Source organism: Hippoglossus stenolepis, chromosome 10, assembly GCF_022539355.2.
Source record: "Hippoglossus stenolepis isolate QCI-W04-F060 chromosome 10, HSTE1.2, whole genome shotgun sequence".
Classification (NCBI taxonomy): Eukaryota; Metazoa; Chordata; class Actinopteri; order Pleuronectiformes; family Pleuronectidae; genus Hippoglossus; species Hippoglossus stenolepis.
Genome location: NC_061492.1, coordinates 1,511,095 through 1,571,922, shown reverse-complemented (window position 1 = coordinate 1,571,922; position 60,828 = coordinate 1,511,095). Strand labels below are relative to the sequence as shown.

The 60,828-nt window shown below is 44.0% G+C and overlaps 1 protein-coding gene across 3 annotated transcripts; it reads left to right on the top strand.

Annotated features, from left to right (window-relative positions):
* The first annotated feature begins 9,756 nt into the window (after positions 1–9,756).
* arhgap5 (Rho GTPase activating protein 5) lies at positions 9,757–52,987 on the top strand. Of its 3 annotated transcripts, none has more exons than XM_035167286.2 (7): positions 9,757–10,027; positions 15,693–19,636; positions 21,480–21,633; positions 43,435–43,512; positions 47,096–47,227; positions 49,360–49,465; positions 50,480–52,987. In XM_035167286.2, exons 2-7 carry the CDS (start codon positions 15,905–15,907, stop codon positions 50,796–50,798), a joined length of 4,521 nt encoding a protein of 1,506 aa, XP_035023177.1. In that variant the 5' UTR covers positions 9,757–10,027; positions 15,693–15,904; the 3' UTR covers positions 50,799–52,987. The 3 variants fall into 3 exon arrangements, with proteins under 3 accessions (XP_035023177.1, XP_035023176.1, XP_035023178.1); XM_035167285.2 differs by having other exon boundaries at positions 9,757–10,059; XM_035167287.2 differs by lacking the exon at positions 9,757–10,027 and adding an exon at positions 14,341–14,520.
* The last annotated feature ends 7,841 nt before the right edge of the window (positions 52,988–60,828 follow it).

The following is a 60,828-nucleotide window of genomic DNA, read 5'->3' as shown; positions in this document are numbered from 1 at the left end:
TCAAACTTGAGCCTGTTTGTCTGTATCTGATTGCATAAGCTGCTACATGAGGAAACGGTCATTTGACTCAGACCCCCGACCTCCTCGCCGTCCGACCTCCTCGCCGTCCGACTCCTCTGGGATGAGCTGCAGTGCCTCACTAATGCTGTTGTGTCTGAATGGGAGCAAATCCCTGCAGCCAGACCCAACATCCTCTGGTGAAAAGGTTAAAACAGCTCAGGACGACCTCGCAGGGATCGAACGTTCATGTTCAGCTGTCGAATGTGGGCGGATTTGGCCGTCCACATACTTTTGGCCATGTCGTGTACTCCATTATTAAAGTGGAGCTGTTTCTTGCCTCACACGCCCATAACTCACTTATTTAAAATATTTTTATTACCGCACATGCACATGCATGCACACACACACACACACTTCTGTTAATAGTATCAGAGCCAGCCAGCTGCTCTCCGCTGCAGCAGAGACCCCCTGTGGAGGCCTGTTAAACCTCTGTGTGTGCGCGTGTGTGTGTGTGTGTGTGTGTGTGTGTGTGTGTGTGTGTGTGTGTGTGTTGTCTCCACCTCATTCTAAGCAGATAAAGTCGACATATCCTGATGAAAATATGATTCTTCTCTTTCCTCTATCCTCTCAAACTGCTTTGTGTGTGTGTGTGTGTGTGTGTGTGTGTGTGTGTGTGTGTGTGTGTGTGTGTGTGTGTGTGTGTGTTAACACAGCAGAAAATAATGAATTATAATGAAAGGAAGCAGACTCACGCTGTATCAGGGACCAGTGTTTCTTTATTGTTGTTAGCTCATAGCAGCAGCAGCGTATTAAAAATCCATGGCAGACTGAGGCTGTGAGGATCCGTCAGAGTGAACTTCAGAGCTGCTGCTGCTGTTTCCTCTCAGCATTAACACCAGCATCATCCCACTGTCATCGCTGGCTCCTCTGCACTGTGTGAGGATGTTGAGTCAACACACTGCAGCCTAGTGGAGTAAATTATAACTCAGAAGGCCAAGACAGATGTGGACCTACAAGAAAGGTTGACAGTTTGATTGCAGTTGTAATTGTGAGTAAAATGTCACTAAAACAAAAAATGAAATGCACTAAAACATTGCACTAAGACTCTGGAACTGCAGCTGTAGCCTCGAGGTTGTTTCTGAAATGTTTGCAGCTCCTTAGATTAATAAAAACCCTTCTGGATCATTTCAGGACAATGTCCATACTTCAGTACAGATTTGAAAACGATACAAAGGTTTTTATTATTATCTTATGTCCTGAAATCATGGACAGTAAATAAAGATGGCCGACACGACAGCTCCCCAAAAGTGAAGCCAAAGCGTCCTGATCGCCCCCTCGTATAGGAATAGGTCATAAACCCCGCCTCCTCCGTGTTAGCAGATGGGACAAGTAGTTTCTCAAAGATGGTTTCTGTCATTTTATGTATATCTTATCTCAGTGTTTGTTCCCGTGTTCATGTTTCTGATTAAGTTAGGTTTTAATTTGTTAAATGATGATATAATAACAGGCTGAGATGTCATGATTGACAGCTGAGACTTTATTTACAGACGATGGTCTTTCTCTGTTGCTCCCTTTGTAATATTGTCTAGATATGTTCAAACCCTTCCAGCTGATGCCTCTTTATCGGAACTTCAGCAGAAGAGAATGAGGAACATGCTATAAGTCCTACATATCAGGAAATGAGTTTAGTTGCTGGACTGAAACTGTGCCTCATGTGAAGGGAGTGGCAGACAGGTTGTTATCTCACTGTATAATTTACAGCTCTGGTGTGTCAGTGGGAAGCTGCTGGCAGACTTTAACCTCTGAAAATGAGACACAGTCTACTCCACTCTTTGCTCGGTGTACGTGCGATCGCTCCCAGCACGGCGGCGTCTTCCCAGCCTGCTTTGCATATGACTGCAGGGTCCGGGATCAAAGAGAGGAAGTCATGAGGCGTGCAGCGGTAGACTCGGTCTGATGAAACGCTCGCTGCTGCTATCAGGAGGCCTGGGAGAGGTTTTACTGTACAGCCGCACGCTTTGCCTTCATCCTTGAGACGCTGGGCTGCTGCGCTGGTTCAGGGCCGCGTGCTGGCAGCGCAGGTGGGGGGGGGGGTCGCTGTGTCACTCAAGGACTCGTTGACAGAAGTCGATGAAGCTGACGGACTCACGCTGGCTGCAACTGATGACCTTTGAGCTTCAGGGAGGATTCTTCAAAGCTGAAATAAAACAAACAATCGCACATTAAAATATTACTGAATGAATATAATCTTGGTTTTTAATGATGAACCTAAGACTCTACAGGATAAAATCACTTTTTAATGAGCTTAAATAAAAAACAGGGTCATCTGTTTGACTGCAGTTTGATGGGTGGATCTCTTCAGGAAAAAGCTGCAGTTTAAAGCATCGTTCCAGTTTTTAACAGCTAAGTTTTCAAAGTTTTGGGCCAAAGTTCTCATCCGCGAGGCTGTGAGCAGAACCACAGGTTAGTCCAACTTACTAAAGCTGCAGTCAGACACCGAACTCTGCAGATCCTCTGGAGGCGCATGTGTGAACGCAAAAGTCAGAGTGAGAGTCTCCAGATCATTTGTGGACTTTCTCCTCCTGGCCTCCTCGTCCTGAAGTCCGTAGAAAAGGTCTGTACAAATGTTTGCGTCTGCCGCATTAAAAAAACAACAAAAACAAACAAATTTCTCCCGGTAGAAAAGTGGCGACACTCCTAAAAGCACAGACGAAGATGTCAAGTGAGTTTGTGGTTTGTTGCCATTGTCTTGAATGTGTAGTTGTCGTAATTGACAATGTCACTAACGTTGATGAGTCCCAGCCACAGAGCGTTTATTCAAATTTCATTAATATTGAACGTATTGTTTGTATAAATCGAATCAAATTCAACACTGCACTTCCTTGGGCCCTTAACAACACACATTTAGAATATAGGTCGATATTTGGCAGAGACGTCGTCTTTATGAAGTTTATGAAACACAAAGCACAAGTTAGCTTTTGTTTCCATGTCAAGGCGAAAATTTCAAATCACAGCTTTTTATCAAGTGTATGAAAATATAACATCTTCCACTGACATGAAATGATCCGTATTTCTCTACACTTCTAAATGTTGGAGTTTTTATATCATAATGAGGTTTAAATGATAAATCACAGCAGAGTCTTGTGATGACGGTTTGTGGTGAGTCAGTGTGAAACCCTGCTGGACTTGGCACGCTCGCGGCTCCGTGTTGTTGCAGAGGACGCAGATATAAATACTCAGACAGCTTCCTGCTTCTCCCTGCTGGGGTTCAGCATCACAGCCGTCCCAGCTGAGCACACACCCAGACACAATAGACCGGACCAGACCCGCTTCACAGAGCCCAGTGGACTGAAAGAGGCCCTTCATGAAGGATTATCACACAGGTCTCCTCCTTAGCTTTATTCAGAGCGTGACAGGGAGATGTGGAGGTTATGTTTGAAAAAGACACGAGGTAATGAAGTCATGTTTAATCTGAGTTATTTCTCAGACTCCTCCCAAAGAGAGGAGACAGAGATATATATATATACTGTATTTTATTTTGAAAACCTGTGAGTACTGCTGCTGCTGTGACTGCTGGTGATACTACAGATACTACAGATACTGTTTTACTAAGAATATTAGTGGTGCTTTAGTCCCAATACTACCATTACTACTCCTGCTTCTCACGTGTGTTTATAATTGGAGGAACATTGTGAGGTGACAGCAGCTGATTTGACAGCATTACACAATTTTACAATTCTACATCATGTTTATTCCCCATTGTAGAGCAGATACTGTATATTTATCTCACTCTGTCCGTCACTGTCCATCTTCCTGCTGCATTCTCTCCTCATTCTCGTGACAAGATAACCAGGACACTGACCCCCAACCAGGAGGAGCTGCTCCACTGTTTCTCTGTTGTTATTATTGTTCGACCTCACCAGTGGTTTGGTTTCTAATAAAGTCCTGCAGTGAAGAAACGCTTGATTCTGAAAACAAAACAAAAAGACGATTCCATCCACCGCTTTCTTCAATATTCTGAAATCAAGATAAAATGCAGCAGCGACTCACATTTCGTTGATGACAAGAATTGAATCTGTGTTTCTCAGTTAATTAAAATCACAACCAGCAGGTGGGAACTTGCACCAACTGAACCAGTTCCTACATTAACCTCAGATTAGTCAAGCAAATTAAATGTATGTTTAACCACTGCTAATGATGCTAATTCAATTAGCACTGCTACATCAGTTGCTGTTACTGCTGTTTGGTGGTGATAGAACTGAAATAATTACATTAGGGCTGCTTTCGGACAGGCAGTGAGCTCTGGACGTTCTCCGCAGGGTCCGTATGTGTGAGATGACGGAGTCTGATAACACTGATGGATCAGATATTGACGTCATTTATCAGCTTGAAACAAAACGTGTAAACTAATCTAAAGCTGTGGACGTTACATCACAACACGAGGGGAAATCCTGCCTGTGAACGAGCAGCTGGCCTAAAATACGCCTGCAGTTTATAAAACCCTGTCGGGCCCGGAGCCGCCGCTGCAGAGCGCTCAGAGCCGGAGGGGAGGACAGGATGTCATCTCAGCCAATCTGATGTCTTTTTCAAAGCTCTGTCACCCTCAGGGCTTTACTTTCAGAGTGGGTTTTGAGGAGATTTGCCAAAGAGAGAGATAAAATAACTGTTTCGTAAGTGCTGGTGTGTTAGTTTGAATGACGTGCGTGTGTGTGAGAGAATAAGAGGCTGGAAGAGTCGCTCTCAGTCATCAGTGCTGTTTCCGAGCTGTCGTTGGTTTTATAATCCTCCAGAAACAGACACACTGCAGGGTTCAAGCTGAGGAGAGAGGCCAGATATCAGCTGACTCATCTTTAAATCCAAGGAGGAGGCACTGCTGATAACAGAAAGACAAATGGCCGAACATTTATTGGACAAAAATGTAGGGGTGTACCGTAGCCAGCCACCAGGGGGTGATCCAAACGTTTTGGGAACTGTCATGTCGTTGATGCTGGACATTTTTGGAAATATTCTGGATGGGCTGTATGTGAAAACGTAAATTTCTGAGGCAGTTGCTGTGAATATTTTGAAGAAATTTTGCTAATGTCATAATGAGTCCATGTGAGAATACAGCAGGTGATTGTCCGGCGGATTTGCTGTGAGCGAGAGGACGTGTTGATGAGGTTTCTAACTCGTGACGCACGTGAAACTGGAAGAACACAAATATCTCAGCATGAAGAAGAGGAGCCGTACACGTAGAAGACGAAGACGTCCACTTGGAAACACGAGGAGGTTCCAGATCTTTTGGTGATGAGGGCCGACGCCGGTGTGGATGAGCTGTAAACAACAACACTGATCTTTCCACAGCAGAGTTTATACGTCATGTCCGGCCTCCTGCTGCTTTACAGGCTCCGCCCCTGCTGCTCTACAGGCTCCGCCCCTCGCCTGGATGTTCCCCACATGTTCCTGTTGGTGTGAACGAGTCGGACCCGGAACAATCTGCTGCTGCCGCTGCACATGTGACAAATGTCCAGTCCCAATTTTCCGCAGTTCATGTCTGAAAACAGCTTTTAACAATTATAAATAATGACCACGAATAACTGTGCCGCTCCTAGCAACAGGACCCAGCCGGCCTTCCTTACGAACCAGCATCCCACCCCCGCTGACCCAAACCTGCACCAAAACACACCAGCACCATCATGTCATTAAATCTGCTGATGACGTCATGGCAGGTTTGATGCAGCTCATCACTAACGAGGATGAGTCAGGCAGCAGAGATGAAGCAAGGACATCGATGTGTCTCCCTCTCAGTCAACGAGACGCACACACTCACAGGAGATGGTTCTTGACTTCATGAGGACCTCTCAACACCAGCGGAGGCGGCGCTCCGCCACATATTCCTCAGTGAGACGCCACTAATGGAGCTGGAACTGGATACTGACGAGGGTGTGATCAGACGTCCTGAGCAGCTGTTACAGATGTGACGCAGAAAGAATCCTGCTCCACCTCTCACCTGAATAATGCGGAGGATTTGTTACTGTTGTGAACGTGTTTGTGCAGAAAACCTCCTGCTGTGTTGTGCATGTGTGAAAGGAACTCTGGGTAAACTCCGTAGCCAATTCTCATACCAACAGGAAATGTCTCTGTGACTTACATTAATTAACTTTTACCTAAACCTGAGCTTAACCTGACCTTAACCGAAACCTACACATTACCTTAGCCTTAACCTAAACGGAAACCTTACCTTAACTTTAAAACATATCTTCACCTTGAGATTTAATGATTTACATTATGGGGACCTGCTTTATGTTCCATAATTTAACTGTGTGAATCGATTAAGGTCCCTACAAGGTGAGTAATACCTGGACCACACACACAGAGCCTCAGAGAAGACGTTCCTCCTCAGCTTCAGTTATTGCACCTGTCAGTTTGCTCTGCACCTCAGCAGAGAGCGTGACATTTGCAATGCTAATGACTGTTAATGTGCTGGAGTCATTACGTATAGCTTATGTTTTGCATGATATGATTTACATTCTGATCGGCACAGGAGCAAAGTAGCTCATCGAGGTTTTTTAAAGCGTTGTTTGCAGCACGTTATAAAGTCAGTGGTCCTGCTCACATACTGTTCTGTGAGCTACCACAGCTTGTGCTTTTAGAGGAACTACATTTTCTTCCTCTTGTATCAGTAAATGATGAATTCAACCACCTTTTTCCTTTGCTGCTTCTTCTGGTGACACTCCTGCTTCACCCTGCCTTGCTCAGAGGCACGTGCAAACGAGAGAGAGGGCAAGAGCAGCACCCCCTCTTTCTTTCCAGCCAATCACGGCGCTACGCTGCTGCAGCCGGACCTCCTGCTGAGTTTGACAGAGCTGTGTTACAGCACCACAAACTTTGAAACTGAGAACTGAAGGATGTGGATGCACGCTGAGGCAAGAAGAAAAAAAATGTCCCGTCAGGATTTTAGAAACCAGAAAAGGAGTGAAACATGAAAGGCTGACAGAAAGTGAAAAATCTGCATTTTCCATTTGGAGGTGCTGATGGTGCAGCGCCTGCAGCAGGGGTCGCCTGTGGCTGCCACTGACTGTGCTGCACACACACCCACACACACACACACACCCACACCCACACACACACCCACACACACACACCCACACACAGTCACACAAGTCAACCTCCTCAGCAAATTCTGCCTCTGTGTTGATTTACTACATTTCCCAAAATGCCCTTCAACAATCAAGCACTTGACATAGCAGCGTGGCTTCTTGACCTCCAAGGTCTTTACACACTGGGGGGGCATTTTCAAACATGCCCACTGACAACCTCAAATAAATAAGCTGTGAGGACAGATTGTGACGCAGCAGCGACACTGTCCCATTTCAAAGGCTCCTCCAAATGCGTCCTTCATCCCAGACAAATGGGTGGATCCTTCCCGGCCCGACTTATCACGGGATTTGGTTTTTCAAAGAGGTAATGAGACGTCTGATGCTTGAGTATTTTGCTTCACCTCAACCAAACAGCAAACAGTGCACACGTTAGAAACTGAGGGGCGTTAAAACGATCTTGTCAACCCCAGAAATCCTCTCTCTCAGTTTGTTTCGTCCCCCTCAGCCTACCCGGCCCACGAAGACCGCCTCCCTCGTGGTAGAGCGCGTCCTCAGAAGGACGCAGCAGCTGAACTGGGACACAGCTTTATTTTCTCTTTCTTGTACGTCGGGAAATCTCTACTTCTGTCCAATGAAAAGAAGGAGGAGGACAAGATCAATCACAAGAGGAAACTGAAGTCTTAAAATATTCAGGATCTTGAGGTATTAATACCTTCAAGCACTTGGTGATATTCTAGTTTTATCTTTACTGTAGGTATTTTCGTACACAGACACTCAATCCAAACCTCCTCGCTGCGTTTTTCATCTCCATCTCACAAAGTGCTCTGTGTTTCCTGTTGTCTGATGGATTCGTCCCTGTGGGATTGTTACATCACTGGAGCGAAATTGTGGCTCTCGAAAGAAGCCTCCTGTTTTAATTGTGATGGACTGAACCCAAAGCCAGATGCTAATCATCAGTGTTTAGATTACAGAAACGTTTTCTGAGGCTGCTGGATGTGTTTACATCACCTTGTTTACAACACATAAAACTACTGGCTGGAGACACAGAATGTGTACAATATGTTTTTTTGCTGTAGATTTCAAATTTCATGAGGAAATTTGTGTTTTAAAAACATTAAATGTCACATGTGTCTTTTGATGTCGTCTTGCACGGGGTAAATTTGACATTTGTGACCCTGTCCCCGATGAGTCTGTCCACTCGTCTGTCCACTCGTCTGTCCACTCGTCTGTGGGTGAGCGGAGTCGAGCTCTGAGGCTCATTACCGCAGCATTGCACCCGAGGGAATCCACTGGAACCAGCAGCCCATATTGATCCCAACCCAGAACAACTGAAATATAAATGAAGGATTTTCACTGTGGACTCCTTTGTGCAGCCACACCATTATCTAACAGTGTCTGCAGCGTTTCTTTTCATTACTGTCAATATTGTGTCTGCAAACATCGCAGCAGAAATGTTGCTTTAACCATCTTAATCAGGAAAAGGTGTTTTTACAAGTGTGAGCTGAAGATCACAGGTAAATACCCAAGGCACTAAAACATATAATGGGAAAACATTTATGCTTCATATTATGATGGTGATTATATAATCAAGGTACATTTAAAAAAATGATCCTGAAAATGACATCACAGAGACAACAATAGAGCGAGAGTGACATTTTAATTCTTGTTTGGATGCTTCTTTGGCAACGTGGTTCATCTGACATTCATGCCAGTGAAGAAGATTATTGAAACAAATCAGAAAACAGAAAGAGGGAGAGAAACAACATCATAACACAATCTTTAAATCCTCATTTAGTTTCCTCACTTCATCACATTATATAATATGAATAAAGTAATAAGTGTGTAATATGAAAACAAAATAAGTTAATAAGATTATATTTTTTAATGCCTGTGTTGTATTTTTCAGTTCCAATACTGTTTCAATGCCAACACAACTTTTTAAGTTGCAGTATTTCAATGCCAATGTTTTATTTGTCAGTTCAGGTTTAGCCTCCAATGCCAATATGATAATTTTTTCCTCATTAAAAAACGGCTTTATTCCAGTAATAACATACCTTTTCCTGAATTCCGACTTTATCCTTCTAATTTCCCAACTTAATTAACATAACATTGACTTTTTTCTCATTAAATAACGACTTTATTCAAGTAATAATACAACTTTCTCCTCATTTCTAACTTTATCCTGGTAATTTTACAACTTTTTTATTGTAATATTGTGACATTTTTCAAATAGTAATTTCTATTCTTATTAAATAACGATTTTATTCCAGTAATAACATGACTTTTTCCTGAATTCTGGCTTTGTCCTTGTAATTACTGCTTTATTCTCATAATCCCATGACTTTCTAATAACATTACGACTTCATACTCAAAATCTTTTCCCCTTCTGTATAACTCTCATACTTTGTCATAGGGGGCCCAACAAAACCTCCCCCCCCGGGGGCCCGTGGAGGAGCTTTATCCGGCCATGTGTATCTCACATTTTTAATAATTGATTTCCTCTGGAGATGATGAAGTTGAAACTGAAGCTGTGTCGCACGTCTCCTCTCTGTGTGATGCACATGTCAATATGCTGGAGTTTACATACAATGAATATATAACATGAATATGACCTGAGGGGGAGAGGGAGAGAGAGGGAGGGAGAGGGAGGCTGAATGGAAAGGTAGAGCGACATAGAGGGAGAGCAGGGAGAGAGGAGAGAGAGGGAGTCGCCATTGCTGCCTGGCGGTGGTGAGAGGGGAGGGAGCAGGTTTCGGTTTACAGCACATTCCTCACCCAACAACACCGACGTACACCCGAACGCAGGCTGGGACCGCTCGGGACCTCGGCCCCCTCTTCGCCCGGCTGTGGACGGTGTCGCAGGGCCCCCACCCCCCCCCCACCTCGCCGCACACTCAGGACGGCGGACGGGACTTTAAATGCGGGGACGCGTCCTCCTCCTGTCCGTGGTATGTGGAGCAGGGAGCGACCATGCTAATAGGTGGGTAAGGGAATGCATTCTGGGATTCATTAGCTAGGCTAGCTCTGTGTGTGTGTGGGGGGGGCGACGACCCGGTAGCAGAGTCGCGTTATCCCGGTTTAAATCTAACCCGAGTGTGGATACGAGTCCAGGCTGTGGATTTAACCCGGGTTGGGAGTCTTTCCCAACCCGTGCTTTGCTAACGCTAGCTAGCTAACTCTCCGTCACCCTCTCGGCATGCTAGGCTAACGCTAGCTAATCGGAATGAGAAAGGTGGGTTTTTCTCTCCCTCCTCCTCCTCCCCCTCCTCCTCCTCCTCCTCCTCCTCGCTCTGTCACGCTCCAGGAGGATCAGGGCCGAGCCAGACCGAGCCGGGCTACACGTCCTGGTCCCGGGAGGAGCGTCATCTTCCGCCGTACCCGAGCCGCGTTGGCCGCGGCGCTTTGACGCATTAACACCGCGTCTTGTGTGTCGTTTCAATCCGATGCGAACTAACTCATTAACTCGCCCAACTCGCCCCCGGTAACATCACCCGGGGGGTCCTCCACCACATCCACCATTTTAATCACATTCTACCTCAACGCGTTCACGCTCCCAACCTTCACTTTCCTCCGCGGTGCGACCGCAGCTTCACTCCACAGTGTCCCTGCCCTCACAGCCGGACTTCATTTTGAAGTTGCTGCAGGTTTCAGCCGCTGCCGTCCCGCTAATCGCTCCCACTTGCACCGGGGGGTGATGGAGGGGCGGGGGGCGGATGGTGGAAGTTTAGCGACATTAACGAGGCTGATTTGAGGCGTGAGGAGGAGCTGAAGTCACACACGACACCAGCTGCTGTTGAACTTTGTTTGTCACATCTGAGAGCAGCGGGTCGGTGGGTTTGTCCTGGTGCTGCTGCAGACCCCGGTTCTCCTCGAGCTAGGGTCTTTGTTGTTCCCACTCGGCCGTGATCTTGTTTTAGTGTCCTTAAATCCACAAGGACTCTCTGAGTCTGTGTCTCCAATATTATTATTATAGTCGGTCGGGGTTGAATTAAATAAAAACTCTATGCTTGATCCAGAAATCGGACCTCCAGCTGTGACTCGCATATCTCAAGATGTCTTCATCTTATCAGCTGTACACTTGTCATGTGTATTATTAAGGGCCCATGGAAGTGCAGTGTCAAATTTGGTGGAATTTGTACATGCAATATGTTCAATGTTATTAAAATTTGAATTAACATGTGACCAGCAGCTCTGCAGCTGGGACACATCCACATAAGTGATGTTGTTGATGATGACAACAGCACGTTCATGACAATGGACACGTTCACATGAACTGGTTCTCTGGTTCAGGGGTTCTGTGGATTGAGTCGTGCTTTACTGAATTTTGAATAAACAGGTGAACAGCTCTTTGTGCAGCATCAGTGGCTTCTGGGTTCTGTGGAGTCCAGCAGCAGGTCTGTGGACTGAGTCCAGCAGCAGGTCTGTGGACTGAGTCCAGCAGCAGGTCTGTGGACTGAGTCCGGCAGCAGGTCTGTGGACTGAGTCCAGCAGCAGGTCTGTGGACTGAGTCCGTCAGCAGGTCTGTGGACTGAGTCCAGCAGCAGGTCTGTGGACTGAGTCCAGCAGCAGGTCTGTGGACTGAGTCCAGCAGCAGGTCTGTGGACTGAGTCCGTCAGCAGGTCTGTGGACTGAGTCCAGCAGCAGGTCTGTGGACTGAGTCCGTCAGCAGGTCTGTGGACTGAGTCCGTCAGCAGGTCTGTGGACTGAGTCCAGCAGCAGGTCTGTGAAATGAGTCCAGCAGCAGGTCTGTGGACTGAGTACAGCAGCAGGTCTGTGGACTGAGTACAGCAGCAGGTCTGTGGACTGAGTACAGCAGCAGGTCTGTGAAATGAGTCCAGCAGCAGGTCTGTGGACTGAGTACAGCAGCAGGTCTGTGGACTGAGTCCAGCAGCAGGTCTGTGGACTGAGTCCAGCAGCAGGTCTGTGGACTGAGTCCAGCAGCAGGTCTGTGGACTGAGTCCGTCAGCAGGTCTGTGGACTGAGTCCAGCAGCAGGTCTGTGGACTGAGTCCAGCAGCAGGTCTGTGGACTGAGTCCAGCAGCAGGTCATATTTTGCTGCAGCTCAATAATTGCAGGTCAGTTTTACAATTTCAGAAAACAAGCTTCAACCAGATTACTGCTGGCCAAGCAAATAGCCCATTTTAAACCGACACATTTAGAACTGGGCAAGTCTCTTAAATGGAGCAAAGTTACTGATGATACAGGAATGAAAATAACAAGCCGCTGTCCAGCTTCTGAAGGTGAACTGGTTCTTACATAGAGGAAGCAGATGAGATTTTGTTTAGTAAATAGTTTGCCAAGCAGAGATGCTCTGATAGATCAGAGTTGATGAGCTGAAACAAAAATATTTTGTTGGTATACAGAATTTTAGCTGTTGCAGGAGGGCTGACTTACATTTTAAAGACGATGTGCCAAATTTGTAGATTTGTTATAGGACAGTTTCTTGTGGTAACACTTATTCAATAATAGCTATTTTTAAAACCAACCTCAAAACTACAGCGATTACGATCTGATTAAGACGTTTGCTTTGGTCAAAGCCGTGTTAAGCTTCGAAACATTCAGATCAGTCCTGAGTCAAAGATTTATTTTAATTCTTCACGGGAAACAGAGATTATCTATTATGCAATTTCATCATAAATACATAAGTATAGTTCCTGTGTACAATCGATGGATTGAGAGAAACCTAATTAAGACAGAATTATTCATAAGTTTGTTATAATAGGTCATTAAGTAAAGATTATCCTGATTACACACCCAAAGGTGACTGACTCTTTTCTGGTTTGTGACTTCGTATTACTACCGCAGTTATTCTGACGATGACATAGTGGCAGGTAATGGCTGAAAAATCTGAAACCCAGTACCAAGAAATCCAGTGGGGTTTGGTCTGCATGCTGCAAGAAAACCCCTGCCTTGTCGGACATGATTTATTCTAAGAGTGGAAAAGAAAAGATCTAATGTTTTTGGGGGGAGTCTATTTTTCTGTTGGCTCACTCGCTACTTTTTTTTTGCAGGTTGGATTTTGCTCATACATTTTGATTAATATCTGGTGATTGTACGAGATCAGTATTTGTTTTGGGGAAAGGTAATGAGTCATTTGACGTAGAAGCGATGCTCTTCTCTCCCGGAGCCCCGCTTTGTTTTAAGGTTTATTTTTCTTAACCTAAAAATCCAGCTGGGTGCAGCTTTGAAAGGTTTCGCAGGCTTGGCAGTGTGTTCTGCTGTGTTTTATGGCTTAACAGCATTTAGTCATCTCTAAAACCAGCTTGCCAAGTGATACCTTAATCCCCCCCGCAGCCCCACAGTCAATAGACTAATTATGATGCAAACGGCTACTTTTAGCGGATGCAACAGAAATGAAATTTGGCCTTAAGCGTCATCACCGGCTCTGTGCAGGCTGCTGCAGTTAACATATCAGCGCTGCTACCATTCATCTCTTCATGCACATTAACGTTTAGTCATCTCACCGAGTCTCATATTGACCCTGTGTGCTGACAGCAGGGTGAATGTAGACTTTGATATCGGCTGATTAAAAATGTAAAACAGATGTTTTGAGTTGGGAGACTGCTCCTCTCAAATGCTGTGGGTTGGGGTTAGGAATGTCGGGCTGTAATAATCAGTTGGTTAGTCGATCAACAGGGAATTAATTGACTCCAGGTTTTGTAATTGATGGTTTAAGGCAGGTCGCCAAGGAAAGATTCCACATGTTTCCTGGTTGCAGTGTCACAGATATGAGCATTCGCTGACTTTGGCTTTTGCTGTTTCATTCAATATTAATGGTTGTTTCTAGTGTTGGATGGATTAATTACACAATGTGAACACATCACTTGGACGTTGCTAATTTGTCTTGTAATTTTACAGTAATTTTACAGTCTTTAGTTTTACTTTGCTAGCGAGCAGAGCATTCGTGTCATCTCTAATTGTATGAGCACATGTGTGGTGCTTCTTCTGTTTGAAGTTCAGATGTTATTCTCCCTGCCTGCTGGACTCAGGCGTGTCACAGCTAACAGCACAGGAGCTGTTGCAGGGGATAGTGGTTTATAAACCTGAAAGACCTGCTGGTCTGTTTGTTCCCTGACATCATCTAATTTCCTAGGTGTGTCTGAGGGGCAAGGTGCACCTGATTAAGGCTGGTCAGGCTGTCAGGTGTTACATGTTATAGGGCATTGTCTGTATGTAACTGAACAAAAGTCTTTTGTGTGTTTGTTGTCCTGTGAGTATGGTTTTATAATGACTTTTACACATCAAATGATTGAATTCAGTGAGTAAAATCCATGTATCCTTCTTGTTTTGGACTGAATCTGTCTCCTGTTGTGTTTCTTTTCTAAGACTGCTGTAGATGCGCTGAACTAAAAACAACTCAGGTGACATCATCACCTTGGCCTCTATAAACAATCAGGGGAAACCTCATTGCTCCGACTCAGTGGACTGGATTCCTGCTGAGGTGCAGTTTCTCAGGCTCAGCATGCCGTTGTGCTGCAGCTAGCAGCTCCAGCTCAGGCAGGCGTAGTGGCTGATTGCCATCGTTCTGTGAAACACAACAATGACTGCAATACTCTCTGCTTTTATCAGTTATCAGCCTCTAGATAGGTCATGGTAAGATTCAGGCTTATTTGACTGTGACAGTCTCAGATAATACTGACTGAAAGGTCGCACAGTCAATCACATGCAGCTATTTGCTGCATTCCATTTTTTTTTTACAATCTGCTATTGATGGAAATTGTTGTTGTTAGGAGGGAAACATTTAACTTCACCTGGCTGTTAATGTGGGATAGACGAGGTGCAAACAGCAAAGTAATTTTTTTCCTCAAATGATCAAGAGCACTAATCAGGATTAATCCTCATGACCAGAATGTCAGGCAAAAAATTCATTCTGAGAACAACAGTCAAACTAATCAGGATTATACGTTCAGGCCTGATCACATAGCCCTAGGTTGTGCTGATTATGATAACAAATCTGTGAACTGATTTATTTTCACTGTTTCATTCTCACAGCGAAGCAAATCATTTCTAGGTCAGTGGCTGTCAAAGGGCTGGAGTTGCATGCCATTTTTATCCTGCCTCGGCACAAATTGGTTGAAAGCTCTTCTTTTTCTCTGCGAGGGGAAAAGTGACATTGCCGAGCATTGTTCCTGATTGAATTACTTTCTCTTATATAAGTTTCAGCATCGCACTTAAGTTTTCGTTTTGAGAGTCAGGGTTAACCCTAACCCAGACTATTTTATATTTGTATGTATATATGTTTTTTTAATAAATGAAGGAGGCCTTTTCATCAGTTTCCCATTAAAACCTACTATTGTAGTGGTTTATCTGTGCATTTTAATTATAGTACATGTCAAGACAATCAAAAACATTTACTAAGCTTTCAAATTGATTATTTTGTCCTGCACAAGTATGATAATGTTTGCCTGATTAACATGTCTGATTTGTTGTTTTGAATCACTTCACTGTGCATGCATGTGTACGCACTCGTGTCCCTGGGGGATATGCAGAGAAACAAAAACCTAATTACATGTGATAAGGAGACGGAGGTTCTCTGAGGACAAATCAATGCAAGTATGTATTTGTTGGTTTTTGCCTTTATCCCTTCCTAATTGTGAATTCCATGTCTTGCAGGCAGGTGATAAAAGGAGAAGCCGGCTGCTCTGTCCCAGCTTAAAGAAGATCCAGGATAGACACTGAGAGAGACACAGAGTTGGAGAAGAATTCACAGCTAATAAGGGAAAATCGGAATGACAGTGCGTCTGTGACAGTGACGAGCAGAACTGGAATGATCTCTTGACCTTTTTCCTGGAAGTGACCAAGTTAGCGATGACCGGGGGGATATAATGGCCAAGCACAAGGATGCGCGCCCCCCGATATTCGCCGTCAGTGTGGTTGGCCTCTCGGGGACGGAGAAAGATAAGGGAAATTGTGGCGTGGGCAAGTCTTGCCTGTGCAATCGGTATGTGCGTCCTGATGCCGACAACTACTACTCGGAGCACACCTCAGTGCTGAGCACAATAGACTTTGGTGGACGTGTGGTTAACAATGACCACTTTCTGTTCTGGGGGGATGTGTCCCATCGAGGGGACGACGGGTTGGACTGTAAAATCCACCTCATTGAGCAAACAGAGTTCATTGATGACCAGACGTTTCTTCCGCATCGGAGCACAAACCTGCAGCCGTACACCAAACGGGCGGCAGCAACCAAGCTTCAGTCAGCAGAGAAGCTTATGTACATCTGCACGGACCAGCTGGGCTTGGAGCAGGACTTTGACCAGAAGCAGATGCCAGACGGGAAGCTGAACATCGACGCCTTCATGCTCTGTATCGATGTAAGCAAGGGTTGCAATAGGAAGTTTGATGACCAAATAAAGTTTGTGAACAGTCTCTACTCTCACATTGTTAAGTCAAAGAAGCCTATTGTTGTTGCCGCCACAAAATGTGATGAGTGCGTGGACCAGCACCTGAGGGACCTGCAGAACTTTGTTGCCAGCAAGAAAAACCTGACGCTAATTGAGACATCAGCTCGCTTCAACGTCAACGTGGAACTCTGCTTCAATACCCTCATCCAGCAGCTGGATAAAGCCAGGGGGAAACCAAAAACTGTGCCATATCTGGATGCCTATAAAGTCCAACGGCAGCTTGTTGCCTCAGGAACAGATAGATTTGACAAATTGATGGTGCACACGGTGAGAGATTACCATACCACGTGGAAAACGGTGATCAATAATATGAAGGGCCAACCCGACTATGATGATTTCATCACTTTGGAGGGCTCGAGGAAAGCACGCAACATATTCACAAAGCACATTGCACAACTGAAACAGGAGCACATTAAGAGAAGGAGGGAAGAGTACCTGACAACACTACCGAAAACCCTTAATAACCTCCTCCATAACCTGGAGGAGGTTGAACACCTCACATGGCCGGAGGCACAGAGTGTGATCCGGAACCGGCCTGATTTCCAGTACTGGTTTGTGGTTCTGGAACATACACCGTGGGATGAGACGGACCACATCGACATCAGTGACCGCAGGATACCCTTTGACCTCCTCGATACACCCGAGGGTGAGAGAATTTACCGAAACCACGTCCAACACCTGCTGTCCGAGAAGAGAAGGGTGGAGATGAAAGAGAGGTTCAAGAAGACACTCGACAGGGTTCATTTTATCAGTCCAGGGCAGTCTTGGGAGGAGGTAATGTGCTTTGTCATGGAGGACGAAGCATACAAGTACATCACAGAATCAGATAGGAGGGATGTTTACTGTAGACACCAGCAGGAAATAGTTGAGAGGGCCAAAGAGGATTTTCAGGAAATGCTTTTTGAGCATGCTGAGCTTTTCTATGACTTGGATCTGAATGCCACCCCCAGCTGCGACAAGATGAGTGAAATTCACAGTGTCCTGAATGAGGAGCCCAGATACAGAGCGCTGCAGAAGCTTGCCCCAGATAGAGAGTCGCTCCTTCTCAAACACATTGGGTTTGTTTACCATCCCACTAAGGAGACGTGCCTGAGCGGGCAGAATTGTGTTGATCTGAAAGTAGAGCAGGTTTTGGCAAACAGGCTGGTGCAGCTCGACCATGGACGCTCTAATCTCTACTATAACAGTGCCAACATCGATAAGATCAACCTCTGCCTCCTGGGAAGGGAGGGTCTCTCACAGGAACTGGCCAATGAGATCCGAGCTCAGTCCACAGATGATGAGTACACACTTGATGGTAAAATTTACGAATTGAAGCTTCTTCCTGTGGATGTCAACTCCACTCTGCTCTTCAGCCATACGTGGGTCACCACCTTCAAGCCACATGGTTGCTTTTGTGTGTTCAACTCCATAGAGTCTCTCAACTGTATTGGAGATTGCATAGGCAGGATCAGAGCAGAGATAGCACAGAGTAGGAGAGATAGATTTGCTCAGCCGCTACCGTTCATTCTCATCCTGGCAAATCAGAGGGACAGTGTTTGCAAAAACATACCAATCCTGAGGCACCAGGGCCAACAGCTGGCAAACAAGCTGCAGTGCACCTTTGTCGACATCCCCTCTGTGGCCTTTCCACGCAAATTCACTGAGTTCCAAGTTAAGCAGGGTCTCCGAGCAGTGCTGGAGGGGCTAAAGCATAACTTTGATGTCTTGGCTCCACTGCCCTCCATCAAAGACATGTCAGAGACGGACCTTAGGATAGTGATGTGCGCTATGTGCTGGGATCCTTTCAGCGTTGACCTCATCCTCTCGCCTTTCCTCGACTCGCATTGCTGTAGTGCAGGGCAGCCAGGCCAGAGCAACACGCTGATACTGGACAAGATCATCGGTGACAGCAGGAGGAGGATCCAGGTCACTGTCCTCTCTTATCACACTGCTATTGGTGTCCGCAAAGATGAACTGGTCCACGGCTACATTTTGGTCTATTCTGCCAAACGCAAGGCTTCTATGGCGACCCTGCGGGCGTTCTTGGCTGAAGTCCAGGATGTGATCCCCGTCCAGATGGTGGCGATCACAGACAGCCAGGCAGACTTCTTTGAGAATGACGCCATCAAGGAGTTGATGACGGAGGGGGAGCACATTGCCACAGAGATTGCTGCCAAGTTTACAGCGCTCTACTCGCTGTCACAGTATCATCGACAGACAGAGGTTTTCACTCCCTTCTTCAATGAAGTGCTGGAGAAGAAGCCGGGCATCGAGAGTTCTTTCCTGTTTGACAGCTCCTCACGTGAGTGCACCACTGGTGCCAGTGAAGATGTCTTCCCCACCTCGCCACATAGCCATTCCCCAGCCTACAACACCTATTACCCAGAATCTGATGATGATAACGAAGCCCCCCCACCGTATAGTCCAATAGGCGATGATGTTCAGCTTCTCCCCACACCCAGTGAGCGGGCCAAGTACCGGATCGACCTCGAGGGCAACGAGTATCCAGTCCATAGCACGCCTGTGGGAGACCATGACCGCAACCACAAAGTGCCTCCACCTGTCCGGCCCAAACCAGTGCTCCCCAAGCCTAATGTCAAAAAGCTGGACCCCAACTTGCTTAAAACCATTGAAGCCGGCATGCGAAGTAACCGTAGGACGACTCGCGGCCCAATGACACACTCTGAGGATGTTGAGACATCAGACAACTATGCAGACCCTGTGGACACCTTGTTACGGTCCAGGGGGTTCCACAATGACGACATATATGCCGTGCCTGATGACACACACAGCCGCCTGGTCAAAATAAGAAACTCCTTTGGTGTGGTACATGGTCTCCATGGAGGGGGAGAGGAAGAGAATGGATTCGACCGGAAATCTCAGGCCAGACAACGGCCGTTGAAATACAAACATCGTTCTAAAATCCTGTTTAGTAAGACAAAGGCCTACCAAAGACGATTCCAATCTGACAGCGATGGTGAGGAGTCTGGCCCTGCCACGCAGAAAAAGAAAAAGGGAAGAGCCCACCGGGGCAGCGAAGAGGACCCACTGCTCTCACCTGCTGACCCCTGGAAGGGCGGGATAGACAACCCTGCTATCACCTCTGACCCCGAGCAGGAGGACAAGAAGATGAAGAAGAAGAAGCCCAAAACACCAAAGGAACCAAAGAAGGTGAGTCTTACTAGTCCTGAATCATCTACTTTGGAGTTTTCAAGAGGACTGTTTGAAAGTTCTTTGTAAAGCAGCATTACATAGAACGAAGCAAGACTGCAAAGATATAATCGTCTCCAAGACACTGAGCCAAAGCATTTTTTGAGTGACTGAAAGCGAGCTTCGGTGCATTGAAAATGAGAGAGCATAGAAGATTGTGAGTGATATGAGCAGATTTCTGTTTTTAAAAGCCTCAGGACTTGTGGGCGAGAGCAAATTAATTGGAAAATTGATTGGTCGAGCCCTCTGCTGAAATAGTTAAGGATCCTCCGCACCTGATAGGCCCCATTTATTAAATTCTTAATAAAAGATGCACTGTTGAAGACAGTAGTTCTCTTGTATAATCTCGGATCAGAAGCTGCATCTGTGATAAGATGTCTTCTTATCCTCTGTAAACGCTTGTCTGAGTGCTGAGCTGCATAAATAATTCTGTTTGTTTAACCACCATCATCCACATGTAGACTCCAAGACAAACTGTGCACATACACAATTGGCAATTAAACGCCTATTCTGTAAACAGACACGTGTACAGCTAAAGAAACATGTTTGGCAAGTTTGAAATGCCGGTAAACATTACCACACAGTGCATGTACACACCCACATTACAATCAAGCACCTGTGTAGTAATACATCAAAATTTATTTCAGGCACATCCACATTAGAATAGACTGAAATCTGAAATGGCGATATGGAAATACCTAAAGAGTGGATCCTCTATATTTTCCTTTCTTGCCATTTTCTAAAATCAAATTGAGAATTGCGTAGACAAACTTGTATGATATTATTCCGCTGCATCTAAAGCAGCAACACCTGCTTTTGATGAAAAATGAATTTAGCCACTTGACAAAATATAGCAGGCTGTCGGCAGCAGCAGTAGCAGTGTTGAGGAAAATAGTCAAAGCATGACGATTAGTCCGTTTCCTGCAGCCCGAGCACAAACACAATTGGACTTTGACAAACGGAGACGTGCATGCGAGCGAGCACGCTGGCACGCATCAGATAATAGTGTGCAAATCAGTAGAGAAACAGCCTCTGGTGCTACATGAATGCAGGGCATTGTTGGAACATTCAAACTGTCTTTGATAATCAGAGAGGAGAGTGAAAGGAGAACCAGAAGGTACAAAATGGAAGGTGTTTAGTCGCTGTCCCGGCCAATTAGATGAGCCCGAACCGCTGTAGGCATAACAACACTTTGAAGAGCAGAGGAGTGGGAAATCAAAGCCACTTCATCACCTCGTTACTCGTCCCAGCTTCATTCTTGAATAACGGTTTTGTCTGGTGTTGTCGTCTTTGCTTCTCGTCTTCCTCCACATGAACCACCCTTTGCTTTTTTTCCTCTCTCTTCCATCATCCCACTAACTTTCTTTCTGATCTATTCCCCGATTGTCCTCCTCCTCCTCTTCTTCTCCTCCGATATGATCTGCCTCTTCATCACCCTCTCTCCTCCTACACCTCTGCTCTCCCTTGTGTCTTTTTCTCAATTCCCTCTTCTTTCATTCCTTTCTCCTTTTCCTTTTCTACCATTCTCTCTGCCTTTCTTTCTCTTCCTTTTCTCTTTTAAACATATTTTTCCTGGACTTCACCCTGTCACCCTCATCCCTTATTATCATCCTACCTACTCTTCTCCCCTCCATCGTGTCATTTGGCTTCTTTTCTATTTTCCCTTTGCTCAATCTTTACTTTAAATTTGCTATTTGCTGTTTTTATTTTTACTTCCCTTTAACTGTTTAACCTTAAATCCTTCTATACCTCTCTTATGTCATTATCTCATCCCTATTTTTATTCTCTCATCGTCACCTTGCAGCCGAAATCCTCCAAGCCCCCCAAGCCTCTGTACCCCCCCACCCGCAGAACCTGGGAGAGCAACTACTTTGGCGTTCCGCTGCAGAGCCTGGTGACCCTGGAGCGACCCATCCCAGTCTTTATCGAGAAGTGTGTCGACTACATCGAACGCACAGGTGAGTCATTCGCTTTCACGCATTTCTTCCTTTGTCTTCTGTGGTTGTTGTTCCTTTTTCGTTCCTTTCTTTCCTCTGCCTCGGTGTTCAGGTGCAGCCAGGCACTCTCTGGTGTTTTGTAACTCTCTCAAGGTACAGCTGGTTTGTTTTGACATGCAAACGCTTTGTGGTTGTTCGCTGTCGATACGCCTCTCATGTCGTTCCAAATTAGTTATTGAGTGAAGAGAGGAAAGGATGGATGGATGGATGGAGGGGGCGTGTGGTTGAAGAAGCACATTAATATAGATTGGAAGGAGATTTACTTCTCGACTCTGATGTCACCCACCAAACGTGTGTCGTCGGGCCTCTTAGCCTGTCTGCCCGACTGCCAGTCAGAACTAGTCCATTTCAAATTGATGAGTTCTACTGGCATTGGCATTTGATGTGTTGCCAAAGCACTGCTGGAATGACGACAAAAAAAAGATGGGGAAAGATGATCAAGATCCAAAAACTAATTAAGGAATGAAAGTGGAGAGATTCACACGAGTGCGTGCGATCAATTGACAAAAAAGGAGAAAGGAAATTTAGTTGATACCTGTCGGATAGCGGAAGAAAAAATTGCAGATGTGAAAATGTCGCCTGGACAGAATCTGCTGAGAGCTACTAAATCAAAATTAATTAAAAAAATTATGTACCTCCTTTCTGTGTCGAGCGACTTCCTGCCAAGTGCTGGGGTTTGTTTATGTGCATGACTGTGCAACACAAGGCGGTAAATATTCATAGACTGCTATTTATAGCTAATGATTTATGGTTAGCTATTGTTAGCTGTAGGTGCTGTTAGTGTTCAATGCAAGAGTGAAACTGTGGCCTGCTGTGATTACATAACGTTTGTGTCTACATGTAGAATAACATATGAAACAATTGCTAAAAATCAGCCAATATCCCAAATCTTCTCTGGTACCAGCTTCTCAAATAAGAGGATTTGCAGCTTTTAGTTGTTTTATATCATTTTAAACTGAATATGGTTTTGTTTTAGAGTGTTAATTTGACAAAAGGAGGTAATTTCATCATTTCACTTTGGCCTCTTAGTTATTATTACCTTTCGTCTGCGTTTGGCTGTGTGGTTTGTTCTTCTGTCAGGATTACACAACAACTACTGAACTCATTTCCATTACATTTTGTGGAGGGGGGGGGGCAAGACCCAATGAAGAATGCATTACAATTTGGACCAGATCTGGATAAACCGGCAGATGCAGGATTCTTTTTTCTTTCACACTCTTTGATAAATTCGAAATCCAGCAGTTTTTTGGACATGTGAATCAAGGATACTTTACTCTACACAAAGAAAGTACTGTTTAAGTGCCTTTTAAGCAAGGCACCATCACCCCCATCAACTCCCTTTTGACATCAGTGCTTGTGTCAGGGGCGCAGACCTGCTCAGAGGACTACTTCTGGACGAATAAAGGTTTATAATAAGATGTGTGGCCTGTCTGGACCTGTGTAGTAGGGACACAGGCCCCCAGTGCATGCTGGGTATGTGTTTGGCTTCCTGCCCAGCTGTTGTGACGACGGCCTCTCCCAGAGTTTTGAGAGATTCCTGTGTAAAGTCATGGATTAGTGTGATAGATATTTATACACTGTCTCATCCGAACTTGTTCCAAAGTGTCTCTGAGCCTTTTTAAAGTTGTTTATTTTCTTGGGTGACGGCAGTGAGATTCAAACCCTCACCCTGTACCGTTATTAATGCTTGGCTCTACAGCCACACGAGATCTCCTTGTGCTACTTATAAAATTCCCAAACTAGTCAGCCAAAGTGTTACTTTTTTCCTTCTAACCACTGAAATAAATATTTTAAACGGATTCAATATTTCATGAGTTTGTTGCATAATGTATTCACACATGGTCCAATGCTCTTTTTCCGTGTTTAGTACTTTTGAATGAGCTCTAAGAAGCGAAAGTGTCTCCTGCTGAATGACCTCAAAGCAACTTCACTGCGAGTCAGATTCTTTTAAATATCTGAAGTTCAGCTCTCGTGACTGTGGATGTTAGACTCTCTAAGGTTGTTAGATCTTGTTTTGAGGGCAGTTGTTCTGTAATTGTGCCGACTGTGGTTAAATGAACGTAAGAACCCGGCAGCTGTAGAACTTAACATCACTGGAAACACATGTCTTAGAAGCTCACTCTCCTCCTCCTCCTCCATCTGAAGCCATATGTGCAGTGAACATATAGTTTGTACGTCATATATTCATGTATTTCCTGTCTTCTCAGTTCACTATGAGTGCGTGTGCCCGGTTCTGTTCCGAAGGTAGAGTTTGCGTATGAGCTCTTCTTTTCGTTTGGGGGCCGTTAATTCCTGTCCTGAAAATCCCTTCCGAATATGTTTTGATATTCAGCTGAATCTACATGAGCCTGTTGGTGACTGCCAACCAAATTTAAGATTAATCCCAGCGCTGTGAGTGTGGATGTGTGTGTGCGCGTGCGCGGACGCCTGACAGCAGTGAATGCGAGATTTCATGGCCAGTGCTGTGAAGCCCTCTAAGTCCAGACGGCCTGTTGGGTGGATTTTAACAGCTTTTTCCCTCCCTTCTTTTTCTGGAATATCATTTCCCCCCAGACGCAGCACGACTATCTTTGTGGCTGTTTTTTTGAAAGCCTGCTGTTGTATAAGGGGTTTCGTATCCAGACAGCTGAGGAGTTTTTACAACTTGATGAGACCTTTCAGGTTGTTTCCTTGTTACACATAAGCCTCTCTGCTTTTGTCTGCGTTTAATCCGTGCGTTACAACATATTTTGTTTTATGGCTGGGAGGGTGGATTTGTCCTGTGAGTGTCGAGAGTTGTAAGTGATGGTGGGTGTTGTCGTGATAGCTCAGTCGTTACAGAGACGCTTCTTTTTGGGCTCAAACCCCCTGACATCCATCCCGCTAATGTCTCTTAAATGAAGAGACTGAACCAGACACAGATCCACTGCTGTGGCTGACCTTTGACCTCTGAGCAGAGGAGGAGGAGGAGGAAAGAGACGCTCCCAGTGGGAACCATTAAAACCTCCCTATTATATTGTGTTATTGTTGTTTATCCACACTTGTCACTTTAATGGGGGTGAAAGTCAAAATGTTTCTGCTTATTGATCTGATGCTTTAATGGTACACACATCAGTTGTTATTATAGAAAAAAATAACATTTTATAGACTAATTAATTAATTGCACAAATATGGCAGATACGATATATTATTTAATTTGTACTTGTAGAGGACACAGCAAATATTCCCTTTTGAGAATTTCTAACCCCTGCATTTACATCAGTTTAGCTTAAAACATAACTTTGAACAATTAACCTTTGCCAGACCGAGACATTAATCAACGATACACAATAAGAATTACCATAGTACCACAGCTACCGCTCCCGTCTTTGGTTGGAGGGCCAGACTGCTGTTTGGGTGAGTTTAACCACATGTAATAAGCTGCCAGCCGAGAGGAACAGAGGCGGAGGGGTGAGGATAGCTGTTTGTGGTGTCTGTGGTTTCAGACCAGAAAGTGTGACAGAGGAAAAACTGTGTGTGTGTGTGTGATGGAGCACTGCTGTGAATGTGAGAGAAAATCGTGGAGCTGTGATTCTCTGTGTGACCTTTTATTCGCTGGGTTTGTGTGAGTGATAAGACGTGTGTGTGATTTGTCCAACAACTCCTTCCAGTCTGGTCGCTTCAATGCACATCTCAGATTTTTCTGTGGTTTTATGGTGAAAACCCAACACAACATTTTCCAGGAATCTTTTTTTTAATTAAGTTTGAAACTGGGAAGAGAGTTTTTATTTCGCAGCGTCAAAAGAAGAGTTAGAGAGACTGAGATAAAACGACGCTGTTAAATATAGACAATGTTAGTTCTGTGCTCACGGCCTCCCTGTTTCCTGTTAGCAGAAATCTGCTTGTCATTTTTACTGCATTCCAGGCACCACATTCTAATAATAACACAATTAAGAGACTCCCCGAGGGCTTTGGAACCCTTAAAGGTTTATGGATTCAAGGAAAATGAACCAGAGCCTTCAAGGTCTCAGAAAAAGAATGGGTGGCCTTGAAAACATTCTTGTAAATGAAAACTCAGCACCTGAAATTCGCCAACACGCCTCAGCTCTGAGCTGGAAGTCGCTGGGTGTTTTTGTCTTGACCTTTTTGGCCGAACATGATTCCAAATTAATCTTAGACATTAATAATGATCTCTGTTGTCTTATCCCAGAAAGGGACAGTTTGGAGTCTTCATTCAAGAAAGACTTATAAAACACTGACCTTGAATTTTGAGGCCAAGGTGAGGCTAACTTTATAAGCGCGACCTTGTGGAGTGTTAAGTCACGTCTCGTGTTTTTGTGGCTGAATCTCTGGACTGCAGAACACAGGCCATATTTAACACATCGTTTTTGATTCTTCTTCAGTTGATGCACAAACCTTTGGGATCTTTTTATCATTCAACCTTATAGTCACAGATTCATGGCTGGCGATTGTGGAATGTTGAAGAAGGCATGCAAGTACGTCGTCAGACAATTCAGCGTTTTAAACATGACAGCAGCTGATTCTTGTCGGGAGGAATGTGCTGAAGGTTATTTTCTACATTTTGTTGTTGTTAGAGTATGAATGTGTGATCTAAAAGTCTGTTCAACGTAGGACAATCCAGACTGAGTTAAGGTGCCGTGTGTTATGATGAAGCTGGTTTGGCTTATTTGAGTCGGATCCTTTCCGGTTGTGAAAAAGTGATTTGTACTCAAAATAAACGACTGGTTCACTGGAAACGCTGGTTATTCCAACCGTAAATTATTGTGCTACAAAATTCACGGAATCAAAAATCAAGTTCTAAATCTTTGTCTTTTACCATAAAGTGTTTTACATCATAATGAGCTTAACATTTTAAATTTGACTAAGTGGTCAATTTTATTTTGACAATTCGGTCGTATGTTTTTACTGTTTTATTTTTTAAGTCCATCCTTTCTCTCTTCTGATAGTGATGCATTCAGGGTCAAGACGCCATCGATGATCGGAATGTCTCAGATACCTGCAAATATATTTGTTTGTATTTTTGCAGGGAAACGGTGAATGCACACGCACTTGAAGTTATTGCATTTGAAGGAGTTTGTTTGTCTCTGAAAGACTAAACCTGTCTCTGGCTTGGACTGTGTGTCTGTGTGGCCTTTACAGCACATTGATGGGTCCTGACCTTACATTTCCCTTCAAAATGCAGCAGTCAGGGGATCAGGCTTTCAGACGATCAGGCTTCTACAAGGTCGAGCGCGAATTTCTGTATCGCATCTTCAACATTAAGCTCTCAGAGTTATCCGTAACGACGTACAGGGAGCTCAGCGGCAGGAAAAAAATCCAGTCGCAAGAAGGTGAAGGGTCAGAGCTGCAGAGACCTGATAAGTCTCCTGAGAGAGGAGTGATGTGGAAAAGAAGTGAAAGCCAAGAAAAGCCGAAGAAGGAAGTAAAGGGATTTTTTGTTGTTGTTGAAGAAATGGGAATGAATAGTAGGTGGAGAGAATGTGACATGAGGTACTGCTTTAAAGTTTTCCACCCACACTCTGCAACCTTTCGATGCAAGAAAAGCAAACTCACACAAATATTCCGACAGCATCTGTGGCTTTTGGTTAATAACACCTTTAGTTTGGGGGGGGGGCAGCACGTTTGGTTCCCTCCGGCAGAGTCTCGGGTGGCGGAGCAGCTCAGTGGTTACAGGAGATGTACCTGTGCACAGAAATAACACTTTCCTGGAGGAAGACACAGGGACATCCTGCTTGCTCTTGCAGTATTTTTTATTTTACGGCAAGTGCTGTGAAACATAAAACATCAGCGTTTCCAGATCTTCTAAATGCTCATTTCAGATGATAATGAAGGAAAAATTAAAGCAGAAACATTGATTGCCATCATTTTGGCATTAAAATGGTAAAATATAAAGAGTGAAAATCCATCATTTTAACCTCTGACTTTCCTGGTCCTCATAAAACCATTTTATGAATATACAGCACCGGAGTGAATAATTAACCAAGTGCTCAACGATGCTGTTTACTGTTTTTTTATGGCAGCTCTGTAAAACATGTTTTTAGATAAACAGTCAAATAGAAAATGGTTCTTCTCTTTGATGGTCAAATTAGAGCAGCGTATAGTGATGCACCGGCTCGCTTGTTTCCTTCTTCCAAAATCCCTTTTATTCACCCAAACCGATGACATGCTGGTATTTTAAACTGGATAAACACACGCCCCTCAGGCTCCAGTCTGCACCAGCTCCAGCTGCATATATTTGAATCTACCGTCAGTGAACTCCTGCTTAAATAGTTGCTTAAATACCACGTTGTTATACCTTCCAGTGAATTAAATATCAGTCAAATTTAACGATCAGACTGTTGAGCTGCTCGAAGTCCCTGAAACTTCATTTTTGGCCACATTTGGGCCTGAAGACAATCAAGTAAAAGGCACAATGGGGTATATTTGAGTCAGGCTTGCTTACATAAAAGCCCTCAAAGCATCAGTTTGGCCTCGGAGAACAAAAGCTTTTGACGAACTGGGTCCCCGAGAAGGAGCGGAGCATTCTGCGTGACTAGCAGGCGGCGGCGACTGCGTGAGCAAGGCTGCACAGCTCTCTGCCGCCGAACTCGATTAGAGAAGTTTTATTAAATGTTTCCTGCTCCCCAGAGACATGAAATGGTATTTGGCACGAAGGCTGGCGGAAGAGGGGGGAGGGGGGTTAGAGAAATGATTAAATGGCTTTTTGATGTTGATGCATTCGGATGTCCCATTGGTTGTTATCTTCCTCAGCACTTAGTATAATGTGAGGAGGGAGGAGAGGAGGAGAGCAGAGTTTTTACTCCCTTTCATCAGCTATTTGATAAATCAAACAAGTCTTAAACAAAGTTTGCTTGTGGAGGAAGTTTACATTTTAAAGCCTTTAAATATTTTTGATGGCATTTCGTGTCCGTTTGTGCAATTCATCGTTTTCAGTTTTTAATTATTCCCCAATTTACTGGTTGTGTAACAATTTCTAAATCAAAACCCACGAGACGAAGCTGAATTTTATACTAATACTAATCTCTAATCCATCTAATACTAATTAGAGATGCTCTGACAACGATTCCAATACTTGGACTTTGCTAATTGGCCGATACTGAGTACCAACCCTCCCAGTATAAGTGCCCGCTCCGGTATTTTCAGCCGTATCGGAGACATTTCCAAGGCTGGTATCAGAACACCTCTAATTCTAATGTAACAGGGGAAGTGTTGTTTTATGTCATTTAATATCAAATAAAAGGTAAAGAACCAATCTCATTTCGATGGATTCAAAATAAAAAGTCAAATCAAGTTCACATAATTTAATATATGCAAACCAGGCCTTCATATTTGTGACTAAGCCTCCCAACATTTTCTTTTCTTTTAATTAAGAAAAATGTTAATTTACTGATACATATACATGACATAATAAAGAACAGATTGAGAGAAAACGCTCCAGTGAACGTAACGTGTTAATCAAGGTACATATTCATGACCAAGCTTTCATACTGCAATATTTTCATGCTTTTTAATTTCCCTGAAGTGTGAAAATTTGCAGTTTTTACACTTGAAGATATCGTGTTTCACGTCGGGAATATATTTCCCAATAAACCTTTTTAAAAAATGAGATTATTTTTAGTGTGGTTCATCGACATTGATTTGTCAGTCCATCGTAACGATGCCTAACTGGTTTGGAAAAGGCAGGAAAACCCTGATGGAACGTTTTCTTTACTCAAACCACTTTGAGTTTTTTCCTGCGGAATTATTCAGCAGCCATGTCAACCACGCTTCATACAAAGCTGATTATTGGCTATTTTTCGCCTGCTTTGAAGTCAGATCACAACCCCCGACTTCATAGTGGAGTGCGTTAGAGCAGTGCCGAGCGATTTTCACTGGAGTGAAAATAGATTCCACAAAAAATAATTCATGGATTTTTGAGCATGCGCTTGAAAAATGGAGCCATTCATTGTGGCCCAGAGGTTGGACGGAGCAAGTCCAGGATGATTTGATTGGCTACAAAAGCTGACAGGGGATGAGAAATAAATTGAATGCACTGTGTTCTGTACTCTCTCCTGTCAATCACCCTGCTCTTTATCTATCTGCCTCCAGCTCTCTGCTCCAATAGGAATAGAGAAATCAGCCAAAGTGTGAGTTCAAGTTGAAAATTGATTGGTGCCTGCCTACACTCGCCATTTCTCATAGTGTGTGTGTTTGTGTTGCGATTATGTGTGAGCTGTTTTCCTGCTGCCGGCTGCGCTGACGTCATGTTCAATGGAAACACAGACTGGGCTTCCTGTTCAATGGTCGGAGAAGCCAGTGCTCCCAGTGATGAGTGGGACTGGTCTCAATGTCTGGCCTGTGACCTCCTGATGTTACTGTCCGTCTGGGAGGAAAAATAACTTGTTTGAGAGAAAATGACATGTTTTGCATTTGAAAATGTGAACAACAGATGCACTCGTTGTCAGTCAGACATTTATGTGCGAGCATGTTGAACTAGAGCAACAAGCTGAAAACCACTCAGCTGTGACTGCGACTTCAGATTTTTCTGTATTTCTTTTTTTCTGCCATCAAACGTTTAAATATTTGTGCCACTGGTCAAAGCACAGGACTCATTTAGATTCTGTTTATTCTGGTGACATGAACGCTGCACATTTACACACACACACACAACCAATATCAGGTGTGTCCAGTGATCTGTGCTTATTTTTAAATGGACAGTGATGTTAATCCTGCGTGAATCACTCATGTGTGTCGTTTGTTAAGAAAAGCCAAACTGTTTATTTAAGCTACAAGTTGCTTTCGTTAACTTATTTTCCTTTTATCTTTCACACACACTGTTCTTTTGAGTTTTTCTCCACTGAACTGGGAAGTGAAGCCGCTGAGAGCGAAATCTCGACCTTTTGCAATTACATGCGGGTCACCGGTGAATTTCATTTTCTCACTTGAATGCCTTCAGTGAAACTCTGGACTTTGTGGTATTTCAGCGCCGGCAGGTGTTTTGCGCAGCTCAGTCTGCAGCGGTGAACTGATCGACTTCCTCCTGATCTCGGGGGAATCATTTTTTCCTGATAAGCCCGCCTCTGTAACCTCTGACCTTCTTACAGCTGTGATCTATATTTCTCAATACGTCCAAGTGTATGAGTCACTAAAGCCGTTTTCATACAGGACCTGCAGGTGAAATCCGGAATATTGGCTACGGAGTTTACCCAGTTTCCTTTTACACATGCACATGCCAGGCGGAGACATTTTGCAGAAACTGTGGAGCGTCTCACTCGGACATTTGCGTTCACACGTGCACCTCCTCCTGATTATAATACAGAGGAACTGTGGAGTTCAGTGCATGTCTGAAAGCAGCTCAAGTGGTGGTTGAAATTTCCCCAGTTAGGACTAGGGAAATGGAAGCTCGGTGGTGAGTGGTTGGTTGAGTTTTAACCACATGTAATAAACCAGCAGCTGAGAGGCAGAGGTGACAGGAGCTTTTTGTGTTGCCTGTGGTTTCTGAGCTGTGTGTGTGTGTGTGTGTGCTTGTGTGTGTTGGTGAGAGCATGTGTGACGGGATGTATTTGTGGTAAGTGTGGTTGCACTGAGGTGAGAATGATTCTCGGTTGTTGCCGGCAGTTCCAGACGCTGTGAGCGCTTCAGACGCGTACACATTACACACACGTGCAGCAGTGCAGTGCTGCAACGAAGGATTATTTTCTTTATCGCTCAATCTGACGATTAATTTCTCTATTAATACGTTTAATGAAACGCTGATGGGGCCTGTGATGTCTTCAGCACCAGGACGATGTCATCAAAGGTCTTATTTTGTCCAACCAACCAGGCTTAGACTGACTGTTTGTCCACCCACAGCTGTTCAGGCCAATCACAGCCATGTGTCTAAAGTCTGGCTGCTTTTATCGTACGATTGTTTTGCCTGTGGAACGGATGATGCTGACGAAGAAAATGGGTTTATATTGCGTGATGGATAAGAATCTAAAGTGTCTCTTTAGTTGTTGTGTTGCAGTACTTTGTAGTGTGCGTGTGTGTGTGTTGTGTGTACATGTATTTGTGTGTCTGTCTCTAACGTGTTAATCAAATTTTTCCTTTCAAAATATAGCTGCACTCACTGTTTTCAATTTTCCTTTGATTATCGCTCTCTTTCTCTTTGTCTCTGTGTGTCTCTCTCTTTTGCGCTCTCTCTCTCTCTCTCTCTCTCTCTCTCTCTCTCTCTCTCTCTCTTTCTCTCTCTCTCTCTCTCTCTCTCTCTCTCTCTCTCTCTCTCTCTCTCTCTCTTTCTCTCTCTCTCTCACTCACTCACTTAAACTCCCCGTGGACTTCCTGGTCATCAACCCTCAGACACCAAGAGATCAGAAAATGTGTATGTGGAGCCTGTGGCTGAATATCCGAGCAACCACTCCTCCATTAGACATTAGAACCCCCCCCTCTCACTCTCCCTGTATCTCTCTCCCTCTCTTCTTTCCTGGTAAATGGGTGAAGCAGGAACTGGAACATCTTTCATCCGAGCCGGCCCCTCCCCCCGGACAAACCCTGCTCTTTCGCTCGCCCTCTGTTTTGCTCTTGGTTTGTTTGTTCTCTCTGTTTGCCGATCGTCTCCTGAGGAGAGAGAGAGAGAGAGAGAGAGAGAGAGAGTAAAGTGGCCACAGTGCTGCGTCTGTAATTAAATTCATTTAACGTGATGCCTGTTTTTGGCTTCAGCCTGTTTTTGACCTTCTCGCTCCAGCTGGACCTTCACTGAAAACAGAGGAGTCAGTTTCAGTTTCCAGCCCCCTTGTAAAATGTGAGTGGGTCCATGTGAGAACGCAGCGGGGATATTTATTTTATATTTCTTTCCCAAACGAATGTTGTCACTGGGCGGAGGGAACATGATAAAGCTTGTTCTGGAGAATAAACATCTGAGTAACGCCTGCATCATGAGTCTCCTCAGATGCAGGTCTGAATTCAACGGGTTGACTCGGTCTTCAGCTGCTGTCATTGACCCATGTTCATGTTCAACTTGTCAAACTAGTTTTTTGACCGTAAAGATGGATTCGATTGACTTGATTTGTAAATTTCCAGTCATCTGTAAAACAGGCAGCGTCCACGTGTAACTGTCAAATCATCATTTGTTCGGTTCTGAAACAGAAAAATAATTAAATGTGACCAACTGAATGTATCGGTGATGAGTTAATTTACAGAAAAGGTTTTGATTGTTTAGTTATTATATGAAAAAACGATTTCACTGAGAATCAACAGTGTTTATCTCACATCTGACAGAATGTTGGCTCTGATTCTTGTTCTTTACTGAGGCTGGATGTTGAAGAAAATAATATTCGTATGCTCTCCTGTTGTCTATGAATGATATGAACGTAGATCTTCATTATAAAACCTAAAGATCTCTGGTGTGTGTCCAGCCTTCAGATTTATTTGATGTTTTGTTGGGCATAGTCTCTCTTTCCTTCTCTCTTGATACTGCTTACAGTGAGAGAGCCAAGTATTAGATTAAGGCGATTGGTTATGCCCCCCAGAGTGTGTGTGTGTGTGTGTGTGTGTGTGTGTGTGTGTGTGTGTGTGTGTGTGTGTGTGTGTGTGTGTGTGTGTGTGTGTGTGTGTGTGTGTGTGTGTGTGTGTGTGTGTGTGTGTGTGTGTGTGTGTGTGTGTGTGTTGAATCGGGCCCTGTCCAATCGCAACTAACCTGAAGGCGAGGGACAGACGAGGCCAGTTTGGGCCGGGGGCTACAATGCTCTTGGGATGGATTGTGTGTGAGGGATGAATTAGCATGCTGCAAACTCTGGGAGTGTGTCTTGGGGCAGGTTCTGCAAAGAGCAGGAGGAAAAAGGGTGAGAGAGAGGCTAGTGCTAAGCCACCTGGCTCCAAGGCAGTCATCTGGTCTAATGGGACGTGTGTGTTGGACACGGAGTGTGTCCTGTGGCTGTATTTGAGCAGTCCAGTCTTCCATGCGTTTGCCTTGAAAAGCCCTTATGTTGCCCTTCTCCCTGCCTCTTTTTTTCTGTTTATCTCCAGTTTTCTGACGAGACGCCGCCAGCCAACACGTGCGTTTGTGTTGAAACCTAACCAGCAGGCGAGCAGCAAACTGAATATCAAGCAAGGGACAGAGAAAGTCACTGCAATTGGATTCCACTTTGACATCCAGCAGAAATTAATGTAGAAAAAGAAGAAAGTCTTAAACGCCACAATTTCTCCTTTTTTGTTGTTGTTGCTGTTAACGAGACGGCGGTGAAACCGGCCTGGATCGCTGGTGCCGTCAGCCTCGTCTCAGCCAATCAGGGGTGAAATGTCACCTTGTTTTCAGCAGCGACTGCAGTTCTCATCGATCAGTGTCGTTTTGAATGCTCTGAGCGATCGTTTCCCTGAGCTCGGTCTAAATGGGATCAGCTCTGGGTGAGATTGTGTCTTTTTCTTTTGACTGGAGTTTCTGCTCATTCCCTGATTGTTGCGTGAGGATACATTCTTATTATCTCACATCCTTGATCAAGAGAAAGTTAATCACAGACTATATTGACAAATTGATTGTTTCATTTATTATTTAAGTAGAAAAACAAATGAGCAAGAAAAGTGAAATAGTCCTTAAAGAGCTGAAGGGAAGATGAAAATGTCGAGTCCTGCTGTGACGGACAGCCCGTCTGTCGTCCTTCTGACCACTGACCTCACTGAGCACCTTGCTGCAGGCTGCACACACACGTGCACACACACGTGCACACACACGTGCGCTGTAGTTGTGTGTGTGTGTCTCTGACGATGCTGAGTCTTTGATGAAGGTCTCTAGAGGACGTTTTGTCGGCCATGTTACAGAACATAAGGTCCTAAATCTCTCCTCCTTCTCGACTTCTGTCCTTTCCTTTCTTTCTTTGTCCTCATCTTCTCCTCCTCGTCCCACCTTTCCCCCCCTTCCTCCATCCTTGTCTCCACTTCCTCCTCATCTTCCATTCTCCCCTCCTCTGTCTCCCTCAGTCTTACCTCATGCTACCTCTATCCTTCGCTTCACCTCCTCTCTTCATCATCGTATCCTCTTTTCCCATTCTTTGCCCCCCCCTCATTCTCCAGCCTCTCATTCGTCCTTTCCCTCTCCTCCTCCTCTGTTCTTTCATCCTCATTTTCCATCTTCCTCCTTTCTCTCCTACAGTCTTACCTCATCTCTCTCCCTCCTCCACCCTTCCTGACTCTTCCTCTCTTCATCCTTCTATCCCTATGCTTCATCCAGTCTTTTTCTTTCCTCTCCCTCCCCCGGCCTCTCATCTTTCTCCTTTTGTACCCCCCTTCCGTCTCGCTGCTCCTTTCATCCTGCCCTCCTCTCCATCTCATCATTATCTCCTCTCTCCATCCTCTTCTCCCCTGTGTTGTCACTTAGCCCGACCAAACACAAAATCTGTGTGTGTGTGTGTGACTGTGTGTGTGTGTGTGTGTGTGGAACTGACTCGTTAATTTTTGAACTTGCAGTGAAGCTGAAGGTTGTCGCTCTCCTCGTCATAACTCAGGACATTAAAGGGATAATCCACCATGTGTAGTTAAATGTGTGATTTGTTTCTTTGCGGCTCTGCTGAGTCTGTTTCTGTTTTTAAGTTTTGACTCACCACTTATGTTTTTAGCCTAGTGACAAGAAACGCCATATAAACCAAATGCATCATTATCCAAAATCATTTTAGTATCTAAATTAAAACACGCTGCCATATTCATCTCCAGGACACTAATATTTATTGGTTTCGGTTGTTTCTGTTTTCCTGGTCTTTAAGAGCCTCCTTTAACTTATGTATTAAACATAAATCTAAATTATATATAACAGCATGGCAACATATCTTAGAAATACTGATATGTTGCCGTGATACAAAGTTACACCATGTGAGTCCTTTCAGTCCTGGCAAAACTTTCAGGTCTGACTCATTCATTGGTTGGCTGATTTAAATATTGTTAAATATTGGTATCATAAGCATCTATGCGTTTATGTTTGCCGAAATGAAAACTGTGTTTCCTCCGAACCACATCAATGGATAAAATGTAGAATTTTCAATACTAAGCAACACATTCTATACCATTTCTATTACAGTTTTCAAGATGTGTTGTATGGTTGTTGCTGTAGTTTGTGTTGTGGCTGCGCAGACAAAGAAAAAAGCTCCACTGACAGAGACTTGGCATTAGCTGTCGTCGTGATCCATCACATTAAGCAGCAGGACGGAGAAATGATTAGAGAAAACTCTGGAGTTAAAAAGGGCAAGACAGAAAGTGTGTGTGTGTCTGTGTGTGTGTCTGTGTGTGTGTGTGTGTGTGTGTGTGTGTGTGTGTCTGTGTGTGTGTGTGTGTGTGTGTGTGTGTGTGTGTGTGTAAATAGAGCAGTCGCTAGGTAGCTGCAGCTTGACGACTCTATTTATAACACTGGCCCATCTGTCTCTGTTACATTAGTAATTAGTGTATGTGCGGAGTGTGTGCGTGCAAACTGGACTTGGGGGAGGTCAGCTGTGTGTGTGTGTGTGTGTGTGTGTGTGTGTGTGTGTGTGTGTGTGTTCAAGTGGTTAATTTATTCAACACGATGTTGGAGATATACAGTTTAAAATGTGAAAGAAAACAATAGCTGTCGTTTCTGTCACTCGATATCTACAATTCCATTTATAGAAACTTAATTTAGTTTAATTTATCTTATATATCTGATTGTCAGCAGTATTACCCAGTCAGGACTAATTACCAGTAATAAAATATATATTTACCATAAAGCCTGAATGGATGGTGATGACCTTTAAAAGTTATCACCCTGATAAAACACGTGCCCCTGAATAAAGCAGTTTTAGCAAACATTTCCCCCATGAATCAGCTCGGAGGAAGAGAGGAGGAGATGTGAAAGAGAGAGAGGAGGCAAAGGAAGAAGCTCAGAGGGAGGTGAAGAAAGAGGAGGAAGAGGAGGAGGTGATTATGTTTATGTTGAGGTTTAGCCTTTCCTACTTCCTCCTTTGTTCTTCTCTCCCTGGTGATGACGCTCAGATCCACGTAGACAAGATGTAAATGAGACATTTACACAGCAGAAGGAAAAGCATGAAGAAACATTTTGTTCTGTGTATCAGTCATCTTCATTTCTGTTGATTTATTAGAGAATGATTAATGGACCTTCTCTCAAATGCATCTGACATACTGTATATTGGACTGAAAGTTGATGAAGGTGTTTTAGTTTTATTCAACAGGAAAGACGAAGTGATTTATTGTTCCACCTCTGTAAAATTGAGATTTGCAAAGGACAAGTTATGAAGGATAGTTTGAATTCTGCTCATCTCCAGGTTGACCATTTTTTATTTGTGTTATTACGTGAAACGGTTTTCATTCTCTAATGTTCAGAAAACACTCTCCTCCTTCTGTCCAATGCTGCAGCTCCTCTCTCCAGGAAAGAAACACTGAGATCGATCACATGTCTCCTTTGACATGTTTTAGATCCTACAGTTCCCACAATGCAACTAGACAGCTTCACTTTTCAACGCCCTCCCCGGCTGATGAAGCCTCTTTTGTAAAGCAGGTTTTCTGTTCTCGTGTTCTCGTCTCCGAGCCCCTGACTGACAATCATTTTTGACAAAGCTCCTCCAGAGACACAGCAGACATTATACGGCTGTTTTCACAGGCGGAGCGATCCTCCCTGTGACTCGTAAAGTGAACTTGATGTTCACATCGAGGGGAATTTCCCCCTCAGTTGCCGCCCCCGTCTCCCTGGGCGGTCTTGTTGTCTCTGTGTTTGAGCGAGCTCATTTTTCACTCTGGCTAATATCAAGACAAAAAATGTAAAACCAGTAACATGAGATGGCATCTGCTGGAACGTGGCCGACTGTGCGCCCGCAGCCTCCTTGTTACGTTTTTGTTCCACCTTTTTCCAAGCGCGACGACACGGCTCCAGAGAAACTCCTGCTGTCGGCAGTGAAGAGAACCAGACACACGCTTCTCGTTTAGTACAGACGCACAGAGAAGCTGGACATGTGATGGACGTGCGATTTTTAAGCAGCAGAGATCTCAGTATTAACACACGGTGACTCGGCTGTAGACATCTCAGAGTGCAGGCTGCAGCTGTGGGCTGGTTGTCTGCTGGGACTGTGTGTATGGATCTCATTACACAAGGTGCCCAGATATTAAATCACACACACACACACACACACACACACACACACACACACACACACACACACACACACACACACACACACACACACACACACTCTCATTCCTCGTGGCCTTTGTATTGATTTATATTGACTCGTGGTTGTGTGGAGGGCTGGTCATTAAATTAACACACCAACAGCGAAACTGATGACTCCACCAGACCACAACCTCGAGTGTGTGTGTGTGTGTGTGTGTGTGTGTGTGTGTGTGTGTGTGTGTGTGTGTGTGTGTGTGTGTGTGTGTGTGTGTGTGTGTGTGTGTGTGTGTGTGTGTGTGTGTGTGTGTGTGTGTGTGTGTGTGTGTGTGTGTGTGGTAAGAAGAAAGACAAAGAAAGTGCACACCGTTAGTTCCATACACATAAAGCTGTGGTCTTTCTCTCTCTCTCACACACACACACTATATCGGTGGCAGAATGGCTTCCAGACCAGAAAGCTCAGCTTGTTTCTCAGCTTAGGGATTGTGGGAAAAGAAGCTGCATTTGGTTTCCTCGGGCAGGAGACGGGGGAAAAAGCGCTTTCACCTGCACATTCATCTTCCTTATACGGAGGAGGTTGTGCGTTTGCATATGTTTGCATGTCATATAACATGTATAATGAGCGAGCTAGGACCCGACTGTCCTGGATATGAGAAACTGGAACACGCGGGCTGGGATATGCTGATGTGAAGCCAAAGGAGCAGATTGTTTTTTTATTGCCTGGTTAAAGCAACATGGATCAGCTTGTGTGCTGCAGCTTGTGTGTTGTTCTTTTGTGTTGGTGGGTTCAGGATAATCAGAATAACACAACGCTAATAAAGATAGAACAAAGTTATTGCCATATGTACAGGTAGACAAAAAATCGTATTCAAATCCTGAGACTCGAACTATTTTAAACATTAACACCAGATGATGGGGTCTTTTTATTTTATTTTTTACATTTTGACTCATTTCCCAGGGAGTAATTCTTGGATTTTTATGAAAATGTTTTGGGGACTGATATCTGAGTTTGTGAAATATGGTGCAGCTTGTTTGAATTTGAGGAAACTGGTATGAGCTCCACTGAGCGAAATTCTAGTTTTAAATGACATCCGTGTCACTATAGTAACAACTATGCTCTGCATTTCCCTAAAACATCTGGTCAGTGTCGTTTTGACAAAGAGGAGGTTGGTGCTGAGTCTAAATAAACTACTGTGTGCGTTGTGTGTGTGTGTGTGTGATGGAGGATGTCATCCAGTTAAATTGTGATTTACTGATGTTTTTAAAATGCAGGCGCATTCTGGTCAGTGAGAGAACTGTGGCCTGATTCACAGCCTCACAGAGCTCAGCAGAAAATAAGGCACGACACATTACAGAAACGACAAGTGGCAGGTTAATGTGGGGAGTTAAACACTGACTTTCAATTTGAAAACGACGACTCCCAGATGTCGTCGAGAGAAGTTTTCTCGTTTTGTGAAGACTCTTCTCTGAAGATAACTGTTCACATGTAGACTGTGTTTACGTGCTCCGCTTCTTTATCTTTAATCAGATTATCTCGGTTCTGTCGAGCTCGTCTTGTCAACACCTTAAAGTCATTATCTAAATTGGAATAGCGTGTTTCATGTCGAACATTTGTTCCCAATTTGTCTACTAGGACAAGTCAACACGTCACCCAGACGGGTCAGAGTTGAAGTGCTGGGGTCAGGGGTCAACAGCTCAGACACAAAAACCCTTTTCACAGTGTGTTTGTGTCTGTTCCTCGGGGCAGTAACTTAGTGGTATCACAACAGTCAGCCTCTTTGTGTGTTGAACAGTAAAAGATTAATTATTGTTATTATTATTGTTATAGAAACAAGTCACACTTTTTAACTGAATCACATTTCATGCTTGATTAGTTCAGTGGCTGTCAGCAAGTTGGAAATCCAGCCGTTATTTCAGTTTTACCAGTTGTTGGCTGCGAGAAAGTTGTTTAAAAGAAACAAAACATTTTTACGCCTTCTCACTGACGACACGCTGCCGTTTGGTAAAAACATTCACTTGGACCCATGATGTTATTGGTCAAAGGTCAAGGTCGCTGTGACCTTTTATAAAACATTTTTAAAATTGAAAAATGCCTCCTATAGAAATGAACACACTCATGTTAGAGCTGATTGTGTGTGGGCTGCTGTTTCTTTATAAGGATGGTTTCCAGTTGTAAGACATCGTGGCGAGGACGTTTCTGCAGGACGGTTCCCGCGGTGACGGTTCAGGTCGGGGTTAATACGTTATGTCAGCGGGCGTCACTCACTGTGTTTGTTGTCTCGTGTGTCCCTGACGGGTAAAGCAAGAGTTAAAAATAGCTGATGATTGACTTTCACTTATTGAACCGGCGTCCTGTCCTCTTTCACAGCAGATGGTTGCCACGGCGATAATATAGCTGCAGCGCTTGGCCTATGAGCCGAGCAACAGACAGGTAGAGGGGGTGAGACAGTGAATGGAGATAGAGATGGGGATGGAGAGTGATGTGAGGATCAGGGATACAGAAACTGTGTGTGTGTGTGTGTGTGTGTGTGTGTGTGTGTGTGTGTGTGTGTGTGTGTGTGTGTGTGTGTGTGTGTGTGTGTGTGTGTGTGTGTGTGTGTGTGTGTGTGTGTGTGTGTGTGTGTGTGTGTGTGTGTGTGTCAGGATATTAGATCATATCACAGCAGGATGAGTCTTATCAGATCCCAACATGCAAACATGAGCTCCACTGTTAACTTCCTTCCCCTCAGGTCTGCTCTGCTCTGTGTGTGTGTGTTAACTTCCTGTTGAGAATCAAATATCCTCACGAGGACAGGGGACAGGGTGGTGACATTTGGTAGGAGGGCGTTGGAGAGGCCACTTCAAGTTCAGAGGTGAACGAGTGAAACAAATATGAACCGTGTTGTCAGTTGAAGAGTTTCTCTTCTAATTCCTACGTTAGACTAGAGAGTTTGTGTGGCTCACGCAGGGCAGCTCTGTTTCTCAGAATGAAAAATAACACGAGAAACATTCTAGTGGTGTGGCCGTAGCTGCTGGGGGGGGGAGCTATTTATTTATTTGCCGCTATGAGTGTGTAAAAACTAGAAATTGTGTTTATTATGGACTGTGGCAGGAGTCATTAAAGTATAGAAGCGCCCCACTGGCTGGGTAATTAACGGTAAACACTGATTTCATGTGCAGAAGAATATCTGAGCCGACGGCTGCGTTCAGTGACGGGTTCATGCTGCCTGGTGAAATATATTCTATTGATATATGAAAGCTGATCACGGACAGTGAACATTGATTGGAGAATTAATCTGTGATCAACATTTTGTGTCGATCAGCTAGTAATTGATTGCCTCAGTGCTCACGAGCCAAAGATTGATGTTTCATTCTTGGTTTGTATAATTTGAAGACGATTTCAAAGCATAAAGTTGTGGATAAACCTTCTGATTTCATTTATTGCTTGGTGTTTAATTCAGGTTACCACTTATTGGACATTTATATTTAACATAATAATATAGGTGTCATCTTTATTAACACAACAGAAACCATACTTGTATAACCTCAGTTAATACTATAAGAAAAACAGTCCAGCTCTTCTGTATTTGAGGCATTTTCAGCTCATTTCACTTCAGGAATCAGCAGCTTGTCGTGTTCCTGGTTTTGTGGTTGACGTCTCAATGTTCAGTTTCCTGTTAAACACGATGCGTCATTGCCAAGTTCAGTGCGAAGAAGCAGAATCCGGAGCGAGTGGCGTCCGAAGACACGTTACACGACTGTGACCCAGAGGCGTTTCTTTGCGATGTCCTTCATCTGATGACCGCGAGTCGTCAGGCCGACGGTCAAAGCTTTGGGTCATTGAGTGTGAACACAGAAGTCCCCACAAATATAGATATCTGAACACACACACACACACACACACACACACACACACACACACACACACACACACACACACACACACACAGGGTTGAGTGGGTTGCTGCCTCCCTCAGATTTCTGGATTTCTGCTAATTTGAGAGTTAAGCGGCCATGTTTTGTCAACAAGCAAACACACTCGCACACACATGTTCAAACACACACGTCCAGGCACATATAAACACACAGATACCAGCGGGCGGACACACACACACTTTCTCGCCCACACTCACTCACACACGATTTACTTGAATCCATTAAAGCAGAATTTACATAATACTGTCTCTGCTTAACTGCCTCTGCGCGCACACACACACACACACACACACACACACACACACACACACACACACACACACACACACACACACACACACACAGCTTGTGTCAACAATTAACTGGTTTATAGCCTGAAATGTGTCTCTAATGCTAGCCTATGACACACGCACGCACGCACACACTGCAGTGTGAATGACCTTGTCCAGCCTGTTTGTATAGTTGTGTGTCGCTGTGTGTGTCTGTGTGTTCTATGTTCACCCCTGCAGTCAGAACACACATCATAGCTTTAATTAAGACTCTCTGTCTCCACATATAAACTGGTCCGAGATCAGCTGTCAGGCTCCAGCTGCTGTGATATTTTGCAGCCTGAGTCTCAAACAGATGCTGCTCTCAGACCTGCTGAGCACTAAACTAAATCACTGAGTTGTTGATTCACAGTTCATCTGTTGTTGATGACACGTTAGACTTTTCCTGTGTTTATATATTGTTGTGTTCGCCGACCTCTCAGATTGTTCTAGTAGCACCAGCATCAAGAAACAGCAAATATTTATTGTTGAATTATTAATAAATCTGAACACACGTGCTGGAGAAGCTGTTGCAGCAAACCTCTGAAAGGTTTTGGACCATATCCTATTGAAATGTACCTCATTTGATGCAGTGATGCACTCGGGTGTCTCGAAGGGTTTATCGTACAGACTGTGAAGCTGTAGGCTGACGTGTGAAAGCTTATTACGCCTCCGTGTCGTAGAATTCAACACCTACGAGATTTATTAGCAAAAAGAATATGAATAAAAACACTTATCCAGACACGTATGTACAAAAAACATGATTTATTACTTAGGGGCAGCTAATTGTAAACCACGTTTCCTTGACAGGGCGATTCAAAAACATGTAAAACAAACACAAGGCTGTATACGACTTCATATATTCATATTTTAAAAGAAAAGAACAACTATTACACTTAAAATGGAAAGATAATACTTTACTTTAAAACTAAGATTATGAAAGGGTGGATAAATGGTTTATGTATTTATTATTTACTCTAGGAGCTGGTTTGCCTCCTCCACCCACTCCAGCTTTCCACTCCTTCTGCTTTCTGTCCTTTTATTTACCACTGGTGGATAATTACAAGCACATTATTTATGCAGAAGCCGTGTAAACATTTGATCTCTGCCTTTCAGTGATTTGGGTATCAGCTGCGTCGGTGCCTGGCAACGCTTTTTGTTCCTCTGCTTTAAGTCAAATAACTTTTCAAAGCGTGGGGTTCATGTTTGGTTTTGTATTCACGTTTTCTTTGATCCAGTGGAACTCAAAATACACCGATAATCCCACATCTCCAATCTCTTTTCATGCTTTTACACAGGTTGATGTGAATAGGAAACTAGAAAAGAGAAACACAAAGTGATAAACACTGAATGCAGTTTGAGACCACGTTAGATGAAACCTCTTCCACTGCTCCTGTTGCCTCTGTTCAGGTTTTATGCTGAAATTCCTCTTGAATGAAGTCGGTCAGAGCCGTCACTGAAGCTGTGGGTTGTTTGTGTTCGCAGGTCTGACGTGTGAGGGCCTGTATCGCGTCAGCGGGAACAAGACGGACCAGGACAACATCCAGAAACAGTTTGATCAAGGTAAAACACTCAGACACACACACACACGCTCGCAGCAGAACCCCATAAATACAGCTTCATGGAAACATGAAGAACGAGCACATGTGTAACTGGAGTTTCAAAGCGCCACAGATCCTGGTTCTAAATTTAAGAACTCCTCTGAAAACATGTTACCAATCGAGCAGCGTCTGTGTGATGTCAGCAACAAAACTCACGTAGAAGAAAACTCTGAGCCGACCGAGTCCAGGTCAGAGCACGCAGCAGACGCCCTTAAAGGGAAACACATGCCCGGCGGAGCAGGAGCCCAACCTGCATGTGATGGTTGGTCAGCCGCCAAACCGGCTAATGGAATAAATAAAGTCACCACAGGCAGAAATCACCAGCACGTGGTCAGCGGCGTCTGAGATTCCACAGCCAGGGGATGAAATGTAGAGACTGGACTCAGAGTGTGTTGTTTGTTTCTTACATGTATAATTGTTTCTTTCCAATGTGAAAACTCATCAACATGTTTTTTCTCTAATTTCTGTTTGGTAGTAAAGAATCTGATTCTTCCTCATTTCACAAGTTTTAATGCTGCATGTTTGACAAAAGCCTAAAAATCCCTGACTCCATGGTAACGTTATGTTTAGCATCAACATCACACAAAGAATAAAAGGAACTCCAGCAACACCGAAACAAGCAAAACTCACCAGAATGGGGAAATAGACTTTTTACTTATTAGATGCTTGAGTAGATTCAACCCAGTTCTTGTATCCTGCAGCACCGACACTCGCCTTGAGATCGTTCAACGCCAGAAATGAAGAGTCCACTTGTTTGCTAAGTTTCTCATCGTGCTCGTTTACTTATTCACGTTTCTGTTTGCAAGTACAGTTGTTGGCAAAAAAATTGGGCGAATTACAAACAGTATGTTGTTGACATCTTAAGTGAATAGTAGTAAATACATTCCCTGAAGTAAACAAGCTTGAAATGTTAATCCTCTACTTTATTTTGTAAGTGTAATATTAAATCATGATGTGTTTAAGAGTTGAAACACTCTTTACTTAAACCACAAGTTGTCCAAACATTCGTATTTGACTTTATAAAGTGGAAGTCAAAAGGCCAAAGTCCGTGTATTTATATACAGATATTTGTGGTCTGTTGAAAAAAGGGAAAAGACCAGTGGCGCTCAGTAGATCTCATATCTCCATCAAGGACCAACAGTCGCTTAGATTCTCCACCAAATCCGTCTTGTTTGTTTGGACGTGGTTCTAGAACTGAAAGATTCATTTAAGCTGTTGATTCCCGACTGAGTCCTTCTGATCTCAGCGTCACTCACACACACATATATGGTGGTGGCAGGTTTGTCGCTCTGTTTACTGCACGTGGCCGAACAAATCCCATCCCTGCTGTAAATACGCTTCCATCGTTTGAAACCCTCTCATATAGCTCTGGTCTATATTTATTTCCTCCTGTGGTTGTGGAACACTACTGTGAATATCTTCAGGCTTTAGGGGCCTTTTTGATAAATGTCTAATGAGTCTTCCAAGAAAACACTCTATGCCACTGTAGCTGTGGAAGAGCGACTCTGACCCTTGAGCATCTCTGTTCTCCGGGTCAACGCACGGAGAGTAAACCTGCTGTTCTTACACATCTGGAGTAAACTCTGACTCATTCCCCCCCCCGCGGGAAAACCTCGTCAGGCCACATGTTCCCATTTGGACTCTGCAGGTCGCATCGTCTCTTCTCGCTGCAGCTCAGTGATACTCGTCTGTGGAAGACACACCATTACAGCCAATTAGCTCCTGTGTCAGCGAGCGGTGATCGAGGGCTGCCGGCTACTTCCACCTGATCAGCGGAATATATTTTTAAGGAAATAGTCGAAGATTTAAATTAGATTTCTCTCTGGGGGGGGCGGTGGAGTTACGATGAGCGTCTGCTGGGACTCAGAGGTCGCTGTGGCTCGGCTCCGTTAACCGTTTGGAAAGAAGCGTTTATTGGTTTTTAATTAACCTCCTTTATTTAACAACAGCTCCTCCTCTCCTCCTTCACACTTCTTCCACCTCGATGATTCTCTCCCCTCACACATCTCTACTTAACTCATCTTTGTCCATCTGTCGTTTGCTATCTCCTTTCCTTCCTCGTTCTGTTCCCTTGTGTCGTCCTCTGCTTTCCTTGCTCCTCTGTCCTTTCCCCTCTTTCTTCTCTGTCCTCTTTTTTCACTGGTGCATTCCCTGTTGTTTCTGTCTCTCTCTTTCATCACTGCCCCCTATCTCTTCACTTCTCGAGAGTATTACTGGTCGAGTGTGTGTGTGTGTGTGTGTGTGTGTTGGCAGCCTTTCAGATTCAGTGTGACAGCTGTCGTGTTACCTCAGGGCTCTGTCCTCTTTCTCTTTTCTCCTCCCTCTGTCTCCTCCCTCTGTCTCCTCCCTCTGTGTCCTCCCTCTGTCTCCTCCCTCCTGTCGTCATTTGGCCGTCGCACTGAGTCAAAACAGGAAGTGATGAATATTTATTTTTCATCCTCCATCTCTGGCTGGAAACATGTTTTTATAAGCCATAATTTTTGCAGTATTTTAACGTGGGGGTGTTTATGAGAAGGCTGACACCAGTGTGATGTGTGTGTAACGATTTTCAGCTTCAAACTGAAGAGATGACCCCGGCTGCTGCAGTTTTTTTTTTCTGGATGAATAAATCTGTAACGCCCTTCAGCAAAACTGAAATATAAAAAAAGGGATGGAGCCGGAGCTCCCCTCGTCTCCCGACAGGAAGAACAGAGCTGAACTAGACTCTCAGTTCCTTAAATTCAATCAAGCTGCACCAAATTACACACTCATTAATATCAGTCATCTAAACGTGTGTGATTTATTTTTTAAATGACTCCAGAGATAACACAATATCTCACATACACCTTAAGAAAATCTGGTAAAAACGTTCAGATTAACTGTTTAGATCTAAGTGGTCAAAGGTCGAGTTGTTTGACCTCTTGAACATGTTATTTCAGGTCTTCCTCTTGAGAAGTTCTTCAAGTTTTGACCGGTCGTCACTTGAACTCAAAGATGAATTTTTTAGATAAATTCTAGTTCCATTAAGACGGATGAATTATTCCCTGGTAGATTTGTGAAAATGTTAAAAGAAAGAAACGCCTCCCAATGTCAAAGAAAGAGCTTAAAAACAATCCTAAATTCAATGGGTTCTTTCCAGGCCGAGGTCCAGTGGGTCGTTCTTTTGTAATCCTCTGTGTGCCCCCCCCCCCCAGCTGACCACAGACAGACAGATGATAACCTCTGTTACTGGTTAACAGTGTGTGTGGTGTGTGTGTGTGTGTGTGTATCGAACACTGAGTTGCGTTATCAAGTAAAGACTGTAAATAAAGATGGACGACATGACCGCACCAGGGAGATGAAGCCAAATCATCTGGTTTGCACTCTGGTGACGGTATAGGTCATAAACCCGGCCTCCTCCATGTTAACAGACGAGTCATTAACCAAACTTGTAAAGTACGTGTCTAATAAATGTTTCTCTGCTGGGGATGAAACGAGTGTTGCAGCCGCAAACATGAAATATTCCTCAAGTCCAGTTACCTTGTGAATCTGCCGCTGACCCTCTTCCTCTTCTTCTCTCCCTGTAGATCACAGTATCGACTTTGTGGTGATGGACGTGGCGGTGAATGCAGCTGCAGGAGCGCTGAAGGCCTTCTTCGCCGACCTGCCTGACCCGCTGATCCCCTACAGCCTGCACCCGGAGCTGGTGGAGGCCGCAAGTAAGAATAGACACACACACACACACACACACACACACACACACACACACGCTTTCTGTCACATCAACACCATTCAAACCCAGGATACTACATCAGTTGTCTTGAATCTGCCCTCAATATTGTGTGTGTGTGTGTGTGTTTCTGGGAATGTTGAAATAAAACCACCAGGCTGACGACAGCAGATTAATGAGCCAAAAATACGCACAATGAGACATGTAAGAATACGTTGTACTGCACGCACACACACACACAGAGCAACAGTAAAGTGGCGTTTGTTTTTCTTCTGGAAAATAAATCACATTCTCATACTTTCACTTTCTCTCTCCTTCCCTTCCCTTGGTCTCTCTCTCTCTCTCTCTCTCTCTCTCTCTCTCTCTCTCTCTCTCTCTCTCGGCACGTCTCCTCCTGCTGTTCTCTCTTTGCGCAGCTGTAAACTTTTAATCTCTCTCACTTCGTAACGAGCTGATGGATCCAAACACTGAAGGTTCATAGTTTATATCAAGAATATGAAGTGTGTGTGTGTGTGTGTGTGTGTGTGTGCGGTCAGGGGGGAGAACACCAGCATGATCCACCAGGAAGAAGACGTCTCACTCTGTTATGTTTTTTTTTAAACTGAAGAAAAAATGTGTTCATAGAAAAAAACAGAAAGAATTCTCCCTTAATCTCATCCTTTGTAGTTTTACCACCTTATTGAACCTGCTGCATTGTGGGTACACGGCGTAGACAGCAGTGTGCTTTACCATTACTCTTAATAAAAGGGGATTAAAGTGTTATATTGGTCCTGTGGTAAACTCCCACCTCCTTCTGATAGCTCTCGGTGATGTGGAGATGCGGCAGCGTGCATTAATGACCTCTGACCTCTTACAGCCGTTACAGCGTCTTAAAGCTTCCTCTGGCCTCTCGTTAAGACGATCGATGGCGTCCAGGATGAAGGAGCGTCGTGTCGTTATACGTGCACCGCTGTAAATTTGAGTCTAAAAATGTAAACCGCTTCCAGCTGCTCCTGAAATCTCTGGAATATCCTGGAGCGTTGTGTTGAAAGTGGCTTTGTTGTGACAATCCAAAGGTGGAAGCTCTCACTTCACAGCTACTCTTTAAATATTTGATAAGTCGAGTTTGAGTCGAGCGTTTCTGCTGCGATGAGCCGTCGCTGGAGGGAAAGTGATGGGTTCTCGGGAGAGGGTGAGGATTATCTCAGAGATGGTTTACTTTTCAGGAAAACAGACGGATGAGCTCAGAGTTGTTGCTTGTTTGTTCTTTTCTATCACTCCCAAAGATATTTTGATCAGATTATCCCCATTTTGGCGGAATCTTTTGTGAAATTACTCTTTTGTTATTACATTAAATGTGTTTTCCTCTTGTTCTTTTTCCCCTTGTACCAGTGTGAGGGTTTGTTGCTTTTCTCAGTATGATCATCACGGTTTGGTGACGTGACTCCTTTTGGTGTTTATTTAAAGAACAGGTTTTAGTTAAGTGACTCGACTGATCCCTGTCACATCTGCTTTAGTCAAACTGAGAGTTACACACGTGTGTCAGATCGTCGCACATGAAAATACAACAAAAGGCAACATGAAATGAAAAACACCTAAATATGAAAAATCGCACCATCCCTGTTTATTAGCTTCATCTTTACAAACTAATGCAAACCAATATTTCTGCTTTTATGATGCTTATCAAGTTCATTTTTTGTTGCAGTAATAAACACAATTAAATGTCACTACAACTGAACGTTACGAGCATTATAAAGTTTGAGTTTATGAACGGACAGTTGTGTTGAGTTGAAGTAAAAGAGCAGCCGCCGGGTGGATTTTACAATGAGCAGAAGTTCCTCCGGTTTTATTTCTTTTTACTCGTTAAATAATTACAGTTCGGTCTTTAATCAGCTGTTTTGTTGCAGCCGTGACGTTTTAAAATCGGTACAATAAAACACAAACGTGTCTATTCTCATATCCTGGGAAAAAATATCGTGTGTGTGTGTGTGTGTGTGTGTGTGTGTGTGTGTGTGTGTCGTGGGAGATGCTCTTGGCAGCATCACAACCTTTTGTTTTCCACAGCGTATAATTTCCGTTCCCAAGAGAGATTGTGTGTAAAATGTAAAAACGCCTTTTTGTCTCGTCTGCGTGTGTCATCAGAAATCGTGGATTACATGGAGCGACTTCAGGTGTTGAGAGAAATCGTGAAGAAGTTTCCCTCCGTCAACTACCAGGTCTTCAAGTACATCATCACACACCTCAACAGGTAAAACACACACTGCAACTCGGGCTGCAAGTTTCCATCTCAACACGACAAATGCAACCAGAACTCGGCCGGTTGTTGTGTTTTTTGTGTCAGAACCTGATCAGAGTAGAAAGTCCAGCTCATGTGACCGACAGGCTCGGGTCGGGTATCCACACACTATCAAACCCCCACATGATGAATTCACATACACATGTATTATACATGTTGAATACAGTAGTGAACTCGCAGCGTTAACCGTCCTGTCGTCTTCCCCTCAGAATCCAACACCCCCCCCCTGAGCTGCACGTTGTGACAGAATCAAAAGACAGCTGTCGTCAGTTGTTATGAAAAATTGATTTGTCTCTTCCCCAGTCGTGATGTCCCGCTTCATCAGATCATAATCAAATCAAAGCATCAGTTTGTTTCTGTGTCAACTGGCGGAGGCTTGAAACTGAGCAGCCGCTGACGCTCGAATCCTTCAACCTCCTGCAGTCACGTACAGACCAGGAATTTAAAATACGGTTTGTCCACATCCTGAGGCGGCTCGCTGAGACAGGAGATGAAAACCAGATCAGCTGAGTCGTCAGATTTATTGATGCGTCCTGAGAAGGTTGGACAATAACTTTAATGTTTCTGACCAAAATCCCACTGCAATGACATGATCTCATCACGTTTATAACTCCTGTCATGATGCTCAGGTAACGGTAATCAAACTGAATTGTGTGACTGTTCTTTAATGTTGGTTTTAATATCACATTTATTACCAAATAATAACATCTCTATGAATGGGTTGAACGTGGCCCATGACGCCACCTGGTGTTTCAAACTGTCCAGGATGGTTTTAAACACTACAGTCAAAATCATATATATCTGAAACAGTTAACACCCCCCCCACCACCACCACCAGCGACATGTGACAGACGCCTGTACCAGGGGTTCAAAATGAAGCCACAGGTTTATATCACTTTGATTCCCAGCTGACCCTGAGACCTGCAGTCAGTTTGTTGACTTTTGATTTTGACCGTCTCTCTGCAGGGTGAGTCAGCACAGCAAGATGACGCTGATGACGCCCGACAACCTGTCAATCTGCTTCTGGCCCACGCTGATGCGGCCCGACTTTGAGAACAAGGACACGCTGTCCACCACCAAGCTGAACCAGGCCGTCATCGAGTCCTTCATCCTGCAGAGCGACTACTTCTTCCATGGTGGCGAGGTGGCAGAGAGCTCCAGCAGCGAGGGCACGCCGCCGCCGCACTGCCACAACATGGTGGAGGCCCTGCTGCCGCTGCAGCTGCCCCCGCCCCTGCAGCCACAGCAGATCCAACACACCCTGCACCCAGACCCGCTGATATAAGGAGCATGCTGGGAAATCAAGTACGGGGGTATTTGTCCGCGCTGCCAATCGCTTTTGGACATGAACGGCCTGGAGGTCGTCTTCTGCTCTACCGCTCGGCTGTTAACATCAGAGAAAACAAAAGCCGGTGATTTTTAGGGATTCAGCAGCTGCCGTTTGTCATCGACTTTGAGGTGGATGAGCTTTGGTGGTTTAGAGACACGTCGAGCGTTTGTCGGATCAGACCTAATCTGTGAGATCGGCTCATCCGGTGAAGTAAATCCTGGATTAGAGAATTACAATCGGATGTCACCTTTTGGAACTCGTATTGGATCTGACCGCCTCCTTTTTACGATACAGGGACTGAAAGTATTTGATGAATGAACTGATTTGATTTGGCACATAGAGACGACACTAATCGTTCGGCAGGGTTGGACTCAGACTCCGGATTCTGGGACACATTTGGGGCAAATAAAGATTAGCCTCCTACTTTACCCTGATGGAATAGCACACTTGGGTCCTGAGCGACTCCCCCTTAAGCCCCTCCTCCTTCTCCCTGCTCCGACACAAGAGAAAAGGGAAGTTAAAACCTAGAGTCCCCCACGACTGCAACTCGAACCTGGTTCTGACTCGTTTGACTCGCCGGTCACCTGATTCATTTGCAGGCTGTTTTGCGGGACTGAGTATTTCACGGAGTCTTCCTGCAGATCTTCAGCACAGGAAAACATTTCTTCTTCTTTTGTCGCCCTTTGACTTCGCTTCACCCGAGACACCGGACGTGAAACGAGCTCACAAACACAAACGGGGCGAGTTCCGTGCAGAGCTGTGAGACATGGTGGATTATTGTTTGATCCGGGGGGAGGTGGAGAAACTGGTTCTACTAAAAGATGAACTGACCCACTACGTGAACTTTGACAGCGCATGCACGATCTGCGTCAAAGGTCCCACAAGCCAACTTCACCCGTGTTTATGTTTTTATCATTTCGACAGATTTCTGTTTTTTTTATATATATTTTTTGTAACGTCTGATTGTTTGTGTGTATGAGGACAATGATGTGTGTGTGTGTGTTGTGTCTGTGTGAACTGACCTGTGGTCTGTATTGTAGCCAGTTTGTTCCTTCCAGAGGGAAGGAGGGATTCAGGAGGGAAAACAGATTTAAAAAGGACTCGTACAAGAGAACCCGACTTCACAGATTTGAATCTTCAGCTATAACCGCTTTGTCTCTTTTAGAGCCGCTAACTCTCAATGCAACGACTGATGACCCCTCCCCTCCCACCCCCCCTCCATGATGGCACATGAGTGAGGAAACCACTATGTCGCAATGCATTCTGGATCCTTTCCGTGCGTCTTCGTGGACGACGCTTCCCGCTTTTTCATTTCTGCCATTTTGTTTTCGTTGGTTTGTTGGAAACGAAACTTGCATGTGTCTGTTTTTGCCACTTAGTGAAAAAACTATGAACTTTATAAAGTTAAAGAAGAAAAAAACCTGAAATGAAACGAAACACGTTGAAACTCTTTAGGAGTTTTTACAGATTTGCATCGTTTTTCTCTGAATCTTTTTTTTCTTTGGTTTCATGGGAACATTTCTACAGAAAAATCTCCGAGTGGAGTTACACTCTTTATTTTCATTTGTTTTCCTCACGCAAGAAATCAACTCTTAATATCATATTTTTGGTTATATGTCAAATAGTTTTCCCTAAATAGAGGAAAGAATTATATATAAGTATATATATATATATATATATATATATATAAATAAATAAAATTTTATCAACAGCAGAGGCTGCTGATTTAGTGAAATACCACCGGGTACTGGACTATAATCTGTCAGAAGCTATAATCATATTTCTTTGTGGTTCTGATGGTGTAACTGAACCCATCGTTTTTATGATGGTGTGTGTGTGTGGGGGGGGTGGGGGGTGGATAACAGATTTGTAGGTTTTAATTCCTCTTCGGCTCGTCTGAAAGAAACAAAGAAAAATCCCTCGTCGCTTTCATCATCGATGACAGAACAAAGACGTTTACACACAAATACAATTTAATTTAAACTTCACTAATAATAATAATCTGTCTTTTTAAAGACTTAATACAAAAGCTGTTGTCTTCTGTCCCCGTATCGAGCTGAACCAGATTGTCCTCGGACTTCAGAGGGAAAACGATGTGAAATCAGACGTGAGATCCGTTTCCCGTGGTTTTCTTGTATTGATGAAGCCGACACGGGGAATCGAACCTGTTGAGTGAAATGTCCCGTTCAGAGCGTGTCTTCTGTCCTCGACCCTCAGAACCATTCAGTGTTTCCTGAATTCAGACTCAAGCTTTTCCCCTTTTTTAATATCATATTCTGACGGCGTCGTTCATTTTATGTCCGATTATCTTCCAGCCGCCACAGAAACAATTCGACCCTCAGCTGAAAGTGTAAATAATTAATGTAAATAATTTATTAAGCGAATGTACCAGATGTTTCCTGGTTCTTGCTCCTCACTGAGGATTTACGTCTTTAGTTTTTGTAGCTTTATATCATTTTGAATTTAATATTTTGGGGGTTTTGGTACAAATGAGCCATTTTAAGATTTCACCCTGGATTCTGGAGAAAGAATTAGTTAAATCGAGGGAAAGATGATGGTTAAACAGTTGGTTGTTGTTCTGTTCTTCTTAACTCTGACCTGGTTTGTTTTTAAAAGAAGAAAAACGTGAGCATGAAAAGACGGAGAAGGAACGATGATGATTTTCAGTTTTAATGTGACGAGGACGTCGCACTGAAGGGAATGAAGTTGTCCTTAAGGAGTCAGCGAACTTTGAAGGACACTTAGAAGGGGACACGTCTGGAATGGGACGAGCTGCGGACAAACGAGAGGTGACTTTTCCTTTGAGATGTGAACGAGGGAGCGGGGGGTGTTTAAGGGATAAATATTCAGAATGGATCGTAGCCAGGAGCCTATTCGAAGGTTTTTCCGATGTTGGAGGAAGGAGGACGTTGAAGGAGAAGTGGAACAGAGCCAGGAGCTTCCTGACGTACGAGGTCTGTGGGGTGGTGGGAGCGGGGGTTCAGCAGCTGCTAGATTAAAGACGAAACTGTTCTTTGTAGTTTTTCCATCTTTTTTAATTTCATCATATTGTTGATCTGTTCTCATCCAGTCGCTCCGGTGTACAAACCAACTGACTCTTAACGTCATCGCTCTGTATCATAGTAAATAAAAATGATTTTCAGAAATGAAAAACTCTAAAACAAGTTTCTTTTTCTTTTCTCTCCATAATGTTTCCAAATAAAAAAATCTTCTTTTCCAAAACTGCTCCGAGTCTCATTTTCTTCCTTTTAATTTTACTTTAACTGAAATGTTCCTGTGAGATGATGACGTCGTCGTCTGTTGGATTAATGAATCATTTCTACACGTCAAGAAACTTTGACAGGAAATAAGATCTGTAGTAAAATATATAAAAGTTTTAGTTGCAGCAGTCAGGTGGAGAGAGTTTATATATTTTGCTTAATTTCACACAATGATTTCTCTATGGTGTTAGAGTAACTTTTATGATAGAGTAACTAACTTTATTTAACACTAGGGAGAAAACAAAATTACATGATCTATAAAATGGATCCAGAGTTAATTGAGAAAGCAACATAAGACAATATAAGAAATTTAATAGAGAAGGGATTGAAGATGAGTTTAATAAAGTTTTCAAATAAGAAAAGAGAAGCAGTGAAGTGTAAGAACTTGATTTAATACAAATGATTTTACACCTGAGCAAAAGTATCACAAATATGTAAAAGTACTAAGTCAACAGATGAGTTAAATTATTTTATTATTCTTTATCATGTGTGAGTCACATGTTTATTAGAAGCACAACATAATAAAAACAAAACAATGTAAGGTTTGATTCAACAGAACGACCCCTTCAGGTTTTATTATGATATATTCTCAAATCTTTATTATTTATATGGATTTTAATGTTGATAAATGTAGTTAATTTTAAATAGTTAATAAACAGTTAAATAAAACGCTCATTGTGTTTATACATAATCTGAAGTAATTAGTTACTTTAGTGGACTGAACATAAACATGATTCTCTGAGTGAAATGTGACGTTTAAAGTAAATCATCAGAATCTTACTTGTACTGTACTTGAGTAAATGTACTTAGTTACTCCAGACTAAAGTAATCATCATCTGCTGAATCCTGCAGCTGCTCAGCTGGTGAGAAGGTGAAGGGCGCCACCTAGTGCTTAATGGAGGAAACAGCTGGAGGAATGAATATCTTCATATTATGATTAGTGTTCCCCCCTTTTTTCACATTTTTGTTTTGGACTAATTATCCGAGCATATATATATAATATATATATATATATATTATATATATATATTATATATATTATATATATAGAACCTCTGTTATCCTCTGTTTTAAAAACTTAGATTGTGATTACTGAATTTGTTTTATTGCCCAGCTCCAGTTTGTGCGATTATAAGTGTGAGACTGCTATAATAATAATAATAATAATAATAATAATAATAATAATAAACCAAAGTAACACGTGTTTCACAATATAAAAGTGTAAAGTGAGACAGACAAAGTAACAAGTAGGAATTTAATGTCATTAAATAAAATGAGGGGGCCGGGAGAAACGGCTCCGAACCACGGCCGCTAATCACGCATTACAGTCCACGCCATCACGTGCAGCGTGTCAGTGTCACTGCGCACAGACTGATCTGTTCAGGTCAAAACAGAAACTCTTGTTTCGCTTCAGATCGTATAAATCTCTCATCTTTGCAACATCGAAGACATCAAAGGAATCTATGACCACCCCCCACTGTGACGTCATACAGATGCGACAACCTCGTGTTTTGATGGCGCGTAATCAAACGCCACCTAGTTTGAATCTCCATGTTGTTGAGATGACGTCATTTAAAGTTGATCGAACATGTAACGTCAAAAATTGGCGACTTCCTGTTGCGTTTTTCCATAACGCTCCGCCATAACGCCTTTTTTGTGCAACTGGTATATATGAATATATATATACCAGTTGCACAAAAAAGCCGTACTGTTGTTGTACTGTTCCTAGAAAAAAAAAAAAACCGTTTATTTTGATAATTGAATTCAAAAAGTGAAACTCATATTATATAGATTCATTACACACAGAGTGAAATATTTCAAGCGTTTATTTATTTTAATTTTGATGATTATGGCTTACAGCTAATGAAAACCACAGGGGGACAGAGAGGAGGCACAGGGGACAGAGAGGAGGCACAGGGGACAGAGAGGAGGCACAGGGGGACAGAGAGGAGGCACAGGGGACGGAGAGGAGGCACAGGGGGACAGAGAGGAGGCACAGGGGACAGAGAGGAGGCACAGGGGGACAGAGAGGAGGCACAGGGACGGAGAGGAGGCACAGGGACGGAGAGGAGGCACAGGGGACGGAGAGGAGGCACAGGGGACAGAGAGGAGGCACAGGGGGACAGAGAGGAGGCACAGTGGACAGAGAGGAGGCACAGTGGACAGAGAGGAGGCACAGGGGACGGAGAGGAGGCACAGGGACGGAGAGGAGGCACAGGGGGACAGAGAGGAGGCACAGGGAGACCAGAGGAGGCACAGTGGACAGAGAGGAGGCACAGGGGACAGAGAGGAGGCACAGGGGACAGAGAGGAGGCACAGGGGGACAGAGAGGAGGCACAGGGGGACAGAGAGGAGGCACAGGGGACAGAGAGGAGGCACAGGGGACGGAGAGGAGGCACAGGGGGACAGAGAGGAGGCAAAGGGGGACAGAGAGGAGGCACAGGGGGACAGAGAGGAGGCAAAGGGGACAGAGAGGAGGCACAGGGGACAGAGAGGAGGCAAAGGGGGACAGAGAGGAGGCACAGGGGACAGAGAGGAGGCACAGGGGGACAGAGAGGAGGCACAGGGGGGACAGAGAGGAGGCACAGGGGACAGAGAGGAGGCACAGGGGACAGAGAGGAGGCACAGTCTCTTTTTCTTCCTTTTAATTTTACTTTAACTGAAATGTTCCTGTGAGATGATGACGTCGTCGTCTGTTGGATTAATGAATCATTTCTACACGTCAAGAAACTTTGACAGGAAATAAGATCTGTAGTAAAATATATAAAAGTTTTAGTTGCAGCAGTCAGGTGGAGAGAGTTTATATATTTTGCTTAATTTCACACAATGATTTCTCTATGGTGTTAGAGTAACTTTTATGATAGAGTAACTAACTTTATTTAACACTAGGGAGAAAACAAAATTACATGATATATAAAATGGATCCAGAGTTAATTGAGAAAGCAACATAAGACAATATAAGAAATTTAATAGAGAAGGGATTGAAGATGAGTTTAATAAAGTTTTCAAATAAGAAAAGAGAAGCAGTGAAGTGTAAGAACTTGATTTAATACAAATGATTTTACACCTGAGCAAAAGTATCACAAATATGTAAAAGTACTAAGTCAACAGATGAGTTAAATTATTTTATTATTCTTTATCATGTGTGAGTCACATGTTTATTAGAAGCACAACATAATAAAAACAAAACAATGTAAGGTTTGATTCAACAGAACGACCCCTTCAGGTTTTATTATGATATATTCTCAAATCTTTATTATTTATATGGATTTTAATGTTGATAAATGTAGTTAATTTTAAATAGTTAATAAACAGTTAAATAAAACGCTCATTGTGTTTATACATAATCTGAAGTAATTAGTTACTTTAGTGGACTGAACATAAACATGATTCTCTGAGTGAAATGTGACGTTTAAAGTAAATCATCAGAATCTTACTTGTACTGTACTTGAGTAAATGTACTTAGTTACTCCAGACTAAAGTAATCATCATCTGCTGAATCCTGCAGCTGCTCAGCTGGTGAGAAGGTGAAGGGCGCCACCTAGTGCTTAATGGAGGAAACAGCTGGAGGAATGAATATCTTCATATTATGATTATTAGAGTGTTCCCCCTTTTCACATTTTTGTTTTGGACTAATTATCCAAGCACATATATATATATATATATATATATATATATATATAGAGCTCTGTTATCCCTGTTTTAAAAACTTAGATTGTGATTACTGAATTTGTTTTATTGCCCAGCTCCAGTTGTACGATTATAAGTGTGAGACTGCTATAATAATAATAATAATAATAATAATAATAATAAACCAAAGTAACACGTGTCTCACAATATAAAAGTGTAAAGTGAGACAGACCAAGTAACAAGTAGGAATTTAATGTCATTAAATAAAATGAGGGGGCCGGAGAAAGAACCACGGCCGCTAATCACGCATTACAGTCCACGCCATCACGTGCAGCGTGTCAGTGTCACTGCGCACAGACCGATCTGTTCAGGTCAAAACAGAAACCTTGTTTCGCTTAGACTGGCAACTTCATCTTGTGAACATCGAAGACATCAGCGAATTCCAGCGACTACCCCCACCGTGACGCCGCTGATGCGACAACCCTGTGTTTTGATGGTACGTAATCAAACGCCACTCTAGCGTAATCATGTTGTTGAGACACGTCACGGTTGCTATGATCAGAACATGTAACGTCAAAAATTGGCGACTTCCCCTGTTGCGTTTTTCCATAACGTTTGCTATATCAGTGCAGTAACCGTATATATGAATATATATATACCAGTTAACAAAAATGGTACTGTTGTTGTACTGTTCCTAGAAAAAAAATCGTTTATTTTGATAATTAACCAGTGCGAAACTCATATTATATAGATTCATTACACACAGAGGAAATATTTAATAATTATTTAGTTTAATTTTGATGACATGGCTTACAGCTAATGAAAACCACAGGGGACAGAGAGGGAGGCACAGGACAGAGAGGAGGCACAGGGGACAGAGAGGAGGGCAGCCAGGGGGACAGAGAGGAGGCACACAGGGGACAGAGAGGCGCACAGGGGAGGAGAGGGAGGCACAGGGATTAGAGGTGAGGCACAGTGGGACAGAGAGGGAGGCACAGGGGACAGAGAGGGAGGCACAGGGGGACAGAGAGGGAGGGGCACAGGGTGGGTGGATGAGAGAGGATGCACAGGGACAGGAGAGAGGCACAGTGGAGCAGAGAGAGGCACAGGGGGACAGAGAGGAGGGCACAGGGGGGGACAGAGAGAGGCACAGGGACAGAGAGGGAGGCACAGGGGGACAGGAGAGGAGACACAGGGGACAGAGAGGAGGCACAGTGGACAGAGAGGAGGCACAGGGGACAGAGAGGAGGTAAAGGGGGACAGAGAGGGAGGCACAGGGGACAGAGAGGAGGCACAGTGGACAGAGAGGAGGCAAAGGGGGGACAGGGAGGGGAGGGAGGCACAGGGACGCAGAGTAGAGGTGGCCATAGGAGACAGAGAGGAGGTAAAGGGGGACAGAGAGGAGCACAGGACAGAGAGGAGGCAGGGACAGAGAGGATAATAGACGGAGAGGAGGCACAGGGACAGAGAGGAGTGTGCGGGACAGAGAGGAGGCAGTACAGGGGGACAGAGAGGGAGGCACAGGACAGAGTGATGCAAGAGGACTAGAGGGAGGAGGCAGCAGGGGGACAGAGAGGAGGCAAAGGGGACAGAGGAGGGAGACAGGGACAGAGAGGAGGGGACAGAGAGAGGCACAGGGACGGAGAGAGAGTGCACAGGGGGACAGAGGAGGAGGCAAGGTGGACAGAGATAGATACAGGGGGACAGGAGACAGAGGCAAAGGGGACAGAGAGGAGGCACAGGGACAGAGAGGAGGCATGACAGAGAGATAAAAGGCATACGAGAGATAATAGGACAGAGAGGCAAAACAGGGGGACAGAGAGGAGGAAGGGGACAGAGAGGAGGCAACAGGACAGAGAGGAGGCACAGTGACAGAGAGGGAGGCATTGGTGGGGACGGAGGGAGGCACAGGGGACAGAGGAGGCAAAGGGGACAGAGAGGAGTGCACAGGGGACAGAGAGGAGGCACAGGGAGCAGAGAGGAGGCAAGGGGGGACAGAGAGGAGGCATAGTGGTATTGCAGGAGGCAAAGGACAGAGAGAGGCACAGGGGGACAGAGAGAGGAGGCACAGGACAGAGAGGAGGCACAGGGACGGAGAGGAGGCACAGGTGGACAGAGAGAGAGATAAAAGGGGACAGAGAGGAGGCACAGGGGACAGAGGAGTGAGGCACAGGACAGGAGAGGAGGCAAAGGTAGGGGACAGAGAGGGGAGGCACAGGGGGACAGAGGAGGCAAAGGGGGACAGAGGAGGCACAGGGGACAGAGAGAGTGCATAGGACAGAGGAGGAGGCACAGGACAGAGAGGAGGCATAGGACAGAGAGGAGGCACAGGGATGAGAGGTACAGTCTCTTTTTCTTCCTTTTAATTTTGCATTTAATTGAAATGTTCTGTGAGATGACGATTGCCGCCTGTTGGATTAATGAATCACTTTTACACGCCAAGAAACTTGACAGAAATAAGATCTGTAGTAAAATATATAAAGCTTAGTTGCAGCAGTCAGGGTGAGAGTAGAGCTGAGGTTATTTGCTTAATTACACAATGATTTCTAGTGGTGTGATAACTTTGAGACAGAGCAACTAACTTTATTTAATACTTAGAGAAAACAAATTACATGATATACAAAAATGGATCCAGAGCAATTGAGAAAGCAATATGACAATATAAGAAACTGAATAGAGAAGGGATTGGAAGATGAAGTTTAAGAAGTTTTCAAATAAGACAGCAGAAGCAGTGAAGTGTAAGAACTGATTTAATAAATGACTACACCTGAGCAAAAGTATCACAACATGTAAAGTACTAAGTCAACAGATGAGTTAAAATTATTTTATTATTCTTTATCATGTGTGAGTCACATGTTTATTAGAAGCACAACATAATAAAATAAAACAATGTAAGGTTTGATTCTACTGAGAACACCCCCAGGTTTTATTATACATTCCCCACCCTATTATTTATATGGATTTTAATGTTGATAAATGTAGTGACCAACAGTTAATAAACAGTTAACAAAACGTCACCATTGCGTGTTTACATAACTAAGCAATTAGTTACTTGAGTGTGGACTGAATGATAAACATATTGACCCTCTGAGTGA

Excerpts from the sequence above, each read along its gene's own strand:
- arhgap5 (XM_035167286.2), top strand. The coding sequence starts at position 15,905 with ATGGCCAAGCACAAGGATGCGCGCCCCCCGATATTCGCCGTCAGTGTG. Across the intron at positions 47,228-49,359 it reads GGAGCTGGTGGAGGCCGCAA|AAATCGTGGATTACATGGAG; the intron begins GTAAGAATAGAC and ends GTGTGTCATCAG. Across the intron at positions 49,466-50,479 it reads ATCATCACACACCTCAACAG|GGTGAGTCAGCACAGCAAGA; the intron begins GTAAAACACACA and ends GTCTCTCTGCAG.